The 72089-nt window shown below is 43.4% G+C and overlaps 3 protein-coding genes across 12 annotated transcripts in view; 1 reads left to right on the top strand and 2 right to left on the bottom strand.

Annotated features, from left to right (window-relative positions):
• Positions 1 to 2466: 2466 nt before the first annotated feature.
• LOC135899315 (histone deacetylase 8-like) lies at positions 2467 to 4013 on the bottom strand. Its single transcript, XM_065428552.1, has one exon. It carries the CDS (start codon positions 3936 to 3938, stop codon positions 2667 to 2669), a length of 1272 nt encoding a protein of 423 aa, XP_065284624.1. The 5' UTR covers positions 3939 to 4013; the 3' UTR covers positions 2467 to 2666.
• A 2093-nt stretch (positions 4014 to 6106) lies between these two features.
• On the top strand, positions 6107 to 43954 carry SPARC (secreted protein, acidic, cysteine-rich). The gene is made up of 8 exons (XM_065428635.1): positions 6107 to 6320; positions 20907 to 20977; positions 26884 to 27007; positions 29732 to 29859; positions 35409 to 35547; positions 38517 to 38727; positions 40898 to 41046; positions 43659 to 43954. The coding sequence occupies exons 1-8, from the start codon at positions 6122 to 6124 to the stop codon at positions 43694 to 43696; spliced, it is 1059 nt and encodes a 352-aa protein (XP_065284707.1). The 5' UTR covers positions 6107 to 6121; the 3' UTR covers positions 43697 to 43954.
• Positions 43955 to 47506: 3552 nt separating this feature from the next.
• Positions 47507 to 72089, bottom strand: part of LOC135899377 (uncharacterized) — a 36151-nt gene continuing 11568 nt past the window's right edge. For 3 of the 10 annotated variants that reach the window (XM_065428637.1, XM_065428636.1, XM_065428644.1), the window contains exons 6-11: positions 71567 to 71730; positions 71420 to 71481; positions 66210 to 66305; positions 62889 to 63024; positions 60106 to 60194; positions 47508 to 50220 (exon numbers count right to left, since the gene is read on the bottom strand). In XM_065428637.1, coding sequence (XP_065284709.1) covers positions 50171 to 50220; positions 60106 to 60194; positions 62889 to 63024; positions 66210 to 66305; positions 71420 to 71481; positions 71567 to 71730 — 597 coding nt within the window. In that variant the 3' untranslated portion in view covers positions 47508 to 50170. Of the gene's footprint in view, positions 50221 to 51395; positions 59022 to 60030; positions 60195 to 62888; positions 63025 to 66209; positions 66306 to 71419; positions 71482 to 71566; positions 71731 to 72089 lie in introns of those variants that run through there. The other 7 variants (XM_065428645.1, XM_065428643.1, XR_010563609.1 and 4 more) reach the window with 7 other exon arrangements.

The raw sequence follows: 72089 nt of genomic DNA on the forward strand, positions 1-72089 counted from the left end.
TGTTACGTGAAGTCGTTTACACGACGAATTGTGCACACATTGATGAAATCAAGCGTTTTTCAAAACCTCGTCTGGTTGGAACTGATCATAGAAAAAGGTGGAAATGGACGCCGATAAATGCAACAAAACGTACGTTTCATTTGATTGTGAACAAAGGCCCACGTGTGACAGCTGAAATGTCTTTTCTTTTTTTCGCTGTTGTTGTTTGTCGTCGGCGTAAACTGACAATGACAGACTCACCTTTCACCAGTAGCACATTACGTTCACTTTCCCAGTTCCCGGGGAACGCTGAAATGTAAATTCGTATCAGTGCTAGCTATAAGACCACGCTAGAGGTCAGGGTCCGTCATATATGTGCAAAAGCTGCGAGCGCCATAGGAGACGACTGTAATGCTTCCTCGAGAAAAAAAGATTTCTGCGATGAACTCTGCGATGAACCGTTCAGGATAGCCTCTTTTGGAAACAGCAGCCGATCTCATGTTGCCATCTGCGTCTACACAGCGACCAAAGCTATATTTCCTTACGGTTCTTTTCTTTCGATCGTCGCTTTCTTTTTCCTTATCAGTTGCGCCAAGTGGCCGATCTCGGCGGCTAGGCAGCGTGCGAGCCAATGACGGAGGGCCATAAGGAGGGAAATAGGAATGAGTTCTTACAAATTGCAATCCTGCGTATCCACTGGAGATAAACCTTACGCCCTTCCCGTGCTCTTTGCAGACGATGGGTGTTGGTCTAAAGCGGTGCTTCGTCACCTATCCCCTTCCCCACTAAAGGCCTTCATAAGAGCAGAGGGGAGCCTCGCACTTTGTGTTGTGCTTTCACGGGCAGCACTGCTATGTAAGTACAATGCAAATCTTTGCGAGTCAGTCTGTAGAGACATCTTCGTGAGCCTCAAGACGTCTATGTATGCAAAGGTGGCATTACCGGCTGCCCGCCTCTACATACGGGTCGCAGCGTCACATGCCGGCGACTTCACTGGCTTTACTGCGAGTTATTCCTTCTGTTGCCATACTCTACACCCTTGTCCCCATTATCATACACATTGTTTTGTTCTCTGTACACGGAAAAAGAAAAAAAAAACATCTCTGCAAACCTATAGCAAATTTGCGCTCTTGTATTTCGCACGAAAGTTGCGTTTCGCTGTATTCATGGTATTATTATTATTTCGCTAATTAACAGACTTACCATTCGTGTTTGTCAATATCAATATAAATCCTCTGTTATGAATTATTCCAGTCGCATTCAATCGCTTTCTGACGAGGATAAAATAAGTTCTACCAGAGGCAAGCTTTGCAATCTCGAACTTCGCGCCTTTGCGGTTTTGCACCCTTTCACGGCAGATGGCGACGCTAGTCTCGCTTGGAGTCTGGTCTCACAGGACAGCGCAGAGGGTTTTCGCCGATCTTGTTCTTAGATGGGCAGGTGCAAAACACATTGCGAAATAAAGTGTACTGCAATTTTCTTTATCTTTGCAAGCCAGTTTCGCGATCAGTAAATCATACCTACACGGGCTAAAATTTATTTCAAGCCACTGGCGGAAATTTTTGAAAGCCTGTATGCCGTACAAATAAACGTGCGCCACTCGTCAGAGTCACTACAGTTTACGCATATTCAAACTGCACAGCTACATGCTACTTGTCGGCCTCGCTTGCTGACAATCCTGCCGATGTGCCAGTACCGTCAATGAGTAAAGTAAGCGGTCAAGTGAGTTGGCTGAGAGGTTACGTCGTCGTCTTCTGAGCTACAGGCCGGAAGTTCGAATCTCGTAATAAAATACTTATATATCTTCCCCTTAGCTCACGTTTGACCTCGAGCTGTTTTATAAAGCTCGAGCGTCCTTATAAAAGGGGGAAACATAAAAGTCCTTTGAAAACGTAAGCTGAGCCAAAAATGCTCTTCGTTACACCTGTCGAAGGACACAAAATGTTTTGCTCTCGGCCCTTGTAGTGGCGGTTTTGGGGCGCTCACTTGGCACCTATTAGGTAAATACCTGAGTAGCAATAAACCATGATTAGCGTTGCCAAAACACGCTGAAGCTGCGATAATTCGAGCGTGGTGCAGTTGACAGCAGAATCAGCCTTTTAGCTGCAGTACACTCGCTGGCTTAGCTAGGTCATCTGTGACCTCCCCCCCCACCGGTGTAGCCGGCGGAAAGAGGGGTGTCTTCAGACGTATATGACCCCACTGGCCTCTTCCTTGCACGGCCCACGGTCCTCCACCCCCCGTTGCTACGCCACTGAGTACAATCTAGCTGCAGCAAGCCCAACACCGGTAGAAATCGAATAGCAGGAGGGTGCTGCCATCTTTCAACCTCTCAATGCACGTCAGTAGCGAGTGCCAGCCCAACTTATAAGCGCGTATGTGCGCGAGCATCTTCTAGTTGCAATACGTAGTAGCTCGAACGAACCGTCGTAAAGGCACTATAATAACGATAACCATATAAACCGCCAAAAACGAGAATCGCCGTTGTTTACTGAAGTAATAATTGTATTTCTTCTAAAACCAGCATCCATCTCCACCGCGCCTTGTGGGTAGCTAATAAATGAGAAAAAGACGCAACGGAATTAAGTCTGAAATAACACAACGATTGATCTACCGAGATACATCGTTCTATGGTAACGGCTTGCAGCAGCAAAGAGGAGTCTCTTTGATCAACATAAACAAAACTGTTAGGCTGCTCCAATTAGGTCTACTTGTCTCATCACAACTTGCAGCAGGCTGTCGATGTACGCGGCATCATTCAGGTCACGACGAAAGCCGGGCTCTAGGCTAAGCTCGTAGCCAGGACCGTACTTCATAAGGAAGCAGTGTTCAGGAATGTCTTCCTCCAGCTTCCGGCCCAATAGCGCCGCGGTAACTACGGTCCAGCAGCGTGCAGCGTTGGCAGCCGCGTAGCCGCCTCCACCGAGAAGCAGCAGCGGCAGCCCCCAGCTTTGCACTAGACGAACGCACTGCACGAATGCGTCCGGGGTCAGATTCCAAGCCCCGAGCGGATCACCGGACAATCCGTCCGCTCCACACTGGCAAACAACAGCGTCAGGCTTGTACCGCTCTCTGACCTCGTCGATCACAGTTGTTACCACACGCACAAAAGTAGAATCGCTAGCACCCCTCCGAAGCGGCAAGTTTATCGAGTAACCACGACCCAAGCCAAACCCAATGTCATTAACTGCACCTGTACCAGGGTAGAAACCAGGCTCGTACTGATGAACCGACACAGTCATGACTTTGTCAGTGCCTGCGAAAGCCTCCTCAACTCCGTCACCGTGATGAACGTCTAGATCGATGTACAAAACTCGTTCGAACTTACGACGCAGTTCCAATATCCCAAGGACGACGTCATTAACGTAGCAGAAGCCAGCTGCTTCGCTTCTATGTGCGTGGTGCCAACCACCCTCCCAATGTATAGCAACATCGCAAGTTTTTTCAGAGATGGCTCTAGCAGCTGCTAAGGTGCCACCTGCGATGTGCTTCACTAGAGTTAGGAGTCGTTGTGTCGGGGCACAGTCATCGACAAGGCTGTATTCATGGGCACGACTTAAAATATCGTCAGTGTCAAGGTCTTTTGCCGCTTCGCAATACTCTAGAAAGTCGACGTAGTCTGCAGAATGAAACAGGCAAAGATCATCGCGACTGGCCACCAGCGGATGAATAGCGCGCAAGGACTTGAGCAGATTGTAGCACTTGAGAAGTCCGTGTACGAGAAGACAGCGTCGACGAACGCGCGGTAACCTTTCGCACTCAAATAGATGAGCTGGACTGTGGACGTAGCCGACGCGAGTGTTTCTTGCAGTCGCCGACACGCACGTTTCAGGGGCCGTGTTTTGGAGAGCAGTAACAGAGGTTAATTCAGGTGATTCGACACTTGGGATGCTCGTTGCACTTGCTTGACCATTGTCGTCATCGTTGCAGAAAACACTGGAATACAAGCTTTCATACATTCTGAAAGTTGAAATCGCTGAACAATTGCAGGAATACCCCAGGCAGTAACCTTCTACACAGCCAACATAGCGCGCTCAAATTTCAAAGAGGATTGGATTGACTTGTATCGGCTTGATTATTTTTATTTTTAAAAGTTTCAGTTCCGGTTTATTTTTTTTGTCTCTTGAAGTAGTGCGCACGTCCGGCTCCCGCAGGCAACGGCTCCCTCAGAGTAATGGAAATCAATCACACTTATCATCGAAATGAGAGAAAAATAAATGTAGCAGTGGCTATGCGTTGACGCCATGAGTTGTTTGCGATAGTGAAACCAGTCCGAAAGTGACCCGCAAGCATTAAATGTTGCTTCAATCTTGAAAGCTTCGTGGCACTGCCGCAATGTTCCGAGTGTGCATCAGGTTTTGCATGGCATCCGAACTCGCGGCTTGCCACTGCTGCATGCGCTGTAATTGTGAAAGCCGTGCTTTTCACGCTCTGCGGTGTCGCTGCTTTTCCTGAAACAATCGGAACGCGCTTGCGCACGAGCTTAAATGCGTGGGAAAAGCCGCAGTTCGTTCCACTGCATTGATTGATTGACTGATTGATTGATTTTACGTTCCACAACAACACCCCGGCTATGAGTGACGCCATAGTGGAGGACTCCTGGTTAATTTTGACCAAGTGGAATTCTATAACCTGCGCATAAATCTAAGTACACGAGCGCTCTTGCGATCCGCCCTCCATGAAATGCGGCCGCCGCAGCCGGCAATCGAGCCCGCGACTTCATTCTGAGCAGCAGGAGAGTTGTTTCATAATTGAACTATAGATAAGCAGATTAGATTAATTATATATAACTAACTTTCTTAATTGCTGAACTGAGGGCACGAATTTTGATAGAAAAATACTAAGTGTGTATTGAAACACCCGATTCAGTTGTTTTCAGCGGGTTATGTCTCGCGTAATTATTTTTTCGGCGTCATAAAGAAACGCGCGAAATATGAAAATAACCGCATGATTACGCGTGCGCGCGCCGCGACAACAGTGGTCTCAGGCGTTGTTCGGAAGAATTAACTTTGCTCAATGCCTGCCTCGGCGACAACGTGAAAGCATGCGTGAAAGTAGCGAGACATCGGTATTGACGTAGGTCACCGCCATTTTCGAGCCGCCTTTCCTGCGTGAAGCGCTAAGCCAATGCATTGCGCAGCGGCATTGAAAACGAGGGCAAACTGGTGTCATCCTGGAGATTATTTCAAGTGGGTACGTCTTGCAAGCTCACCGGCTACAATTCGCAAATTGCAAAGTTAACCGTAAAGTGATTAATTCAAAGTTAATTTGTGAACTTTTGGTAATTAGTTGAATAAGTGTTTCGATTTATCGTGCTTGTAATGTCCGCTCCTTCGAATAATCCAGCTGAAGGAGAAGAGTTTAACGATATGCCACAGGCGAGTTCTAAAAGTTCTGTAAAATTTTAAACGGTCACCCCGCATGACTAAAATGGTTCGTTGACAAGAACAAAGTATGAAGGGGACACGAGATTATGAGCTGACTTTCTTGTGATTTTCCCCAAATTTCACGGCACAGAGGATAAACATTCAACGAAGAGACTTATATAGGCCAAATGAAGCCTTCGAAATGCATGTTTTGTATGATACGTTGTAAACATCTAAACGCTGCCCTGCTTACTTTAAAAAGAAACGGCATTTATAGATCAGCGATGCTAGGGTAAGAAGTTCTGTGATCCCTTAAGACCTGAAACTTCACTTTAACTAAATACGCCCATAAAAAGAGCGTAGAGAAAATACGAAGTGTGGTTGCACTCCGTTTCGTCCTTCAATGTCCAGTGCGTACTGGGTAAGATTATTTTCGAAGTCCATAGAGAATGGCAAGCGACACTCCTTGACTTTCGGCGCTCATCTCACGTTTCGAACATATGCCTTTCTTCCCGTCCTACTCGTCCGCCCCGCGGCTCCGCTTCGCCGCCGTTTGCCATCTGCCGCGGCCTCCCGTCAGGACCACGCATGCTGAGTCTCATACGAATACACTTCTTTATTTACTTTTTTCTTATGCCGCTGTTCTTTTGCTCTTGACAGCCATAGCAAGCGGCAAGCTACAGAGCAAGGGAAAAGCCGAGAGAGAGAAAAGGAAGCCTTTTCTCGTGAGGATGAAGAGTTGGAGGACAGTGGGAAAGGGAGAAGTGAAACCGAGGATGGACGAAACGCGGAACGCCACGTCTGGCAACAACGCCGATTCTACTGCAACCAATGGGAAAACAGGCTGTTCCATAAGGTGCGGCCCGCCCAGTTGGCTCGACTCTTCCGACTGCGCGTATTTTCAGTCTTCGGGCTTCGCTTGGTGCGGAAAAGTTCGGAGGAGGCTCGGAGGCTGCGGTAGCGCTGTACGGGACGGTAAGTGCGTGCAACTTCTGCCTTTCTTCACAACAGCGGGGACAACTCTTGGAACTATTGTCTAACGCTAGGCACTATGTGAGTGCCAGTTGCAAGACATCGTTTGGAAAATAGTTGCTACGATTGCGCGAACTTTTCTAGATGCTGCACCGCACGCGAGCACTTCGGAGATCGCCTGTATCTATCCTGTCTTCTGTGCTTCAAAAATTGCTTTCGAAGTACTCGCGAGTGTGAGCTGGAATTCGTAAATTATTGTTGTCAGAGAACGCCGTAAGACATGTTAAATGTAAGTCCATTTGAAGCTTGCGCTTCGCGCGACAAGCGGCGTTTGGTGAATGTTTGACGCACCATTCGATACCGAGAGGCATTTTCTCCGGGGCAATCTTTTTTTGGACACAGGCTGTCATATCTATGCGTGCATCCATCGATACAGGTCGTTAAAAGCGGACGTTTGTCGACGATCAGTGGCTGGTCTAGAGGTAATAACACCAGACGTGTAGGTGTGCAAAAATAAGTTTGCGGAAGTCGGCGTCCGTCGGTGACCGGCACCAAATTCAAGTTCGCGCTCTTGCAGGTCGCGCGTCGCTCGCCAGCTGCAACACCCGTCTCTCTTGGCGCGGAGTTCGTGCACTGAAACGGAGTTCACCGAAATTTCCTGCAGTATTTTCATGTGTATACATTCCGTGTCTCTTTTCTTTCTGTGGACTAGCTTTGCAGAGCGCCTTGCACAGCTTGTCCACGGTTTTTACTAGGATCTCCCACCTTGATTATGTTCGCACGCTTTGCATACGGATGAGTTCGTTATCTGCGAAACGGTTGATCGACGGAAGGGCGCGCGCGTTGCCATTTTGACGGACGCGCAGCTCGTGATGCGCTTCTTGTGCATCATCTGGCTTGCGTCAAAAGTTTTGTGTACAAGGGTGAGGGCAACTTGGGAGCCGATAGAGCGAAGCATGAATGCCAGCCAGTGTCGAGTTTCCGCTGTGGCGAAAAGTGCTGACTGCTGCTCAGCGAGATAAGGAGAGATGGAAAATTACAGCTTGGTGGGGTTTCTCTTTTTCTTTTTTCTTGTGCGTGTGGGCACCTCTCAATTCGTGCAGAAACCGTAGTTAAATGACTGTTATAATAGGCGCAAGAACACCTATTATTCGACCGATATGTATCAGGAATAATTCAATGTGTTAGTAGAGTAAAAAAGCAATGTTGTATAAAAGATGGAGCAGGGTGAATAGTGCGAACTTCACAGCGTAATTGCTGCATGGGGGAATTGAAATTATACAGAATGTTTCAATGAAACATTCCTATAGGCATTGTAGTAAAAATAGATACATCAGAAAGTTTTAGGCTAGGGGACGCAAGCCGCACCCAAGCGTTGGGGGATGAAAACCACCGGGCGTACAATAGAACCCTATGAGGAAGCGCAAAAAGAACGCGAAATGGCCACAATGGACTTGCGTCCCCCAACGCTCGGGTCGGGCTTGCGTCCTCTAACCTAAAACTCTCTGTTTATTCTTCTGAGAACGCTATATTCGAGGCATCGGACGCCGGGGATTGTGTGATTATCACTAATTAATTTAGTAGAATTCAGCAAGTAATGTCTAGTTTGATTGTCAATGTTTAGTTGAATTGTTACTCTATAGGCGCGTCCATTTAATAGGAATCCTGAAACTAGCACTACAGACGTACGACCCCAATATTTGGGGCCAAAATAATCGTCTTCCACGCAGTGCCTCCCCAAGCGCACGTGGGGACCTTTTTTGAAAATACGCAACATTTCTAGTGACGCCCACGCATGAAAATTTTGGGGGCGGATATCTCAGCAAGGGTGCTCGCACTCTCAGGATCCCTGATAAAATAGTCATGTGTCTTCCGAGTGGCTTAATTTCGGCAGTCGTGACGCGTATCTGAAGGGATTAATAAAGTTTGTTAATTAGTGTGTACACGGAGAATTACTGGCAACCATTCGAAAGATTGGACCCGCCTACAGCCAACAACCATCTCATCTCTCTCTCGGTTTCAGTGGATTAATGCACACGTTATTGACTCTCACACAGCTCTTGACGTCCGCTGCCGATTAATCCCGACTGCGCAGTCTTATGCACGTTACAGAAAAAAGAGTGACCGATTACAATTGCAATTAATTCATTCAATAAATGTAAATAATTACGGTGACCAATTGCTGACCCATGAAAATAATTGAGCCATTACTAAAACGTCATCAGTTACTTTTACGTTACCTTGCTCCAATTATTTATTAAGAGCGCACAAATAGAGCAGATAGAACGAGCTGGCCTGGCTCTTTCGCCGAGTTCTCTGCAGCCCTTCACATGTTATCTTCACTAACAATTGCTTTTCAATTTTTTTGTCGGTTAGCTTCCCTCGTTTTCTTGCGAAGACACCAGCGGCGACACTGAAAACTCGCTTGGTGTGCATGCTGGAGGGAAGGGCGGTTTTGTTAAGTGCGGACACCTTGCGCGCAAGATTGCGGTTGCGATGCTCGCGACTGGGTCCTCCACGAAACGCTTCATTGTCACTGAGGCTGGGAGGAGGCGCTTCCGGTAGGGCCACTGAGAAGCTGGCGAAATCATCCATGGGCGATTTCCTGGCACCAGTGTCCGTGATAAATAACCACGTCTACTGTTTCGCAGTCGAAGCTCGAAGCTGTGCTATCGAGCCACAGCAACGCCGGTTCAAATCGTTCGCCGTCTGGTGGAACCGCTAAGATGAGGAAACACGTACTCTGCGCGTTGGTCTGCCTGCCTGAACACGCACATCCGCGAGGCTGTTGCGGGGCACCAACACCGGGCATTCTGCTCTAGTTGCCGCCAAATTCAAGTGCTCAAAACTGCGGCGCTTGTTTCAGCTTGTCTCATCAATTAAGCAACTGGTTACTGCATGTAATTGATCAGCTTGTAAGCTTGGTAGTTTTGATGCTTGGCCCGATCGTGTGTGGATCGTGGATGGCAGGTGTTATGTGGTGAACGCAAAATATCTGACCGTTACCTAGATTTGGTGTCGCCAGAGGCCTCGTGAATGACGTTACTCGCTACCTAACGTTTGTTCCTCTTCACGACAAACGTAAAAATGCGAAATAAAAAAAGCAAGAGAGAGAGAAAGAGAGAGAGAGAGAGAGAGAGAGTCGACTCATGACAGAGAGATCTTGCAGAGTGCGCATGACTAATAAAACTGTCCTTATTCCAAATACGGAGCTTTCAAAAATGAGGTTTTACGGTTAACGCATTTCTCGAAGTCTATTCACGCTGCTCTGACACAAGGTTGCGGGATCGGCTGCTGACCGCGGTGCATGGCCGCTCTATTAGCGTTAAGCCAGTGTTGCCATTTTCTCTCTCGCTTGGACTCCGCTAAAACAGCATTTAGAAACCGCTAGAAGAAAATAATTTTTTTTAAAGAGAAAGTGTTGTAAACAAGCATGAAGCTTGAAGATGCATTAGTTGATGCATGCAAGCGGCGCTGTACGAAACACAGGAAAGGCACAGCAATGCAATTTATACGTGGAGAGCAAAGTGCTTATTGAATACCTTTCGAAACGTGCTCCATGTTTTGGATTAAAAGAAAAAGTTCTGGAGGAGTTGTGTGAACAATTGTTTAATGTCAACATCTATATCATAAAGAAACACAAGCGCTGCATATCTGCTCACGCAAAAGATTGCACTGAGACTCAAAGCCCGCTAGAATCAGCTAAACGTGAGTGCAGCAAGAAAAAAAAAAAACATCTGTGTGCACTAAAGGATATTTTCCAGAACCGTGTTTTGGCCGCTATAGCACGCTATATCACGCTAAACATATAGTGGAAAATCCGGTAGAGAGGTAGCGCTGCAATAAACCTCATTATTATATTGTCACAGCACTTATTGTTATTATTGTATTATATTGTTGTACTATATTGTTATCGTCATAATTATGGCCAATATTGACGTTATTACCATTATTATTGTCGCAGTACAATATTATTAATAATGCAACGGCTCAGTGGCGATTCCATGTGACGGAGGTACAAAAGCTATTTAAGTCCCCCTCACAAATTAATAGCACATTTATGAGGGATGAATAATACATAAATTCCGCACAATTTAGACGTTTCATCAGGTGAAGTTTATATAATGGTGACATTTATACTGCTGTAGAACTGTTGCTCAAATACGTCTATTTACCTCAGCCTTGACCGGCTGATTTTCCAAGTGCGCTTGATTTATGCGTAAACAAAATGTGTAACGCCAATGATTATAACATCAGTGGCGGTGCTGAGTACAGGGCGCGAAGCTCATTCGCGGCGCATTTGTGACTTTCGGCGTCTTAATTAAACGTGCCATGTGAATGAGCCCGCAAAGGGCATCTTACACACCGCAGGACACGTTGTTTGTGTAACGGACCGTTCAAGCGAAGCATCGTCGCCTTTAATAAAGTCAGCGCACATTCTTCATGCTAACGCGGCGTTGTGTGATGCTCTTCCGTGGGTCTCTGGGGAGCTTTTATAGTTCTCACAGACAAAAACAGCCAGTCCGTATTTGGTTTCTGGAATGGCGTTCCGTACATGACGGGCGAAAATTAAGACGTGGAAAGGAAAAGACAGGAGGGGACTGTTGGGAGTTTTCTTTTGAGCGACCTCGACTCCAGTGAAGCACTTCGGATATAACTCAAAGAGAGCAGAGAAGAAAAAAAAAGCGTTACAATATGAAACGAGAGAAGTAGTTCGTTGTGAGAAAGGGAAGGTTTGCGGTATGTTCTGCAGCCCTTCGGGAAGCACGGCTCAGCGCCAAGAGACACACATGAGACAACTGCGTAGCACGCACGTTGGAGGCGGTGGGACTTTTCTTTTTATTTTGGCGTGTTTTTTTTTTTAATTTTTGGTTCGCAACAGAAGTCCCTTAAGTACAGAACATTATGAGAATAAAAGTTACTTCACTTCCACGTAAATGCATTGAAGAGACTGCTCTATGTACTCTGCAAATTCAGTGTGTGCGGTTTGGATGGCGTTCAGCGCCCTCGCATTCAGGAGGGGGGGCGGGGCGAGAAAAAAAGAGAGAAAGAAAAACGGTCCGATCAGGATGCTCTGTAGTGGGTCGCCGTGTCTTTTTTTTTTTTTTTTGCTTTGCACATTATTTTAGTTCGCTTTCCGCGAACTGGAACCTTCGAAAATCAGTCGATGGGGAACAAAACTAGAAGATGATGATGAAGGGTAAGTACGCAGAAGATGGATGGATGGATGGATGAAAAACTTTATTAGGGTCCTTTAGGGCGCAGAACAACAATGTCGAAGAAATACTGGCGTGCCCTCCAACTCACGCTCTGATATGCTAAGTTCTGTTTTGGTTACGATCTTAATAAAAACTCAGTGCCCTTCCACTCTGTGAAGAAGGATGACCAGGGAAGCTGTGACTGTGGGCCCCTTAATGACGAACTGCACCTCCGCCGAGAGCAGGCCCGGCATTGCACTAAACTTCTGGATCGGCCCACGTATAGGGAGTGCATGCTTAACGCCTGCTTCACCTCCACCTTGGGTTGGCCCGGTATTGCACTATCTTCGGGATCGGCACACGTATGGGGAGTGTTTAATGCCTGCTTCACCTCCGCCGCGTGTCGGCCCGGTATTGTACTATCTTCGGGATTTTGTGTCTACACATAGACGTGATAGTGGGGAAAGTAGCCCTTAAGAGCTTTGCTGTAAAAAACACACGTAACACTGCCTGCATCTTGGCCAATTCCCCGTAGTGGGTGCGAACTGTTGTTTGGACACAAGGACAAGAACCTCAGGTCTTGAGGTTCCTCGTGAACGTAAATGACCACGGGTCAGACGCCCGCATGGGAGCGCTGGTATTACCGAAGCCCGCTACGATTAGCGGTTCTTCACATGCATGTATTCTCGAGATGTCGCAGCTATATACAAGATCGACCATCTTTGTCCGCTCAGTGCATACCACGAAACAATTGAATGCCGGCGTTTCACGGGCTAAAACAACGATCTGATTATGAGGCAGGCCGTAGAGGAGGACTCCGCATTAATTTTGACTGCTTGGTGTTCTTTGAAGTGTACCCAATGCACGGCACACGAACGTTTTTTGCATTGCGCCCGCATCTGAGTGCGTCTGCTGCGACCGAGACCGAACCTGCTACCTTGCGCTCAGAAGAGCAAAGTCATAGCCACTATACAATGGCGCTATCACGGCTAGTACTCTCTCTCTCTCTCTCTCTCTCTCTCTCTCTCTCTATATATATATATATATATATATATATATATATATATATATATATATATATATATATATAGTATGCCATCCCGAGCAAAACGAACGCGGCGGTAGAGATACATCTTCTGGCGCGCGCTGTCGTGCAAGACGGAAATGTGCGCATAGGCCGAACACGCGCACGTGCATTGTACTGCAACTCTATTTCAGGCTGCGTGTCTCGGATAAAAAAAGAAACAAACAAAAATCGGTTTATCTCTCTTTCTCTCTTGTCGGCACCCGTGGTCTCCGAAGCTTTGCTCGCGATTGTACGTATAGTTTTCCCCAGGGCATCACAGAACCTCAACGGCTCGCAAGCACGTCATTTGTCCGTAGTAAGAAAAGAAAAAGGAGAGAGAGAGAGAGAGACTTGAGGACCAAAAAAAAAAAAACGAACATAGATACTAGGCCCAGGTTCATTCGTGTGCCATGGAGGTTTCGTTCATTGAAAAGAGTAGACACCGGCAAAAAATCTTCTTGAAATCGACCCTGAATGTTCGTTTTCATTCGAATGTTCAGCTTCTATGGCACGTCAAATAGTGGTGTAGTCGTAAGAAGAAAACAAGAAAACTGATTTAGTACTAACTGCCCTCGTCAAAATTCGCGCAGGGCTCATGTGCAGGCGTGCGCTGCCGATCGGGAGGTCGCGGATTCGATCCCTGCAGCCGCGACGCGGCCGCATTCCGATGGGGGCGGAATGCAAAAACGCTCGTGTACCGTGCATTAGGCGCTCGTTAAAGAACCCATAGGAGGTCAAAGTTAATCCAGTGCCCACCACTATACGACCTGCCTCGTAACCAGACCGTAGTTGTGGCACGAAAAACTCCGGAATTCAAATACATCATTTGTTCACGCACTTGGCGAGCTTCGCCTACGGACCGTAATTAATCTCTCGCGACCATGCACGGGTGCCGCCGGTGAGCGTGTGTAGCTGCTGCGGTCGAGGTATGGAAGCGAAAGCCTCGCGGTCTGAGCGTGGGCCCGAACGGCGCGCGACGCAAGACCCACGCGATGGAGCGCGCGCCGAAGAAAGAAGCCGCGCCCGCCGCCGCCGCCGCGGGGTCGCGCAAGGCTGTCCCATCTGGCGGGATCCCAGAAAGTGGTGTCCCGCACCCGGAAGTGAGCCTGCCGTGATACGGGGCGATCTCTTTCACGGCCCGCCCGGCACAGCCCACCGCGTGTGCATTCGGCAAGAGGGCGCAGTCTCTGTTGAAAGAAAATTGATGCTTTTATACAGCAGTCATCCGCATCATCTCTCTCTCTCTCTCCATCTGCGAGTTCGAATTGTCCAATTAATTAGCCCCCAGCGGGGTGCATCATGTACACAGAGAAATGAGATGATCACTGCAATGAAAATGGAGGACAACTTCCCATATCAATGTAGCTCAGCGCGTTCCCTTCTCCTTAATCACTGAACCATCGCCGCCACCGCTTCAGTTTGCGCGTGCACCCAGACGCGCACGCTGTCGGTCCGCGGGCGTCACTTCGAGGAGGGGTGGCCGCGCGCGCGGCTTATATTTTGACGAGCGTGGAATGCCGTCGCGTCAAGTCATCCTTCCGAGTGAGCGTGCCGTTGGCCGCGGAAACAATGTGTGATGCTGCGTCCGCGCACGCTCCCCGGATAGATACAACTGCTGAAACCGGTCTCCCTCCTCCTGGGCGCCGGCGCCGAGTTGATGCGTTCCCCACGAATGCGGGGCGGCCAAATCGTTGTCCTCCACCGGATGGAAAACTGCGTCGCCCCCCTCTTCGTCGCGGGCCGCGCGCTCGTGCGTGGGAAACTGCGCAAAAGCTCCCGGAAACGACGTATAGATGAAAACGAGATCGAAACAGCTGACACGACGTAACAGTGCACGACGAAGGAGTTTTCGGCAGTGTGGTTCAAGTGCGGCATTGCCACGTTCTTTCCTGTTCTCGACTGGTCACTTTCCATAGCCTTCCGGACTTTGTACCCGTTTTTCTTGACTAGCGCTCCGTGAATTTTAGACCCACCAGCAGATTCCGAAGTGGTCACTGATTGTGTGTCATTGTGCGCGCTCTTCACTGCTTCTCGAGGGCTTTGAGAGTGTTAAAGTCAGTGCTGTGTCCGACTTGTTTGCGTGTCTGGACATAAAGGCTTATAATGAAACGACAGTTTCATTGTCGAAGGCGTCGCTATATGGTCCGGCTATTCAACTTCCCTCTTCGTCAGCTTCTTGTCATGATGGTTAGCTGTCGGAGACAAGTGCTGCTGCGTGAACTTTATTTGCCGTCTCTAACACATTCCCCAGATATTGAATCCCTGTTGCGTCAATGGGAAAGTAAACTCTGCCATACGCGGAGGCTTCATCACCACGCACTAAGCTACGCTGTTGTGCATAATTTCTAAGTATTTACTCTCATAGCGCTGGTTCTGGCGCCATCAGCATTTTTGTTCATTTTTGTGGTGAAGATCAAGCCATAGACCATAACCTCTCTCTCTCTCTCTTTCGTTTGGGTTACCTTTATTTTTACGCTCCCTTATGTATATAGGTTTCAATCCACGTACTTGGATGCCGCCTTATTTGGGTTGTCGTCACACTTTAAAGTTTCGGAAGCGTTTTCTGTCTTCTCCCTTCACCTGTGAGATAGCGTGGCATAGCGTATATAGTGTGTGATATAGCATAGAGATCAAAAGTCCTGATGTAGGAGGCGATATATATCGAGACGCATATTGTGAATAAAAAGGGACCCACTATGTGTTCAGTTCCTTAGAATGCTTCCACCGAAAACGAAGTGTTCTCAATAGGGAAGATGACCGTCCCCCTTTGCGGCCCTTCTGATCCGTGCTCTTCGGAGCGACTACAGTCTGGAGCAGAACAGTCGTCCTCCGAGCCGTCTGCATGATGTTTTGCACGGAGGAGGCCCGACTCGCTCGTCCTGAAAGGGCTCCGTTCACGGCAGCGTGAATTATGAGCGCGTACGACAGGCGACCGGCGTAGAGCAGGAACCGCTCTGCGACCGAGACTGCGTGCGTCGTCGCCGGCCGTCTGTCCGGGAGCGGCTGTCGTCCGGCGCGGCATCTGGTCCCCATTCGAGGGCCGCTTCCGGGCGGAGAAGGGCGAGCTGGCAGCGCCCGGCGGCAACCACCTTGTCCCGGCGCGCCAGCTGCCTGCCTGTGCATACATGGCTGCGCTGAAGTTGACAGGCGTCCGTTCGGGCCACCACGGTTTTTTAATGATCGCGCGTGCGTCGCTTTTGAAACGTCGCGGGAACCTCGAAATTGTGAACGCGTCCCGGTCTCCTGCGCGATGCACACCTAATAACTGCCTCTAGAAACGCCTATGGTATGTTGTTTATACAGGGTGTGTTGATTTAGTCCTGAATTTCGCCTGTAACACACATTCGTTGCCCCTTGTTTCTCCGTTTTCATCAATTGTACTAATTTCGTCGATTCTCCTACGCCGCTGAAGACAGATCCCACAGCTGACAGCTTTCATTTTATGGTAGAACGGAACATGTTCGCTAGCCGTACTTTGCCAGATGAAAGGAAGATTAACAATGCTCGGCGCGGATACGCATGACTGGACGATGGCACCGCGGCCATCGCGCGTGCCGCACCGGGCCAGCCACGTGCCACGCCCGTTGAAGTGGCAGTTACGAGAGTAGCGGCAAGGTTCCAGATGCCAAGAATCTTCAGCGTTGATGAAATGTGTTCCAGAGAGCCCTTTCATAGTTGTCACCACACGTATATACGCTACTTTTCTCGTCATGTTATCCTGAACGCCAGACGCTGCAGTTTCTGTTAGCTGTTTTCTCTTTGGTCAATTCTGACTGGCGTTGCATATAACTACAGCTCTGACAAAGGTGAAGCTGCTTGGAGCCGGTAGAGTATCTGTGCGGGAACGATGACGAAGCCCTGCAGACAGTAGCTGGAATGCAAAAAAAAAAAAAAGATCACAACGGAAAGGATAAGTCCACCGGGGAACAACTAAAACCATATATTGTTATTATCGTAACAGTTTATTATATATATATAATCATATGCGGTGCTCGAGGCTTCAAGAACCGGCCTGCCCTAATAGATGAACCTCGGCGACGTATCTCTTGCGGCGAATGCAGGGCAAGGCCGAGCGTTATACTGATGAGAAGACGTTCTCAGTTGACGCGCTGGAAGCGATTTCAAGCAGCGCGGCGCATCTCTATCGCGCTGTGCTGCGTAGGCGTTGTGGTGGGGCCGAGCCTCGGTCGGTCCCTTTCAAGGACTCTCCGTCGCGCCTCGCGCGTCCTTGGACAATCGTTAAGAGGCGGCGAATATGAAGCCCAGTTACGTCACGAACCGTGGGACGCATATGGGCCGCCGCGGCCGGCGCGCTCCGGGGCCCTGCCTCGGGCGAGGGTTTGCCTCACTGGCCTCCGGCCGCGTTTCAGGGGAGAGACACGAGCGCTCAGCGGAACTGCTCTCGCTTGGCTATCTTCGTTCCAGCAGATTTTCGTTTGTGCTTTACCGGGACCCCGCGTAGCCCTCATGCGCTGACGTCCTCGCCTGTATGGCGCAATTGAGCATTCGAGGCACCATGCGATTCGGATCTTCCATGGGTGCGCGGAAGTTGATGCTGTTAATTTGTGCGTGCCTCTGCACTGTCTTTCGGCGTCGTATACTCTCTGAAACAAAACAAAAAAGTATTTAGCTCTTTTTTGGGCCGTAGCCCAATTGGAGGAAATGATGTACGTCTTACGGAGCCGTGGAACCATAACCACGCCGCGTCCCGCTTTCCCGAAGTCCACGCTGTTCCAGGGTCCCACAGAAAGAAGCCTCGGAAAAGAAGGAAGGAAGGAAAAATTAAGCTGTACGACTGGTGCCGCATGCATTATAAATTTTCTCAAAGGCAATGCGCGTACGAGGACGCATTCGAATGGTACCTTTGAACGCTCTCGCCGGGCGGTTTACGCGTTCAGCTGGTCGAAATCGAGCGCTCGTAACACATTCGTCTGGTTTATTCAGAGCGCACGTTGGCTCTCTCACCTTCGAACTGGAAGCGTGACCGAGATGCGACAGAATATTCTGTCATGTGGCTCGTCCGACTGCCGAGCTAGGTGCTGGCGACAGGTGCTGGAGACAGTGCCCTGACCTCCGAGATCGCAGCGGCAGGCCACGACCCCAGAGAGGGCGCGATGAAATGTGGGCCGATCATGGAGACAGTGTAATCCGCAATCGCCGGGGTCGCGTGATGTGGTTTGCCGCGCCTTGCTGATTTGACGGACAGGCACGCAATCACTGCTCCAAAACGCGTTGCTGAAAAGGAACAGTACTGTTACAGCATTTAATTAACCGCTTCGCTTTCCGTAAGTTCCAAACTCTGCTTTGGATCTGCATAATATTTTCTTTTTTTATAATTTGCATTGCATTTGAATCGATAAGATCAGCAAATACTTCTGCGTGCGTCTACCACATGTATAACCCAGACGACACAAAAAGTCCCATGGATGTCTCAAAAACATCCACAAGTCCCACATCCAAATGAAGCCGTCCGGTGGACTTCCAAGCAACGTCCTAGTCAGCAAGGTACGAAATACACGCCATCACGGACGTGATTGGGATGTGGAACGGGCATGCGAAATACGTTTTTACGTATGTGTATCTGGAGAAGGGGAGTGCCAGATGGCTGTGTCTCCTTATACGAACTTAAGGAGACACGGCCTGGGTATGACATCCTAAGGACGTCATACCCAAGCCTTTTCTTTTTGGCCCACACAATTATAGCCGCCCTCCTAGAGGTTCGGTATTTCAGTCTCCGCGAAACAAAAACATGTTTTCTGATATGTTTAAATTATAACCCAAAGAGCGTCTCAAGATCATGTATACACCGCGATTCAGCCGGCGTTTGTGCTGTGTATCTCGCTGTGTCCCGCCTAAATTTGCGCCGTGGAACCATACACAGGGTGTTTCAGCGAACACTTTCAAAAATGTTTAAAGGGTTACCTGTGACAGATAGCACAATTTTAGTTCATTAGGTGGTCTACTCTAGACGGCGGACACCACTTGCATAAAAAATTGAAATGCATTATCGAATAATTAAAAAAAATCACTAATTAACTTTAAACTATCTAGCTTATGGTCCATATTGCAATTTACAAATTGTAGCCTTGCAGTTCGCAAGGCGGATCCACTTGTAACGAATTCTCAGGATGACACCAGTTTCGAGACATTAATTCTTGAACTTTGCAGAGAAATGCATTGGCGTCCCAGTTCCTTTCTTAGCAAAACGTCGTTTTATGCATTCAAGCGCAAAAGTAACTGGCACGTCGTTGCATTTCTCCGCAAAGTTCGGGAATTAATCTGGAAACTGGTGTCATCCTGAGAATTCGTTCCAAGTGTATCCGCCTTGTGAACTACACGGCTAGAATTTGTAAATTGCAATATGGACCGTAAGCTAAATAGTTAAAAGTTAATTAGTGATTTTTTGTTAATTATTCGATTATGCATTTCAATTTTTTGTGCAAGTAGTGTCCACCTATTCGAGTAGACCAGCTCATGAAGTAGACTTGTGCTACCTGTCACAGGTAACATTTTAAAGAATATGAAAGTGTTCGCTGAAACACCCGCATGTTGCAATGCATGCAATGCGTGGCGTTCGGTGTCTGCCACGTGCGCTGCGCATGTCTGCTGCGAACACACGCGCAACATACATTAGGCAGCTGTTCTTTTGCTAAACTCACTCACGCTGTGTTATATATGTAAAAGAAGAAAAAAAAAGGGGGGGATATATCTTCGATTGTTACTTATTGCTGAACGTCGTAACCGTTTAATTGACATCTTGCATTACCGACAGTTGCAATAAAAGATTGGAAGTCTCATGGCAACTCTGCATGAAACTCTGCAAAACCACAAGATTGCATCAACAAACAAATCATTAGTAATATCTAGGATAAGTCCTATGCCGGGATTCGACGTCCGTCTAGAATGTCCTGAGTCATCCATACGATATCATTAGGTGTGAGCTTTTCAGGATCCTTCTGGTACATCCTTAGGTTGTTCCCAACGTCCCCTTGGGTGCCTGTGTGTAGTCTAGGGACCGACCGAGTGGACAAGTTTCGGGACTCCGAAAAATTTCGCGGCCAGCTGTGCGTTACGTTTATCACTGCGAAATCAGTTGCGCGACTCGATCTGCCGACGCGTGAAACACGAGACAGCGCTGACACCTCCGCACGTGGGGCGTTGCCGAACGGCGGTTTCGTATGGCCACAGCGAAGACCGCGTGGCTGCGGCCCAAGGCGATCGGGCGCGGCTGCGTGCGGGCGTCGCGAGCGCGCCAGCAACCCCCCTCGATCGTCTTACCGCTCTTCTTTTTCGTTCGTATTTAGTTTTGTTCTTGCACGCGCTAGCGATACCCGATGCCCAAATCTGAATCTGTGCTTGCTCAGCGCTTAAAGGGCAGCCGCAGCTGCTGCTGCTGGACGGTTGTGCATATCGCGTCACGGGACAGATGCCCTTGCCAGGCCGACCGGATGTGCCGATGGAAGATGCCGAGCCCAGCGGAGGGTGTGGGGTGGGGGGACGGGGAGGCGTGCTCTATGGAGACGGCGGAAACCCAGACATAGGAATTGAGGAAGGGGAGCAGCTGATGTGAAGGCGCATCGAACCACGTAGTACAGCGCGCTGGTGTGCTCCCGCGCCCGTACGCTCCTCCTAAATATAGCGAGACCCGCACAACCCGGCCGCACCGTGGCCGCCGTTGGCTCAGCCGTGCTCTGGATTCACCATGCTGTCGGCTGAACCGCTGACACTGAGGCACTTTCAGCGGCCGGTTTGTTTTTCGTGAACGCACAACGTAAACGCTCCCGGCGGCGCGGCTTCCGCCAGTCTGACTGCCGACTGCTGAAAATCGCCGGCCTCAGCGCGGAAAGAAATATTAAATAAAAAAAATAAATGAAAGGCTTAACCGAAGAAAATGAGAGGGTCTGTCTGGATCTAAAGAGGAACAGCCTGTAACAACGCGCATGGTATGTGTCTGGCTTTTCTGTGTACTAGCACGCCAGAGTTTTTCCGGCAAAGTTTAGAACAGTTCAGAAATGCAGACGCAACTGTATTCACAACTTTTCAGCAGCACTATTTTTGCAGTGTTCGGCAAGATTATCTGTTTGTTCCATGGAGAGTTTATCCGGAAGCATTTATTGAAGTGGTGTGCTCTGTCTCCCAGTATGCTTTAGTTAGGCCCCCTTTTACAAAAACGTACAAATTATATCAAAATCCAACCTGTTGCTGGAGGGCTTGATATCAAAGCCAAGCTGTGTGAACTCCTTTTGCATCCATTTGACACATTTGCAGTTATTGTAAAGAAAACTTTTGTTCAATAACAAACTAATGCATCTTTTCTTTTTGCAGGAGTTAACACCATGAAGGCATTCATTATCCTACTGCTTGTGGGACTTGTCCTGGCAGTGGAGGCAAAAAAGGTGCATAATGTATTATTTGTATTTTGCATTGGAAGTATTATTATTTTAATGCTTTTAAAGAGTGAGGGAGATGACAGCGTTTTCCCATGGATTGAACTGCTGGTTAGGACAGCCCATGTCCAGAAGCACTATTGTGGCGCGCTTAACTGCTTGCTACCATGCTACCATAGAGAAGCACACCTTGCCGATGGGATCTGCTGATTTGCGTATGGCCGGTCACCATTCAATCATCTGTGAACTCTTGTGGCTGCGTTGTGCCCTTCCTACATCGTGTCTCTTTCTTTCGAATTGTTACGGTTTAGACTTGTAAATAAAACAGCCTGAAAATGAACTGCACAAGCATATGCATTTAGGCTGGTTGGGTTCATGACTTGAGCAGAAACAGGCCAAAAGAACAGAATGTAAGAAAGCGACAGGCAACGGCATTGTCTGTACCTTTCTTACGTTCCATTCTTTTGTGCGCCTGTTTCTACTCTTTCCTGAAAATGTAACTATAGAACGTGACGAACATTTAGTTTTCTGAGGTACTGTTTTTTTGTCTGTATAAGGGATCCTGTAACATTAATTTTGATTGTATATCATTTTGCTGCAGTGTATTGTTTGTATGGTCCCAAATTCGATGCATACATTATTTTTAAGAATTGGTGTGTGGAAACGAAAGTTATTCAGCCTTGTATAAATTCAAATGAGAAGCGGATGAAAAGAAAAATGCAACCTGTTTCGCATCAGTCACCCAGTGATACCATAAGCTGCTGCCAATGAGAGCAGTGCTTTCATGAACAAGTACAGAAATGTTCCTTGTACTGGAATGTGGACTTGCTGCTGCAGCCAGTGCCCACGCTTTCTGACCGTGTTGTTTTGGGGTGCATATCGCACAAGAGTGGAGCACAACTCTGTGATCTCACCTTACTTCTTTGTGAGGAAGAAAGGGTGGGCTGTAATTGTAAAATTGAAATGGGCAGCATTAGCTTTTGTTCTCCAGAAGTGGCAAAACTTAAAAGTTGTAAGTAGGGTTGGGGGGCAGCTGGAGGAGACATCCCGACAAAGTGAAATCTGCTTTGTATTGAAGTGTTCAGCATCCCCTCTCACTTCCCCCATATGGCAGTTTTGCCTTTTGGACATCTTAATGTTTATTTTTGTATGTGATCTATTGATGAAAAGGCTGAAAAACTGAACTGCATTGTTTTTTCGCATTTATTTGTTAAGTATGAGGCAGAAATGCTTACTAAACTACTCGCCCAGCCAGTCAAGGTGAACAACATACTTTGTTACATCTGCTGCTGCTGAAAACAAAACAAAAAATGCTGCTACATGCTGCTACATTTGGTGAGGAATACACACTTATAGGGTGCCATCATGGCAGTTGGGGCACCACCAAGACCCATACTATGCTAACAGCAATGAAAACCTCATGCTCAATCAGTGTAACAGAGCCCCTTGAACTTCTGAGGTGTATTAAAAGCTACTGCAGTAATGTTTCACCAAAGCACTGTGTGTGACTTCCTGCCACAGCACGCATCTTCTAGATGTCGTAAGCATGTTCAGGTTGAACTTTGATGGAATGAATTGTGCTGCGCTAGAATGCTGTAATCATGATTGTCTGCTGGAAAGTCTTAGCATTTCGACTTCCTTCCTATCTTCTAGCTGAAACCATTTATTAATAATTTTTGCATATTTTCACATATGAGCCCTGTGGTGGTGCTGGCACTCACTCTTGTGTGCAGCTGTTCATGAGTGTGCGAGGACTTTAGGAGAAAATATTTCACATTACTACAACCATTACAACATGCATTAAACTGCTACTAGTTTGTTAGGCTTATAGAATAAAACAACATACAAATAAACAAACAGGAGGAGGAATATAATGCGATATCATTTAGAGATTTCGATGTGGTGCGCTCTATAGCAGAGGTACTAAAGAGATTTCTTAGTGGAGGGACTTAGATATTAAAGGCCAACTGCAGCAAAATTTTGGGCTGTGTTAAAAGCCTATTTTCAGATAGTGTAGGTATAGAGCAGCTTCCATGCAAAATTTTACGTTTTATGTACGAGCGGATGCATCACAAAATAAAGCCCCTCAAAAGTAAGCGTTTTTGAGGGACTGACAACCAGTCTTACGGTACCCATTTTTTTTTTAGTGCAATAGAAAGTTTACTGGGCAGTTTGTCGAATCATGCAGTGGTAACATAGAAAACGCTGTGCAACATTTTCTTATCAGAATTTTTCAATCTGCAGCGAGTTCACTGGAAGCATGCTGGAAACGGTGATAGGTGAGCGCTGTAGTGATTATAGGCCAACATTGGTGGGAGGCAGATGACAAATGCCGTCGTAGCTGTGAGAAAGTATCATTTTGTTTATCAAGGCAATGTTCCCGTGATTCATGTTTTCCAAAATGTTAAATAATTTCTGCGATAATAGCTACATGCTTTCGTGGTTTCCTGTCCAACAGCTTTGGTCATTAACAAGTCAAAGGTGTTCTTTAGCCAAGCCAAGTTAAAGGGACACTAAAGGCTAATACTAAGTCTACGTGGACTGTTTAAGTACTATTTCAGAAACCTTGCAATGCTTGTTTTGTGCCAAGAAAAGAGTTGGTCTACGAGAAAATTGCATCTGAAGGGTCTGAATACCTTTTTCGAAATTCAATTCTCCCACCACCCAACCGGGGGAGTGTTGATGTTGCATACACCATCACTACCCTTTGCAGCCGTCGGTGTGTAAAACGGCGCCTGACACACGGCGGTACTGAGCTAAGACAGAGTGGTGAATTCGCCACTGCAGCTGCTTTTCGGTCAAGTGGCGTAGACCGTTAAGGCATCCCATGGCATCACATGGAAGTTGAATTCTTGTTGCAGTTTGTGCGAGTTTTGTGAGCGAGCAAAACAAGCACAGCACTATGTGATAACGAAACCATGGAAAGGCGAAAACGTGGGCAGCGTGGAGTTGAGTGAAAATGAAACCTTTCGATTGCCTGCGTCGTTGTCAGGGTAATTTCAATGAGTTCTTTTTTCTAGAAATGAAATAGAACTGGACAAGTAGCATTTTATTTCGTCTTATACTAATACAATACAAGAATGTTTTTTGCAACGAGTGGTTGAGTACTAGTGACATAATTTAACCGACAAGTGCTTTTGTCATCGGGCAAGTACTCGAATGTCCCGGGGAAGTCTCTAATCATGTCCTGCATTTACGTCTATTTCTCGATTATTAAGGCTCTGTTCACAATAATATTTACGCCTTAGAGATTCTTCAACACTAATCTATCACTTTAGCTTGACTTTAGTGTCCCTTTAAGTTCTCTAAAGTGAGACGACACTTTTACACGTGATACGTAGCTCAGCATGTTGCCGTGGTCACGCGTGTGCTTTTATTTCCGAAGCATGTCGTTTCTTAAGACCTGAGCAAGCTGGAACAAAGGATTTTGGCTTGCATGTGTGATCAGAATTTTGCGCGCGTACGACAATCATGTGTGCCGCTCATTAGTGTGAAATTTTTTTGGCTTTGTAATATACATAGAATAAAGCGCAATTGCCTAATAATATACAAGCTGCAATTTTAAGCAATAAGTATGTGGTACTTCATAACAGCCGACTTACGTACTGTAATCTCATATACCACATTCGAAGTACCAAGGCTTCACCACCAGTTCGCGCCACTTACTGGTTCTTGCGCCACTTACATCCTTTGCCAAATTAAAATTATAATTCCTACTTAAATTGTGAACAGCGCGCTCGATTCTATCACTACGTATAAATCATGGTCATTTCATTTCCATCAACGTCTTGTAACAGATTCTTGCCAGTTGTCAGTCCCTTTAAAGAAGCGTCACCACTACCACTAGCAGAACTCCGAATGTCCTCTTCTGCTAGCAGAGACGCAGATGTTGTCTTCAGAGTTTATTCTATAATGCATACATTAGCTTGGTGCTTTGTAAGTAAATCGTGTTGCAAGGTTTTGCATTATGTGCAGATCGCACTTTGCATATGGAGCAAGATACACAAGGCATAGCTGGAAAGTGATTGTAGAGTGTTTATATAATATATCTTATGTAAAAATGAATATTAGTGCCTCAATAACTAGAATATTCAAGAACAAGTAGCCAAAACAAGAGTTCGTGCACATGTACGTGAAAAATGAGGCAAGATATATGCAGTAGCAGAAAAAAGAAAGAGAATGTTGTTGAAATTAGCACATAGAAACCTACTTCACTCATACAATTGCACATAATGAATGAAAAATATGTGAGCAAGAATATAGAAAAGAATCGCAGTCTAAACATATCAAAGGGTGCATTGCAATATCTCTCGCCAACTTGGTTGTTTGCTTCCAGCCAACCTCCTTATGGGGGTTCCCTCCCATTGGCCCATTTGGCCCTTTAAAAGATAAAAACGAATCTGGCATATTTTGGCCTGTCATGTGCAGCCATTTGCGATGCACTTGTACAAGTAAACAGACATGCCAAGTGTGACTTCCAAATTTATAGACGATATTGTGATAATCTCAGTGCTAAAGTAATGTTGCTGAATTGTAATGGCCTGAAAATTTGGCAGGGGCAAATGGGTACATGGAGGGGCAGAGAGCTTTATAAGGCTTTAAAGCACATCCAAATAAACTTAATTTCTCACACACTCACAATCAGTTGCATCTGCTTGTATTTATAGGTGCTTAACCTTTGCTCTCATGGAGCTTCTTTCTTGGTTCAAAGACTTCGCATAAAAATGTAAATGAAGGAGCACATATCACTTTATAATAAGTGAGCGTGAGTTTTTTCTTATGTGCACAGCATACCAGTTCTGGCACTATTATGCTTTGTGAAAATTCTTGAAAGTCAGGCATACTTAGTCCATTGATTTTTCTTGTGCTAAAAAGCAATGTAAACAACTCTTTAAGCACACTTAGCTATTCTACAGGATTCGATGATGGATAAAAAAGTTGGCCGTAGTCAAACTCTTCAGACAGCAGAAACAGCAAAGAGCAAGCATGTCTTAGCACTCCTGTCGTGCACAGTGCCCTCTGCGACTCTCATCACTGCAGCGGCCCCCTCGCCTCCATTCAGTAGTGCTGTGGACGGCACACTTCCCAGTAGTATTTTAGAACACGATACCTACGCAGATGGAATGAGAATGAGTCTATGGTGATTCGAAGCCGTGTCCTCAAATACCCTGTGCGTCGGGTGCATTCGCGTGAAGCTTTTGGGGACAGACCTGCTGTAACCTTGCTCATGTCTTGGGCATATAATATTAGTAAAAATGTGGTCGACATGTTTCTGTGATAAATTTTAGTGTGTCTGCTTTGCATTGGGCCTATGGTTCATTTTTACAAAACTATTTTATGAAAACTGTTCAGTTTTTCAAGAGGTCCCCTTTAAGAATATTCACTTTCAGTGCTGGAAATTGAGAGACATGCTTTTTTTTTTTTTTTGCTACTGCATGAGAAAGGACATATGTAGTCCTCGCCTGTAGCAGTTGTAATATCGGAAATATCCTTCCTCTACTTTCTTTCCACCCAGAGAACTTTCATCACAGCATGAAGTGCTTTCTGCAGAAGTTTATACAGGCTCGCCAACTTAATCACTTCAACAGTGCAAAAAGTGAGAGAAAGAATGGGTTATAGAAATGAAACTTTCCACACAATATTATAATATAGAGGAAATGTTTAACAGAATACCAAAAACCATTGCTGGATGTGGTGGTGAGTGCCAAGCTCAAGACTTACCAGCATCTGCTTGGGTACCACGAAACCAATTGTTTCTTGCGCATGTCTGCAAGAAGCACTTGTATGCCTTTATTACTGAGCATATATAACAGTGCGTTGTGTCGGTATGTTGCATCAGACAAAGCACAGCAAGATGCCTTGGTCACGCAAATGAGGAATCAAGCACGCAAATGCATGTTCCTATTTTCTTGCAGCACCACACAGCAAAGCACGCAAAGAAACACTTCTCAAAGAAGCCCAAGGATGTCGTCGATATTGTTGCTGAAGATGAGAAGGCCAGCATCTTGAAAGACAAGAGTGCAGAACTGGATGCTGAACGTAAGCATGTCTTTTATTTCTTGTTATTGCGACATTTTCCTGGTGCAGTCAATCCTTAAAGGCACTCTAATTAGGAAAGTTATTTGTGCCGTATCAGTAAATTACCCTTCCGCAATACCCTAAAAACTACTCTTACCGCAAGAAAACACTTGGTATGGCAGAAAAAACAGAAAAGCAATAGATGGCTTGTGATGCCTGCCTCAAAATTTCCACACGATCTCGCTGTGCCGCTACCGATTTTGACACTGTCTGCTTAGGCCTAGTTAAATGTTGATTGGCAAAAATGGACAGCATTGTATTCTTAATTGAACTTCTAAAAATACCGAACCTAGGAAGTTTCAGGAACTTTTACTTAAACACAACGGCCAAAATGCTAAAAAAAATATGCTTTGGAATAAGTAATGTCATACATATTGGCCCAGGGGTTGTAGTGCAAAATTCAAAAATGAAACTTTTACCATCATTCATTTTCTCTTCTAATAGTCAACCTATTACTGCGAAATAAACAAAAGTATAGGATTCTTCAAGGATACCTTATCAATATATAAACAGATTCAGTTTTTCTTAGTGTCCCATTAAATAAAAAGGAATATTAAGTTTCCAGAAGAGGGTTGTAGCGCCGAAAAAGACAACACACAGCTGGAAACATGCACCAACTATCCCTCCAACAAGTATTACTCAGAATATTAAGTTAAGTTGTATTGCTAAATTATACATCTGCATTAGCAAAAATGCCACAAGAATGAGAGACAAGTGGCGATATCATCCTAAAGTTTCCGCACCAGCTGGCTGTGATGTTCTGAATTTGACAGCATCTGCTCAAGTCTAGTTAATTGATTATCAATAAAGCTTCGACATTGTCTTTTTAAAGGAACAAAAGGCTCAACCTAACATGTTTAGAGAACGTTTCCTGCACACAAACAACCCAAATACAAGAAAATACTTCAAAGTCTATGATGGCGTACTGATGTAGCAGTGCTGAAGGTTCAAAGGAAAATTCAAGATGGTGAAGTTTGGACTTCATTATCCCATGTAATAATCAACAAAATGAATGAAAACATAGTTTTGAAAGGATACTTAGCAATCTAATGCCCCTTGCACACAGGGCAAACTAAAGTCCCTTGAATTAAACTCCCGTCTTTTATGCTCAGTTACCCCTTCAGGCCCATAAAGGAGTTTGGATATCTTTCCTTACGCAAGGGTTCCCCTTACCGAAAAGGAGATACTCCTTTGTCGTGTGTCACCACCATGACCACCTTTCCAGTAAATGTCTGCTATAGTCCTAGGGCCATTTGAATGCTCGTGTGTCGGGTGTATAAACTGATTTAGTGTTTCTATTAGTGTCCCTTTTAATGGTTCTGCTATGAACTTTTAGGGTTAGTTAGTTCTCCACAGAGAGGAGGTAAAATATTTATAACTAAATATCAATTTAAATGATTTCACTAAATGATTGGTTTCATGTAGAAGTTACACTAAAATGTAGCTTCATTTGATTCCTTTAGCACTTCAAGTAATCAATACATTAGATTTTTTCACATGACTTGTGTTCACATAACTGTTGCAACAGCACATAGGCTTAAGCATCCTTTTGCAAAGTTTGACCTTAAAAAATGGTGAAGTGGTCGCAGTGGCTGAACTTCGGTTCCGTGATTTTAAAGCTTCTTTGTTGATGTTATATTGTAACAAGCCAGTTAACCATGCCTGCATTTAACCCCCACATCTTTTGTAAAAGTATGCATAAAATTTACATTGAAAAAAAAAAATTCAACAAGCTGTGTTGCACATTATATCCTGATTTGAAAAATATACTGCATGTGCACTTAGCTTTCTCCAGAAATATTAATGAGACCTGCTTGGAAAAAAAAAAGGCTTCCCTTCAGTAATTGTAAAATTCAGATGTCTGAATGAAGCATAACAAAAGGAGTCAATAAAATCTTGTGTACAAGTGCTGAAACCCAGCTACATGATGTAATTTTGGGAAATTATCAAGAGCGCACTGTAGGCTGAAGGACGATGAAAGACACAACATGGGCGCTGACTCGCAACTTAATTTCTTGCAGAAAAGGCATCCAAAATATATACATGAACAATATGCATGCACCATGCAGGCAAGGTGAAAACAAACTAGTTGTTTATTTGTTTGAATTTTTTTTCATATTTCCTGGCACATGGCATATCGTTGATGTGCATATACAAGATGCTTTCCCAGTAAAAAATTCAGTTGCAAGTCAGCGCCCATGTTGTGTCTTTTGCCAGCCTTTTTCCTTAATGCGCTCATTAGTTTTTCAAGATCTGCCACTTCACCCAGCCCTTGATTCTTCTACATTGTGCAAGTTGAGCTGACGATGTTTATTATTTCCAACAAGCTTTAGCAAAAGCAGCTGCGAGCTTTTCATTAGTGATGTTGGTACAAACACCTAGGACAAATACAGCTTGCATTACAGCTTGGGCTAAAGGCTTGAAAAGACTGCACTACAGTACCATGGGTATTGCTTTAGTAAAATATAAATGCATACATGCACTGCTTTACTTGTGTCAGCCTTCAACACAGCAACACTTTGCACTGCACAACAAATATTGTCGCCTAGTGGCAATGCCTATTGACTATAGTATACCCTTTTCAGCATCTATTTGAGGTTGTCCAAAATGTTTCTTTTTGACAGTAAGTCTAGATGACTAAAGCAAACTATTTAGCTCAGTTGGGTTCCTGGTGTGTGGTTACAGGTGTCCAGAAGGATCCCTGCAGCAAGGTTCGGTGTGGCCCCGGCAGGGAGTGTGTCATTAATGAAGACAAGACTGCCACGTGCGAGTGTGTCACCAAGTGCCAACCTGAGACTGATCCAAGGCGAAAGGCAAGTGTGGCCCAGTGTTGTGCCCGGTGCTTTGCCTAGGCTGCTGGCACATTCTCAGTCAGTCACCTTTGGTGATGTCTTCACTTTCGTGCGACACAACACGCAGCACAATGCCTCATTGTACAGCAGTGGACATTCAGGAAGCCACAGCAGCTCTTCACTTCTATTCTGTCAGTGCACTTTGTAGCTATACAGGGTGTTTATTTTTTAGCTGCACCAAATTTTTTAAAGATGGCTTATTGCAGACAGCACAATTCTAACCCCTGGTGCAAATTACTCGATGAGGCAGCCATTACTTCCAGCTATGAGAAATCAAGATGTTCAATTGAATAATTAATGTAAATACACTAATTAACTTTTTTTAATTATTTAGTTTGCGCCATGTATTTCAATCTACAAATTATAGCCACTGAGTTCGCATGGTGTATCCACTCGGTACGAATTCTCTGGGCAGCACCAGTTCCGAGATATTAATTTTCAAAGTGTCTGTCGAAATGAATTGGTGTACCAGTTACTTTTGTGCTTCAATGCATAAAACAGTGGTTTCTTAAAACAGTAATTGGAATGCCTATGCATTTCTTCGGACGCTTTGAAAATTAATATCTCGGAACTAGTGCTGTCCAGAGAATTCGTTTCAAGTGGATACGCTGTGCGAACTCAGCGACTATAATTCGTAAATTGAAATATGTGGCGCAAAGTAACTAATTAAACAGTTAATTAGCATACTTATGGTGGTTAATCAATTGAACGTTTTGATTTCTCGTAGAAATAAAAGTAATGGCCACATCATCGTGTAATTTAGATTGAGGGTTAGAATTGTGCAACCTGCCATAGACAATCTTTAAAAATTTGATGCAGCAAAAGAAACACCATGTGACATGAAAGCTCCAAAAGTTTGCCCATACGCGCAGTGGTACACTGGGCACATGCCCCCCCATGAAATTTCTGTGGTAGTGTGTGGCCTTCCTGTCCTTTCTCCCCTCCCCACCCCCCCCCCCCCCAAAAAAAAAAAATTTCTGGCTATGCCATTGCATACACGAGATTCTTTCACCGTGCATATAGCCAGTTGGCACGCACTGAAAGCGGCAAATATGCCCAAAAACATTCAACCGAGAATACGCTATAGTCTGTACATGGTGCTTATGGCACACACTTTAATTAGGACAGCTTAATTTATTCATAACAATATTGCATATAATTATATCACATATAACGGTAACATCACTTATCATCACTTGTCACTCAAATTCTACTCTGACATGGGCTGGGATCATTGCATGTGGTAAGATCAACAAATTGCGTGATCTGTGAGAATTTCACACGATTTTATGCAATCACATTGACTGTGGTTAGTGCACAGGATGTGCCTGGATGCCTCACGGTGCATCCATCAAGCTCTGCCTGACGGAGAACTGTGCACAGACTTTTGGCTTGCTTAACATGGAATGCACATTCTCATTTTAAATAGTGAAACCAAGGTATAATTTTCTTGCAGCTCGATTAATTCCGCAGGATGGCTTCTTTGATACTCGTAGCCCAAAGAACCATGCAGGTAGGCAGGTATGCAAAAAAGTGAAAAAGGAGCATTCTTTTTTGCTGTTGTGCCAAGTTAGCATGAATCACATGCGGTCCTCATGCTAGTGTGCAGACATTCCTGGGCAGTTTTGAGGTCAGCCCATATTTGGCAATAATTCGATTTACATGTTTTGTGAATACTGTTCATATGCATGAAGTGCAGTGTACTTCTTTTCTCTTGTATCCTAATTGTGCTGCATACATTTGCATGTGGAACTGTCACTGACGTCACGCAAATGTAGCCATGGTCACAATGTACACATTTGTGTACCTGACTTGTCTCTGCCAGTTATGCCCAGTGGAAGTGATAAAAAGAACTTTAGACATTAAGCTTCAGGTAAATTGAACCCCCTGCATACTCAATGGCTTCATTTCACATCATAGGGCTGAGTATTGCTACAAGACTACTATACTGAATGCACTTCCATACTTGACAGGATGTTGATATGCCATGTTCCTTCAGCGGTGGTGAAAGAATTTTTTTTATTGTAATGCTTGCAGTCAATAATTAACTGGTGCATATGCATAGAACTGGTGAATAAATTATTTTTATGAAATAAATGCAACATGGCTGACTGTACAATGAATTGATGTTTAATTAATCTGCAGTCATATGATTCACTAGCAGTCGCATAAAGCATCATTATATGTACCACCTTATCTTTATTTAAGTAATGTCTGCAGCACATTTAAATAAATCATGTGACTCTGACACATTTATTGACTGTCCATCATAATTATTGATTGAAGGGGGTATTATACAGTGGAATTTTGTTGATATCATCATGCATGATACGTTTTTGGGACAGTACGTCTCCTTTTTTTCCCCGCCAATGTCCCATAGGTTACTGCGGTTATTACAGTTATTGCGATTTTGTTTTCACCTGAAATTGGATAGTCTGACTGCAGAAGGGGGCTTTACTCTATTTCTAAAACTCGTAGCTTTATATTCCAGTGTACTTACTAGCTTAAATAACATTCCAACAAACCACAAACGTATTGAACCCCAGCCACATTGGAGGAAATACGCAACCGGCGCTCCGCCAGTGGTAAAATGCTGCTGTGACAGTGTGGCCGCGCACCAACTGGTGATGTGCCACTGCTTAGTTAAATGAGGAAATGGCGGCTTCTTCTTTCAACTTCCAGGAGACCTTTCTTATGGACATTGAAAAGAAGAAAGTTCAGTGCAAATTGACAAGCTGTTTGAACGTTGCTGAATAAAAGCATGTTGGCTACGATTCATGTGGCGCTGAGTGATGCTGCTCTGCATAACATGTTATGCAGAGCAGTATCACTCGATGCCACACAAACCTTTGCTATTGAGGTTGTTGCCGAGCATGCCTGTTTAAGTTTTTTTTAGCTTCCTTGTATAATAGAAGTTTCGGATGATATATTTTATTTTCTGGTTCCTGTGAATATTGTATCAACTAGATTCCACTGTAATAATTTTTTTTGCACTGTTACATGCACTAAACCTTGTCCATAGCATTGCTGCTTTCCTGTAGTTTTTTTGTTTTTGTTTTTGGTTACATTAGGCCAGCGATGTGTTGATCTGCGTCATTGCTTGTTGGTGCATTTTAAATTGAAATACAATTGTCTCTATGGTGCAGTGCATGCAGGTCCATGGCAGGGATTATAAGAGCACTGTTAACCTCAGTTACATCTGCAGCACACACAGTCTGTAATAGTGTCTGCATGTTTTTGCTGCTGGCTTAAGGACACCAGGTTTGTCATAATCACAATGTATACATAGCTGACAATTACGAGTATCATAACTTGTCAATGCCGATTGTTTAATCACTTCTGCAGCATCTCATCGTCAAGGAGTGGCTGGATAGAAGTTTTTACTGTTAGGATGCATTTTTACATCAACATATTTGTTTCTATGTGTTCAGGCATTTGTAATTGTCAGGCAGCTTCTTTTAGCACCAGGAACTGTGGTTTAGAATATGTATGGCTGCGGCAAAATAATGGCTATTACGAAACATCTCCAAGTTCACCTCAGCTACAGTAAAACACACGAGTGATATTGTGTAGACAAATATTTGCCAGAGCAGATTTTTGTGCGTATGTCAGATATTATTTCCAATTTCTGTATGCATTTGTGTTGAAAAATTGTTAAAAACAGAAAAACAACAAAAAAAGCATGATATTGGATATTGCATATTCTTGATTGAAAGAGCAGCTGTTATGGCTAAAGTTCAAATAGCATTACAGACATCAATAACAGTTTAGTTAGGTACATTCAAAGAGATGCATGGGCTGTAAATTGATAGCTTGATTATATATGTGAAGTTCACGAAATAACTTTGCTAGCTAGCTAGTTGCAAGTTGCAGCACTTCCAAGAGTGTCAGCTACCCGCCACGGTGGCTTAGCAGCTATGGTGTTGCGCTGCTCAGCACGAGGTTGTGGGATGAAATTCCAGCTCTGGCAGTCACATTTCGACGGGGGTGAGATGCAAAAATGCCTGTGTTCCGTGCATTGGGGGGCATGTTAAAGATCCTCTTGTGGTCGAAATTAATCCGGAGTCCCCCACTACAGCATGCTTCCTAATCAAATTGTGGTTTTGGCTTGTAAAACCCCAGAATTCATTCGTTCACTATGAACTCCTTTAGGGTGAAAAAAACCATTCACCATAAGAGTGGTTTAGTATTATTGAACTTGCACAAAAACTTAGGGGGCAACAAAATGCAGAATCAGCATTTAACTTGCAGAAATAATGCATATGTGGCATTTATTGCCAGAAATCTACTAATTAAGACCTGCTTGAGTAGTGCTGACCCAATAATTCATTAGGTTCGCCACAATGTCTACATGTGTGTGACACGTGCACTAGCGTGGTGACTATGTGTTGGAGCAATGTGCCAACATTAGCGCATGAAACTTCAATTTAAAGTGTTGCTGTGTGCATGGTGTCCATGCTCAGCCGATTGCTTCTTTAAAGTATGGGCTCTCAAAATTAAGTTAGATCAGGTGCTATTCAATAGGCAGACGTTGCTCGAGCCCATGTTACGGTGATCCATCACCGACTTCAAAAGCTGCTATTAATGAACAAAGGGAAATGATCTAAGGATACTTGAGAAGCTGGAAAATTAAAGTGGAGATTAAGGAAACTGTGAACAGATGATCATATGGTCACTCTGGAGGCACTTAGTGCTTAACTGCCCATGGTGCAAGCTAGTTTGTCAGTTCAAAACTTTATGCAGTCTCAAACATTTCAGCTAGTGCTGTCATCTCCCACGTGTGTGGTGCTACCGAGGTTTCCCAAGTAAATCTTGCGTGTTGCCTGGCTGTGTAGAAGTTACTTCTGTTTGTTCTATCTGAACTGGTGACGTTATTGGGTCATTTTGAATGGGAGTCCTTCCATAGGCTTCTTTCAAGATTAGTTGAACGGTGAGACATATTGTTTGCACTAGAGTTTACTTTAAGTGGTCACATTATAATGGGCTCAACTGTACAATAACACACCATCACGGTTGCATGTGAAAAGAAAACAGCTTATAACAGAACAGTGAACCTTCCCTATTCGGCATGATGATCAAAAGTATGTTTGCAGTGAGAAATATAGTACCAAACTGAATACATTCCATCTAGGAGAGCCAACCTACAGACTCATTTTAACGAATTGCTAGTACTTTTTACTGCTCTTCAGCAAGTACCAAGGATATATTTACCTGTTCAATTGGCTGCAAAACAATTAAATATTAATCTCTCGTGTTTTGCCTTCTTGTGTTGTTTAATCATGCACTGTTACCAACACGTCCCACAAGAAACTGTTGTAGCAATTAGTAAATTAGGTTAGTAAATTAGGTTTTTTTTGGTGCAGCAGCAATTGCAACTATAATCTGCCAAGAACAGGTTTGAGGGCATGATCAGCAATTTTTTTGCGAGCACCTAGGAGACTTGCTTGACAAAAAGTCGTAACAGGAGCAAGATCAAGGGTATATGACCTGCTTTTAAACGTCTTGTTCAGGTCTGCAGTAACCACAACCAGACGTGGGACAGCGACTGTGAGCTCTACCAAATGCGCTGCCTGTGCGAGGATGAAAAGGAAGGCTGCAAGGGAGAAAAGTATGAGCATGTCCATGTCGACTATTATGGAGCCTGCCGAGGTACGCACTTTCTATAGCTCAGTGCTACTCAGTGATCGCATAGTGCTGAATAAAAAAAATTATGGGGTGTGTGGAATGCTCAGTGAATAAGCCATCTCCCTTCATTTGTTACTGTGCATGAAGACAGAGAACTGCTTCAAAGAGGCTATACAACACTTGACAAAGTTGTGGGATGTATTTATCATTAAAGGGAAACACTTCATGATTATCTTCCAGCAAGTAGTATTTGAATGCACTGTGTATAAGCATAGTTATTGGCAATCAGTGATTAAATGATTACCCTTTAACCTCCTCACCATGCTCCTGCGAAATCTTCCACATTATCGCTGGAAGCTACAGGGCAGCAGGCCACTACCCTTCCCTGTGCTGCCTGCTATACGACCCCATGAGAAGTGTTTCTTTTGTATTGCATTTATAACCCCAGAGAACATGCAGATGTCCTAAGGATGTTCAAGGTTGTTGAGGAGTTCCTAGGGATGTTCTTAAAATGCCCCATGCTAATTCAGAAAACCTTCCATGTGGAACACTGAAAGATGTCCCACGGAGGTCCTGGCCAGGTCTTTTTCTAATGTTATCTGGATGCGGGATGGAGGTTATATGCCAGGCTCGAGACGTAAAATGGATGCTATTAGTCATGCTTGTTCTAGGCACATGGTGGCCTTTGCATGCAAATGAATGAAACAACCTTGTAAAACTTGCACAGCTTTGTTGCAACTTGTCATCAGTCTGCCTAAGTGGATGAATTTTGTGAACGGTCATCAGGCCCCTAAGAGAAGGGGCCTGATGTTTGTCTTTTCAGAGGAAAGATAAGAGGTCCACGGGAAGTGGTGTGTTGTCTGGGACATGACAGCCACTACTTCCAGTTTTAACACTAATGACTCGGTACGCTTGAAGCTTCTCGCTCAGCTCACAGTTGTGTTACTATAGGTGTAATCTGTGTGCTCCCACAGGAACAGTAATGCTGAAGCACCATTAAAATTTTCCTCAGCAGACAGCAGCACCGTATACACAATGTAGAGAGTAGAGGAAGTAACACTTAGCAAACATGTATTAATTTGTAATGCCGCCTGTCCTAGCTGATTGAGGGGAACTGTCCTGGTTCAGTCAAGGGATGGCTGCTCATTTTTTGTATTGCTAGGCAGTTACATGCTTGAATGCAAGAGTGCGTGCAATTCTGTGCTCATTATGAGCCGTTGCGACTCTGTGCATGAGTAAGGGCTAAAGCAGGCGTCTCTTAATGTAAAGTGAAATGTCAAATTTTTGTGGAAGTGCAGGCTGCTGGTGCCATGTCTCTACGAATACTGCCCAACACACTATAAGGGGTACTTGCCAGAGCCTGGTGCCTCGTGGCACTCGATGTAGAACTTCCATATCAATGACTTATCTCTGCAGCCAAGGAATGCACAGGTACAGCATAATTTTGCTCTAATTTTGAGCACCATGGCTGTTAAAGTGTATTCACTGAACTCAGCTAGTAAGTGCTACAAGATGAATACGATATTTGTAGTGCATGTCTTGAAGTTACTAATCTAAAATAACCAACAGTAACACTTTGGCCTCTGTTCGTATAATTGTGGTTGCTTGTAGAGAATTCAGACACACAAATGCATACCAGAGCACAGAAACACAATCTAAAGGAGGCAATCAGCAAACTTAGCAATGATGCCATCTTGCAGCATAGAGGAAGTGGCATATTTGAACAGGCAACAGTCACTGAAGATGAAGTGCAGAATTGAAAGTTATTATTGCAGTTTTCGATGCACCAGTCTTGTCATTTTTCTGAAGCAGACTAATGTGAAGAGTAGTATTACTGCTGACAATTTCCGTGATTTTGTTGAAAAATAATGATTTCTCATGACCCAGAAATCTGGTCAGTAATGGCAGAGTGTCCTCATTGCATCATCACGTATACTGAAAGTGGTGGAGAATTGAAGAAGTACGAAGTACGAGCAATCCTTATAGAGCTCTCTTGTACATTCCCTGCTATGTGCAAGCAAAAGCTGTGTTAGGTGTTCATGACAGCACTGTCTTGCATCTAGTAAAGCTTACCATGTTTAAAAAGTGTTGCAGGCCTCTTTTAAATATCCCCTACTGTGAATACCAATGGCTTGCTCATTGCATCAATAAATGTGGGGTGACATAACTGCAGACACGATCACAGACCTGGGGACCTTTCAAAGGGAGAGAGAGAGCGAAAGAAAGAGCCTGCTGTGTATACTTATAGTTTGACTGTGTGTATTTCAGCTTCTCAACATGCTAAACATATGGTGAAATTTGATGCATCTGCTTGACTGTCATTACTACATGACAATATGAATTGGGGTAGTGAATAATTCTTATTAAAATGCAAAAACGTTCCTGCAGCCACACTGCATTTTGACAAAAGCGAACAGCTTCTAGGTTCACAGTTGTGTGAAATATTCATCTGTTCAGTGGAACTCTGGCTTGTCGAAAGGAAAAATTGAATTTTTCTCAATTTACATATTTATAACCTTTTCTGTGAAAACATTCAACATTATAAAATGTCACTCAGCAACTGACTAAGCAGTGTGCCTGTCTGCAATATTGATAGTTGTGACATATATATAAATACTGAAGGTGATAGCTTTAGCTTCAGTAGGTTTTGTTCTTTCTAGCTTATGTGTGCTGTTTCATATGCTGGCAATGTAAATTTTAATACACCGTAAGAAGCGCAACTGTTGGACAATACGTGCTGCGTGCATATGGTGTTACATACTTAATTTACCTTAAAACATTCACTCACAGAATGTCGCTAGATGAAGAGTGTGGCATACCTTTGCGATTGCTGCTTACAAAAACTGCGTGCTCATTACTCGTTGTGTACGGCATGCATGAAACCTCCACATCTACCCCCCACCACTGGAAGAAAAGAATCAAAATAGCCTCAGGTGTCACACAGGCTGTTGGCTTTGGGATGGCAATGAATTCATGCTGCCTGCTGTCTGCAGATCTGCCCAAGTGTGCGGATGAGGAAATGGAAGACTTCCCACGCCGCATGCGTGAGTGGCTTTTCAACGTGATGCAAGATCTGGCCAGGAGGCATGAGCTGAACGAGCCCTACAAGAAACTTGAAGAAGAAGCCGAGAGCCTGCAGAGCCGCCAGTGGGTCAATGCTGTCATCTGGAAGTTCTGTGAACTTGACAGCCACCCCTATGACCGGTGAGACCTGATCACTCTGTGGCAACAGCAGTGAAACCCATTATTATTGACTACTTAGAAACATCATGTTTACTATATCGAGTTCCTACTACATGCAGAGTTTCCTGAAACCTTACTTCCAAGCAGTGCAAAGGGTTTGTTGAGCTATCAGTAAATAGCGAAAATAAATTTGTTTTAGCATGAATGCAGTTGAAAATGCCACTTTATATGCCAACTAGTGTTGAGTTGTCAGCAGACTGTCACTGCGTGTGATGGTGCATCAGGAGCCAATTCTGCAGAGCCTTGAATTTCAACCTGGGTGTTGGTTTGGCAGTTTATCAAGTGTAATAGTATTACTAAGGCCACTGGTGCTGCATTTTTTCATAGTCTGTATGGCTGTGTTTGCTACATATATATATTTCAATACCTCCATTCGAAGTAGTAATGAACAGGTTAAAGAGGCTGCTTCTATAACTAGCAATGAAGTTAGAAGGGCCTTGCAAGATATGAAACGGGGAAAAGCGGCAGGAGAAGATGGACTACCAGTCGATTTAATCAAAGATGGTGGAGACATAATGCATGAAAAACTAGCGGCCCTTTATACAAACTGTCTATCAACTTCAAGGGTCGCAGAGAACTGTAAGAATGCCAACATTATTCTAATCCACAAAAAAAGGGAGACGTTAAAGAACTGAAAAATTATAGGCCCATTAGCTTACTTACAATATTATATAAAATATTCACCAAGACAATCTCCAATAGAATAAGGGCAATACTGGACTTTAGTCAACCAAGGCAACAGGCAGGTTTCAGCAAGGGATACTCTACAATGGATCACATCCATGTCATCAATCAGGTAATCGAGAAATCTGCAGAGTACAACCAGCCTTTCTATATGGCTTTCATAGATTACAAAAAGGAATTTGATTCAGTAGAGATACCAGCACTCATAGATGCATTACGTAATCAAGGAGTACAGGCTGCTTATGTAAATATCTTGGAAAATATCTACAGAAATTCTACAGCTACCCTAATTCTACACAAGAAAAGTAGGAAGATACCCATAAAGAAAGGGGTCAGACAAGGAGACACGATCTCTCCAATGCTATCCACTGTGTGCTTTAAAGAAGTATTCAAGCTATTAAACTGGGAAGGCTTAGGAGTAAGGATCAATGGAGAATATCGCAGTAACCTTCGATTTGCAGATGACTTTGTTCTGTTCAGCAACACTGGGGACGAGTTGCAACAAATGATTGAGGACCTTAACAGAGAGAGTGCAAGAGTGGGGTTGAAGATTAATATGCAGAAGAGAAAGATAATCATGAATAGCTGGGCTAGGGAACAAGAATTCAGGATTGCCAGGGACTCTGATCATGAGAAGGAAATTTACAGAATAATAAAAATGGGCTGGAGTGCATTCGGCAGGCAGGGTCAGATCCTGACTGGAAGCTTACCATTATCATTAAAAAGAAAGGTGTACAATTAGTGCATTTTACCAGTGCTGACATATGGGGCAGAAACTTGGAGACTGACAAAGAAGTTCGAAAACAATTAAGGACTGCACGAAGAGCGATGGAACAAAGAATGTTAGGCATAACGTTGAGAGACAGGAAGGGAGCAGTGTGGATCAGAGAGCAAACAGGAATAGCAGATATTCTAATTGACATTAAGAGAAAGAAACGGAGCTGGGCAGGTCATGTACTGTGTAGGTTGGATAACTGGTGCACCATTAGGGTTACAGAATGGGTGCCAAGAGAAGGAAAGCACAGTCGAGGATGGCAGAAGACTAGGTGGGGTGATGAAATTAAGAAATTCGCGGGCGCTAGCTGGAATCAGTTGGCGAGGACAGGGGTAATTGGAGATTGTAAGGAGAGGCTTTCATCCTGCAGCGGACATAAAATAGGCTGATGATGATGATGATAATATAGTATAGTATAGTATAATATAATATGCATCCTTTGATTCTGAAAGCACCGCATTTCGATTGGGTCAAGTACTTTCATCCATGTTATGCAGAGTTTTGTTACATGCAAATTTACTATGATGGTGTTACTGTGCTTAAGCGTTTCTTTAATTTTTTAAATAAAAATTTATTGACACATGCAATGTGCAGCATTGAAAATGAAGCTGTTGGAATAGTCTTGTGACACAAAGAAAAAGATCACACCATTACTGTTGCTTGTGCATGCAGGGCTGTTTCGAGGCACGAACTCTTCCCCCTCCGTGCTCCTCTCCTATCCATGGAGCACTGCATCGCTCCATTCCTGAATGGGTGTGACAAGGACGATGACCACACCATCACCCTCAAGGAGTGGGGAGAGTGCCTGGGCCTTGAGGATGGTGAGGAATCCCGTTCACTCTGTTAGGTGTGAAATGAGTGCACAAAATGTGCCGGCAACATTAGAGGTTCACTGAAAAAAACAAAATGTTGAAGGATTAAACTTCTGGGACTGTGCATAAGTCAATCAATTTAGTCTGGATAAGAGGTTTGGTATGTTAGAAGGGGGGACACAGAACTGAAAGACTGGTGCTGTTGTACTTTAAAGAAGTTCTGCATCAGCTCCTTGTGAGATTGTATTTTGGCAGCATCTGCTCCATGCTAGTGTACTGTTTTCCGACCAAAAAAAAATTATTAAATTGCACTTAATAGTTGGAAAAATTAACCTGGCATTACTTGTCAACTTTCCCAGCGCAAACAGGAGTGCACTTCACACACATGCATTTTTTTTCCGCTTTAACACTACTAGTGCTAACACGAAAAAAAAAAGAAAGAACAAACGGAGCAGTAGAGATGCTTTCACATGAGAAGTGTTCATATATAACCCAAGAAACATTTGCAGAATTTTATTCCTTCACATTTTTAATGTGATTAATAAAGGAAAAATGAGGCATCCACCCTATCGTAGCAATTGCTATAAAGGAAACCCATACGGGTCCCTTGAAAGAAAAACCTCACAGTTGAAGAAAAATTCGTCCTGGTATGGGATTTTTAATGTGCTGTGCACAAATACCTGCACCACTGGGAGCCAAGACATTGAGTACATCTTAGAGAAAGACATTACGACAAATTTAGCGAACATTTCTTGAGATATGTAATTACCAAAAACCAACAGAATAAGACTGCTGTTAGTTTTGGGCAAACACGTAAAAAAAAAGTGATGATGGTAATACTAATAACAAAAACAACTGCATTTTGTGGTTGTGGTTACAAGTTTTTTTTTATGCCAACTACTTACTCAAAGCTTACAACTAGTGAAGCATCGAAAACCAAGTACACACTAGGAAACAAGTTTCAGCATAGTTGATTCATACTGCAAGACACTAGGCTAATTACTGGTCCAACCCTTGATATGATAGAATCCCTTTCCTTGGCTTTTGCTCAAGGGGACCTGTCTATTATCTGGAATGTGTCCCGAAAATATATTGTGGTGTGGAAAGATGTCTCGGAATGCTAGAAACATGCATAGTTTAATCCCTTAAGGAATTATGTTTAAATTGGAGCAGAAAGTTGCTCAAAGATCACACGAGGTGACAGTATAGAGAATTTTTGCTGGAAATTGGTGTCGCTCTTGCTTCATTTATTGTCGCATCAGCTACTACATGCGGCCCATACTCAGTTTCACACATAGCAGGCAATGCTGCGGAAGCTACGCAAGTAATGCATCCATAGAAATCGCACTCTGTACATATCACAGTGCAGTTACTTTTGGTCTGCAACGACTTCTAAAGAATATATTATGTATTACAAGTACTACTTGTAGCCATAAGTTTATGTCAAATTACACATAGTGCACTTTTGTGCTTCCAGTATGTGGTGTATTTACGGTTGCCGACTATAGAGTAGACGAAGTTGAAACAAAAGAGGGTGGGGGGCGCTGACTGGCGACGACCGACCCCGTCAGTCAGTGCCAGGTGCTGCGAGCCAGCACCTGCAGCAATGTTGCACAAATATGTTTAGTCCTACCATGCCATGATTTTAACATGAATGGTGCAGTAGTTGTCTGGCTAACACGGCTACCAATAAGGAGTTAACGATAAGATAAAGATAATGACAAAAAACAAAACTGACTTTATGTTTACGACAACACAAGACAGAAGGAAAGAATGTACAACTGAGCTGCGAGGGATTATAAAAAGTGAATCTGATTTATTAATTCTTCTTCAGTAGAAAAGAAAGAAAAAGTCAGGACGTTGAGCCATCTCAACTGGGTAAAGTCAGGACTCTGGATTTTTTGCCCTGAAGTCAGGATTGTCCTGCTAAATTCGGGACAGTTGGCAACTCTAGGCGCACCATGTCTTGGTTGCAAGTGCAAATGATGTGCTGTGGTTGCTGGTCGCAGAAACATGCCACCCAGCATGTTTCGTGGTAAATACGTAGGTTGAGATCTCCAATGCCTTTCATGCGACACAAAAGTATGAGACTTAATTTTGCGTCGAGTTACATGATGTGTACCAATATCTTTATTCTATATGGCGATACACTATTTTTTGGCGCAGATGTAAACAATGAGAAGAGCCTTCATAGTGTTGCCTGCTATGTATGAAATGGAGTATAGTGTACATTTATTGCCCCTCTGTTACTTCAGCATGCATGCTTTCTTTGTGCTTCTTGTAAACTTCCCCTATTGGTTCCCTTGATATTTTCTGCTGTCTCATCTTGTTAGTTTTCATTAAACGCATATCTCGGCAGCATTGTCCAAGCATACCAGCATCTTGCAAGTGCCCCTGCTACCCTTGCCGTTCCTCCTAAAGTCATGCTAGGATGCAATAGTATGTTTCTGAAGAAAAATTAAAACAGCTGCACTTTATATCATAAGCTTTTGCCGCCTGTCGCAAGTTGCAGACATTGTCAGCCTCTTATTGTAGCTGTGTCGTGGTGCTCAGGTGGTTTCTCCATTTTTGGGGTTTATCTCCAAGCACCTACCTGACTGCAGTTGGGTTTCCTTTTTCAGGTGAAATCCAGGACAGGTGTGCTCAGATTACTGCCTAGTGCCTTCCATCTTGCCCAAACAACAGATGCTGCACCAGTGCCTCGCCAGGATCACAAAGCATTTCACAAATGTACACTGCCATTTTATATATTCTATGGACACACTGCTGTCAGTGCACAATGCATTTGCTTTACCAGCTCTTGCTTGGCAATGAACAATTTTTTAAAAGACTATTGTTGTTGTTGCTGCCTCATGCTGCCTGTAGCAAGACTCCTGTAGTGCTATTTGCAGAAAATAAAGGTACTTAAAAAAAAAAAGGATTGTCAAGGCCATGTTACAGCCATGAAAGTTCCAAGCTTCCTTGACAGCTGCACTTGCCTTACCAGCATGGAACACTGGTGCAAGAATGGAGCCCCAACAAATGTTTTGAATGCTGCCTCTAGTGGCTGCACTCGGTGGAACCAGTTTGAAACTTGTATACTCAACTTGCTTAACTCATAGTTTGGCTATTCACTTCTGTATTACACAAACCAATTTTTTTTTTTCTACAGTGGAAATGTGCAACAGTACCGTCATTCACAGTATTGACCTCTTCCATGCCTTAGACGAGCTGGGTTCGTCCACGTGTTTCTGGTAAAACTGGTCAAGGATGAGCTCAGCTTGTCAGCGATGCTTTATATTTTCTAGCAATGCCATGGACAAGCCTAGTTTTATCTCGGTGCTTAGTTGAGCTTTTGGTAGATGGCAGTACACTATCTATGGGACAATGCAAGCAGAAGTGAACTTATTCTTTTTGAGGAGGAAAAACATGTTGGCAACTGGGCTCCTTGAAAATTATTTGTCTATTTTTGGTCAGAATTGGGGATAATAGAGTTTTAGAATAGGGTTCGGGGCCCCAAAGAAATAATGTCGAAGCCACTACGCATACGTGCGGTGCAAACTGCATTTGGGTTTTGCGTCGGGCATGCTATTTCACCAATTTAGCGAGAGCCCCAAAAGCTTTGCATCAACGAACATGACGGCACCCATCGAAGTGCCGGCTTTAACATAGCACCAAACTGGGCTCTACGCGTGAAGCTAGCAGAAGTGACTGCGGTTATCGCGTTCACTCATCTAACGTGTGTAATTAAGACTAATTCATTATACACCGCTGACTCTGAATTAAATAGCCAATTTCATGGCTCGTAGGCCTAGGACGGCTTAACTTGACTGGTGAAGGCTTGTAAAGCTGGTTACTCAAATTAAGTACAAATTGCTTGCTGCTAATAGAATAACCTCTAGATTGTAATTAAACATGAAGGTCAAAAATGCTCTTATGATGAAATGATATATTTTAATATTAGTCATAGCTTTTCTTGGACGCTGTAGTGGCGCTGCAAGTGAAAGACAATATGCGCAAACACAAAGCCCTATTCTAAAGCTCTTCATTCCTGTGTGCCCCAACGCTAACACCCACAAAGCTCTTGGGGCCCTAAACTTTGGGGACACCTACTCTAAAACTCTCTTAATAGCACAGCACGGAAGAGGTTAACTATGTGCTTACCAACAAGGCCTAATATAGTGGCCTTGAAGGCATACCGTGGTCCCCTCCCCTTCTAGATAAGTACCACGGCTCTACCAATAGTATATGACTGGAGATGGAATGTCATGCTTAGGCAGCATGTGTTTGATTTGATCACACGTGCATTTTTTTTAGACATTTGTGAGTTTCTGCAGCATATTAATGTGGCTCACTGCCAAATTATGTGTAGTGTCACGGCGTAGTAGTAAAACAACGAATGTCACTTTAAGCCAATGTTTTGACAAGGGGACTTTTTTTTGTTGGGGCAGCAAATAGTTGCTACCCTGACGAAGACAAGTCTCCTTGTTGGAACGTTGGCTTAGAGAGACATTCCTTGTTTGACTACTCTATCACGTCTCCATTTTCTTTTGAACTTGTCTTGTTTGGGCAGTAGCAAGTAGTACACAGGAGCAAGGCATAGTAGGTAGGACGCCATGCAACTGCTATGTGTGCTCAACCTGATCACACAGGGGAACAGCTTTTTAGACATTTACTAGTGTTTGCACACCCAGCACATGACTCACTGTCTAACTGCCTGTTGTGAACAGTATAAGAACTGTGCGCACTGCACACATTGCACTGTCACATTGGCGCATCCACAACTGTTGTTGGAGCAGTACAGTTTGCTGAGTCAGGGTTTTGAGGAAGGCAGTTGATTGTTACAAGTACCAGACAAAGGGACACTAAAGGGAAACAATAAATCAGTTTAGACTAATGGAGTATTGTTTGAGAACCCTGCAGGCAGTCATTTCAAAATAATAGTTTGATTATTAGATGAGGAAATGGAGGTCGAAGTATCAGTTTTGAATTTCGCGCCGAAATCTCAACGCCACAACGTCAGCGTGACGTCAGGGATTCCAAAGTATGTTTTCGCATTTGGGCCGCGTTGGCTGAATAAAGGTTCCCGAAACTTGCCATGTTTAATATTTCATTCCTTTAGAACACAATGTAGTCAATCTGTACCGCTATATATAATTAGTAGGCCCTAGAAGATGCCATCAAATTCCATGACGTCACAGCCCCCAGGTGCGGGAACTCAAGTAGGCGTCGCCACCCGTATTTCGTTCTTGCGCTATTTCTGGCTTACCAAACGTCTTATCGTTGTAAGAGGGGTGTTTTTGGTGTTGTAGAACGGTAATTTACTGATGCAGAAGAAATCGTTTTTCACTTTAGTGTCCCTTTAAGGTGGTGGTGCAATTATCATGGCTCCTTCATCCAACCTGGTATGCTCTATGAGCAGAGTACCAACACTGGTGCACGACCAAATGCCTCCAAGTTACTGAACATTTGATGCTATAGAATTAATGCACAGGTTGGCGAGACGAGACAGATACCGTGAATTACTCTATTTTCTGAATTAACCCTGTAGGACCGAAGCACAGTTCCACAATCATACCAGGAAAATTGGAAAAACTTGTTCACCGTTATTTCCAGCCATGGAGAGTACATCTGTTATTTGAGGTATACTTATTTAGTATAGGCCATTACAAATATTTTTTTTTAACTGTCACAAACTGAAAATTCACTCCTGCATATACTTAACGCAAAGTCCAAGTAAAATTTTTTTTTTTTCCATGCCTAAATCAGCATCTTGAGGCACCAAGCTCAACGTAGGCTTAATAGTCCATTTTTTTTACAGTTGACATTGTATTTGCGATGTTGCAAGATATTAAAGAAACTTGCTAATAAATGCATATAATATTAAATTCACACAGATGCCTTGGGGGAGGGGGAGGCTGCCTATATGATAAGCTAGCAGTGTCCTATAATGACAGCACCATTACTCTCTTAATTATACTTGCAGATAATACAGTCAGAAATGCTTCTAAGGCCACTTGGAACAAAACACACACACTACGCTGAAAGCCTGCGACTGCCACCGCATTTCATAATGAACATATAAAACTGGACGAGTACCAGCCTGCTTAATGCAAGTTGCACTGTAGAACTTTGCACCGACGCCTCCACTGGGGTGTGGTGTCCACAGAAGGGGCAGCCATAATTTCTCACTTTTGACCGAGAACCATATGGCTCCCCATCTGTCTTTAAGGCAGAGAGTTGGGCTAGTTGGAATTTAGACAAAGACATATTCCAGCGCATAAGACAAAACGAAAAGAGGTGCAGAGACAAAAGGACCACCTTTTGGACCACCTTTTCTGTTGTCCTTTTGTCTCTGCATCTCTATTTTTTTTTCTTATATGCTGGAGCATGTCTTTGTCCCCATCTGTCATCCATTCTCACAACACTCATATTTGGCTCACTGGTGTGTACGCTGCACAAAACAGTGGAAACATTGTGCATCATGACAATACCATACTCATTTTTTTTTTACAAAGCATGTTCTTTATTATGGTGAAAATATACCTGTTATGCACTCAACACATCAGAAATGATGACATCAAGGACTCGTTTACAAAACATGACTAGATATACAACAATACAGCATGAACAACCAACACAGCATCTTTATATAAAAGTCATCGATTAGCCACAGCTCACAGTATCCGGTACTTTCCTCACAGTAAATTACATGCAATTCGCAACACAGCAGTGCGATATTTTTCACATGAACTGAAATGAAAGCTTAAAAATCAATTGGGTTTTGCTACAGTTTGCACATGTAATCCTATCCATAAGTGCCATAGAATATGTAATTGCAATGAAATGTGCAAATTTTGTTAGATAGAGGCATGATATGTGCATATAATCCCATGTGACGAAATACACTAGACTGATTAAGAGTGGTATCTAGGACAGAATGCTAATGCTCAGTTCACCTGCAATTTGCACGAGCATAATGCAACATTATGTTTTTGCTCCAATTTCACATGGCAAGCTCAATCACCGTGTAACATAACTTTGCCTGGTGATCGACCAAAACGTAACCGAAAATGAATGCGAGATGATACTTCAAAACTATGTGTGTCAATGCTTAAGCACAATCCGCAAGACTTTCATTGCCAATTTGTGACCATGAATGAAACTTGGAAACACCATTGCACACACAGTGATCAGCACCTGACAAATGTGTGTGACAAAGGTGAACTCCGTTTTGTCAGCTGGGAAGGTGATGACGAGTTCTTGGCAATTTTTAAGAAATATACTGACTACTTATTGAAGGGTCAGGTGATAAATAAAAAAATATTGTGCAATACTTCCGAACAGCTTGGTTGAAGAGCTGCAAATAAATCAGCTGAAATCCGAGAAAAAAAGAAGTCTTTCCTAGAGACAATGGCCTGGCTTGCAGTTGCAATGGAAAAATTGTACTAATCCAGGTCTGCATTGTTACATGATCACCCATTTTCTTCTGATTTGCCTCCATGCAACTTCTTTGTATTTCCAAACCTCAAAATCTGGCTTCGGGAAAGACATGTCGAGACAATGAGGTCACTGCAAGTCCTTGAGACTAACTACTTTTCCGAGATAATAAGAAACTGTAACACCACTGGACCGAGAGTGTGGAGCTCCAAGGTAACCATATCGAAAAGCAAAAAGCAATTTTGGGGGAAAATATGATTCTGTTGTTTTTACATTGCTTATTGAACAAACATGGTACAAAACAGAAAATTAGGAAGAAATTATAAATGAATTGACCTGTTTTTGTCTGTACATATTTATTGCAGCAGTCACTGCACTTTTTATGTTCTGTTCCTGTAGAAGTACATGTTGCATCAACCCTATGTCATAGCATGCAAGACAACTTCCCCACTCTACACTTTAAAAAATCTAGCATTTGTGAAAGAAACAGGATGTGCCACTGATGTAGCAAGAAAAAAAAAACACGAACAAAACAATTTCGTTGTTTTGTGCACTGTGCACACAGTCTACTTTGGGATTCAATGAATGAGCACGACTAGGCACATCAATACTTTATTTATGCGCTGCTGTGTTCTGTTGTTGTATCACTTTTTTCCTAGGCCTGTCTACCATTCTGGGATACTACAAAACACGGTTATTCTCAAGGGATGTGAACAGTTAGCACTAAAGGTCTGCACAACAATAAAGTTTATACAGCTCTAATATTTTTCTGCTTTTTATTGGAACACACTGAAATTGAGTTCCAAACATTACACCACACTTGCTTGTGTGTACGCAAGGCCGCACTTTATGCTATGATTTCAAGGGTATTTTGTCTTGATCACATGTACAGAGATGATAGTCACTTTGATAGTCTGTTTCTGTTGTAGTTCTTTTGAGATTCCACAAAGCTATGCACTATGGATTTTAGCTCACTCAGGAAACAAGCATCAGGGTACTCTTGCAGAAAACAGCCAATATATATGCTATGAATGCAAGCGAGCTACCATATTGCATTACATATAACACAACTTCAAATGACCAAGGTATACTCGGTGCAAAATTTATATTGCAATGAATCGCAACTTTTATGTTCACCAGTGCAAGCAGACGACTAAGAGTCTTCCCACATTCCTTCACTGGCAGGTTGCCCAATTATGTAGTATGTTACACATGTATATGTAGAGTGCAAGGCAAGCTGAAACCTTGAGCACTTAGTGCCGACTTTTACAATGCCTAGTTACATAATACACATTGTCTGATATCTCTATCTTTCTAGTATATTTAGTTTTATGACAAAGAGAAAGGTTAATTAAGCAATTAGCATGACACTTGCACAGACAGCTACAAGTCTTGACATTTTAAAATGATATGAGAAACATACATAGGATATATTTTGCATAAGTGAGCAAACAGATGCTACTTCCCGTTACTGTCGACCACACAAAAGGAAGAAATTAACAATTTACAACCTGCACATATTTGCCATCCTTGGCAAGCTTAAAGTTACCAGATTTTAACCCACGCACAGTCCACAACAGGAAGAATTTCAACAAAGAACACAGATTCAGCTGGCTCACTCAAGGGTAATATTAATGCGCAAATACTGTAAAATACACAAGAAAGTAGCAGAAAACGGCAATTTGAAACTTTTTTTTTTTCCCGAGGAAGCTTTTTAGTTTGGTCCCATCTGTGCTTCAATGCTGTGACCTTGAAAGACCAGTTCTGCAAGTACATGAAATTTGTGCGACAGACTGGCACATGCACAGGGTAGTATTCACTTTATGCTGGCTAAGTCTGTTACAGTTCATCACGGCTATCTGTCTGTGCCAGAGGCCAGCATACACAGGCCGAAACTTCTGTCTTTCAGAAGCACATCTCTGGCAAGGCACGCCTGCACTTGCCAGTTTGCGAAAGCCCTTTTGTAGCTCTTTTGCATGCCACACGGAAAGCTGTCCCCCGAGCGCACTTGGAGAGGTATATGCAAGGTGGAATACAGGACAATGAGAACTTCTATGCTCAAGGGCTCGTATACACAATTCACACAGAAGTAGTGGTTTTGTTTCATTTTCCCTCTGACAAGTGTTGGCTCCAATGCCCTCTGCAGTTATACAACCTAATCATCTCAGTTGTACAGTTACTATTGTCATTACATTGCTCTACTCTCTGCAGCCATTCTAAAGCTAACTGAAGAGAACATCGAGATTTTTCATCCCTTAAGCTTTGTTGACCTTTCCCATGATTTGCATTCACAATAATAGACCCTGCCACCTCGCCTACCTAAAGATTGCTTAAATACTGAGGGTGCCTAGAGTACACATACACAGCCTCACAAAATCACGACCAGACGTCAACACAGGCGTGAACTGCACTAGCACAGCAACCTCTACAACACCCTTTCCCAATGCAAAGGGTTCACACAGGACACTTAATGTAGCAAAGCTGACACCTACACGCAATTTCATGCTATAAAACTACATCTGCACAAAGGTACCACTGTTGTGCAACTGAAATCCACATGATCCGTCAAGACTGACACCCAGTCCGATGCACCCACAGTAACCTTGTTGGCAATTGCTGCATGCACATACACTACAGGCACAAAGAATTACTGCATACAACACAACACTATAAATAGAGTGTGCCAGTACACCACGATGTTCTAGCACAGCTCGCATAACAGCTTCTTTGTGGTTGATCTTGGCGAGAGGAAAGGGCTTGCACACTTTTAACAGACTACTCCATCTCAAAATTTCACTACAGCCCAACATAAATCCAAGCAAGCAGAACTTGTATTTGTAGCATACTTAAAGGGGCCCTGAAACACTTTTTATCGAAGTGGAGAAAGGCATCTGAAGTTAAAATAGGCTACTTCAGAAATACTTTGCTGCAAAAAGTACTCCAATGCATTCAGCAGAAGCGGAGTCATTGGCAATCAAACACTGCCTCCTCTGTGCTCTCGTTCCTTCTTCAATGTCTTGCATTGCGAAAGGTACGGCGTAGTGGGGCATGCCCACAACACTCCACCTTCCAAATGTCACCGTGGCGGACTGTTCAAATTTCATTTTGGATGGTAACGTAGACGCCACGATTTCCGCCTTGGTAGTGCATCCGATGAGAGTGCGTACGAAATAGTGCATCCAATGATGAAATAGTGCATCTATAAGATAGTGAGGACAGGGCCTTCGGTTGAAAAGACAGAGTTTGAGAAAAAGGAGACCTTGTGATCCACTTGCGAGCTACACGCACCGCGTACGACAGCAAAACTGCTGAAATGTTCACAGCAGCGTATGCTACCCGCAGACTATATTATTTCACCAAGCTCGAGGGGTGGTTCAGGGCTCCTTTACTGCAGTTATGGCTAACATAATGGTAACAGGACTGTAGTAAATTTTCTAAAAAGGGAAACAAAGACTGAGAGAGGGAAACTGCGCTATGGAAAAGAAACCTACAAAAAATTACTTCATGTGACTACAATTCCGAAAGACAATATGAACCAAACATGTTATTAAGAGCAAGAGTAAAATGAAAGGAAAAAAAAAAATACTGCTACCACACTTTGAAATCACAATTATAAGGTTTTACTTTCCAAAACCACGATTTGATTGAGGCACGCCGTACTGGGGTACTCCGGAATAATTTGGACCACCTAAATCTTTAACTTTAAATAATTTACCTTGCACCTAAACCTAAGTACGCGGGTGTTCTCGCAGTTTGCAACATTGAAATCAAAATTTATTTAGTTATAATGAAAACAATAACAGATGCCACGCTTTTGAAGAAGCTTGTCCTTGAAGCTGGAAGCCACAACCATGGCCATTATGCCAAGTGCTTTAGGGATGCTAACAGAGAAAGCAGAAACCATTCAGCGTCACGTGTGTTTCTTATCTGACAGCATTCATTAGACTTGCATGGCCAGAAAAGCTAAGTGCCACACACTTTTTTAGCTAGAACAGAATGCACTACCAAGAGAAGTGTACAAAATAATGTAAAACCTTTTCCTGGCCCTAACATTTCCGATAGGACGTGCATCCTTCATGTTTGTTGTTATAGTTAAGTTCATGGAGGAAAGACCATAGTAAAATTCAGCTCAGCTGCCCTGTTAGTGTGACAAAATGTATTCGTGAATATTCTGGCCACTTAAGTATTTGTTCACTAATTTCTTCGTCGGATCAATGAAACCAGATATTGCTGTTTTGTCGAATATGGCAATTGCTTTGCAATAAGCTGGGTACTGTCTGTATAAGAGTGGCACAGTAGAAGCTTGCATAGCAAAGCAGTCCCAACACCACACGCATGTATTAGGGGCTACAATCAACAGAATGAAATACTGGAGCAAGGGTCTAGACTATGTTTCTTATACTTTCAAAAATTCTCAATTCAAGGGCTAGCATATATTACACTACCTTCAAGATGCATTTTATGTCAAATGCTGAAGCTTGGAATAAGGCTGTATTAAAAAACAGACTATGCATATTTCAGAGACTACAGAATGGTAACCCGTAAGTCGGAGCCTTCAATGTATGCTGCATTGATAAGTAGCAAAAGAAAAACAAATTAAAAAGAAAATATTGTAAAACTTATTTATAAACGAAATTTTGAGCAGCACAACTTAAGTGCTGCTGTGTGTACAAGGGCAGGCACAGTTATGTTTGTGGAGAGGAGTGCCAGCATGCATAAAGAATAAATTTAAATGCAGAATCTAGCTACATTGTTCCAGTAATTTGTACAAGGCAGTTGATCACCATTCTTGCCAATCCTGGTACTGTTCACATCATGAACGGCAAAAGAAAAGAATACTGCTAGTACAGCATAAACTAAGTATGAGTCAGGTATGTCACTACACTTGTAGTTGATTGAAAATACGTTTTTTGGAGCACCAACTACTACAGACGCCTTGCATTGCCACAGCATGGGACTCTTATATTTGGTCATATGGGCCTGCCAGCATGGGTGGCCTTGTGTTTTGAAAGGCTGGTTGGAGAACAGCAAGTTTTGGAAGTTGGCCGAGCGTGAAAGGGTACAGTCCAAAATTGATCACGCACAAAACATGCAACAGTTGAAACATTTGTAATTTCATGGCTGACTAAGGAGCCTGATGCGCGTTGCTTTCCCATCAAGGAATGTACCTACGCAGCTCGGATCCATGTAGCGAGGTATAAACAATAATTTGACCACATCTTTCACTTCTGGAGCGTTTCCCGTGATGCTAGTGCATGTGCTTCCATCCAATCAGCTTTGCTTCGTGCTTGACTGTCTCGTCTGCCATCTCTTCATACTGCACTGATATTGTGGCTAACCAAGAAAGCTGTGAAGGTTCTTTCAGAAACTTGTATGCTACAATGTGCACATACAATACGGCGCACTCTCAAATGTCACTCTCAGAGCTGTATAAATGAAACTACAAACTTGACAGTTTGAAAAAAATTAGCAAGCATCATAATCTGGTTAACAGCTACGACTAATTAGCTAAATGGTTTAAAAGCAACTGCATTTCTGAGTACTGCCACTTGTTCTATGTACTGCTTTTCCATTCTAATGTGTAACATTTATCATGTTTTGCTATGTAGTTCATAGTACTTAACTGATACAATTGGTGGTTCAGTTGATTCCAAGTTGTTTTTCTTCTTGTTTGCAATTGTGCAATTTAGTGCATAAGCTTAAGTGCTAGTCTAAATGCTGAAAAGGCTTGTGTCCACACACAGACAAGCTCTGCACCCTGATGGAACCCAAACAGTGTTTTAACACCCAATGATGGTGCACTTTAATTTTTTCATCCTGGCATACTTTCTTAGTAAATGTGCCGTGCTGGACTTTCTGACAGTGGTATGCACACTGCACATGGCTGTTGCTAGCAATGCATTTTGGCTTCACACAAGGCCACCCATGGATGAAAGTGCAGAGTGGCGCCACCCAACTTTAGTTGCAACAAACTGTATATGGCAAAGTGTCCATACATAAATATCATTCATGTTCTATTTTAGGGTAATGAAAAGAATAACATGATCTTGCATGGAACATTCTCAGCAGCTCCCATGTTAAAGGGCCCCTCATTAGGCCTGCCATTTTGTACTGACAAATGCAGTGCATACAATGCGCAGTAACGATCGTGCCTGCAAAGTATTACACCATTACATGCCAAATGCCCTGTGCCCTTCTCCTTGCATGCGCCGCACCCCCACCTGGACAGTCGACGTCACTCACAGTGACACGCGACTTTGAGAATTATTCAAGGCAACAGCAGTTACTTGTTTGATCTCATGCTTCAAGAGGCAAATTAAAGTTCGGAGCAATAATAAAACCTACGAACCGAATGTCTGCGTGTCTTTGTTTTACTTTTGTACTGCAGCAAGAGAGATGTACTTCCGTTTCGTCTGCTTATTCCCATGTCGTGCAGTCGCGCATGTAGACAATGAAACTATGCCATTTTCTACAGTGTTCCAATGTATGATCATGCTCTGTGATCTACTTGTGTCTGCCTCAGTGTTGTGTGTTGTGTAGCACCGCTAATCAGGAGTTCTCATCCACAGTGTGCAAAATTGTACGCTGTGCGAAACAAGACATGTGCACGACCGTCAAGCAATAGCTCATGTGCACGACCGTTACCAGAAGTGCACCGTGCAGCCAAAAAGTGAAAAAAGGAGGCTGTGGCCCCTGATGTATGTGTCACGCGTGATCCTCCAGCTCCAGTATGGGAGAACACAGGGAAGGAATTTTGCTTGCGGAAGCTAGATTGGGGCAAGTGGAGAGAGTGTCTATGTTGGTGGTGACGCTCGCCTCCTGAAATCATGGGTTCATGGCACTTGATTTTATCTTGTCTGTTAATGAACAAATATGAAAAATTACTGTGGTAGAATGCTCCCTAGAGGGCACGTAACAACTTCCAGCAGATAACCAAAATTTGCTTGCTACGCGGCCTGGTGAGGGGCCCTTTAAACTGTGCTCTTGTGTCTAATTGAGTGTCATAATCTACATTCAACATATAAGAAACCAAGAATGGGATAGATATAACTACATGTTAGGGATTCACACAATAGTTAGTGAAAACACAAAGAGTATAAAACGAGGCAATATTCTTGATACATTTGGAGTGGTTGAGAAGTTTTTTCTCATAATGGCTAGTGTAGAGTTCCACAAACACAAACCAACATTACCAGGCATTTTTTTATACAGAACACTTTATTTTAAAAGAAACTGTCGCATCTAGGCCCCTGCCGTTACTTCATACATGCTACGTGACTAGGCAGACATTAGCATTAAAAAAAACTGACAATAATCTTGCTAATTACCTAAACTGTGCTAATTAAGTTTTTAATTACTCATTTTAGGGCACACATATTTGCAAAATTGAAGCAAAGGAATAGCGAAGTCATGCCTGCTAAGCAGAAATCTTAAAGCCATCACTACTTTTGTGAGATCCGTCCACAAAATCTGCTAAAGAATGCTCGGCGTTCCAGGTAAGATCATTCCAACTTTTGGAGACACGCTTTTAGGAAACTTAACTGCAATGCCCATGTATTTCGTAGCACAGTTTAAGGTCATAGATCTCAAAAGTGGCGCTAGTTATAGGATTTCTGCTATGCAGAAATGACTTCACTACTCTTTGGCTTCAATTTCACAATACCATGTGTTCTAAAGTGAGTAGTCAAAAAGTTAATTAGCACATTTTTGATAATTCACAAAATTATGGGAGAACATTTCTTGCTGGTAATGTCTGCTATCTGCAAAAATGGCAGGGGTCTAGATGAAACTGCTTCTTGAAGAAAAGAAAGAAAAGAAGAAGAAGAAAGTGTTTCGCATAAAAGGGAACACCTGGTAAGTTGGAATAATTTCTGAGAAGGAACATTAAAACATATATACAGATGAGCAACTTTAAAAATACGTACATCTGATTTTTTTTCACAAGGGACACCTAGATCAGCGGCATTTTAAGAACTTGAATGTTATAAGGTCATTTAAGGAAAATATCAAGTTGGGCTAGATTGATAAAGTATTTGTCCAGAAGTCTATCATTGTGTTTTGTGCACCCATATATAAATTTGTTGTGTAGAAAACTGCCGCCGCAGGTCCCGCTGCTGCTCCTAAATTTGAACAGCCCACGGCAAAGTGGCGTAGTTGATGTAATCTATATGTGGCCTCCCTCTATGCCACTGTTGTCATTTAGAAATTATATATTTAGCTCTATATACAAAGCATATACTGCTTGGTGACTGCAGGTGTTCTGCTTGCATGAATCACTCTGTGGATCTTGTGTACAGGATGCCGGATACAGTTACTTGAGCCTAAGAGCCAGAGTGGGTGGCTGCTGTCTCAGGGGTGGCGGTTCATTCTTTCAAATAACTTTGAGTGCCCTGCGATTTGGTGGGGTGGGCTGGACCCCACCTAGGTTTCGGCCAAGGGTTACAAAAAAAAAAAAAAATTGATGCCACTTCCAGTGGGCATTGGCGGGACATAGCAGCCACTCTCTGTGAATCAGCAGCGCCGATCTCAAACATGAGCGGTACTACTGTCCACAGCAGGTGGCGGTGCTCCCATTTTCCATCTCTGTTATTTTCTCACTTACAAAAAGCTCTGTTTTCATTATGAATGATGAATTCATTATTACAGACGCCGAATCTTTCAATGCAGCTGGACTTAATATTTTCCCTTAGTGTCCCTTTAAACGCATGAGCAAAAGTTCAGACAAAAATTTTTTTTATGACAGTTAAGTGCCACAATTTCAAAGCCCTCTCAAGCCCAATTCACTACACTTCAATAAACTGCTATGATAGGTGATAAGAAGGCAAAGATTTAGATTATTTCAAGTTACAAGCTACTAGTTTTACATACACTGAAGTAAACTTGTCTAATTTGATTTTCACACTCGTATGAGTAGACTGTTGACCTTCATAAAGCTAAGAGAAGTAGTAGTGGAAATGTTTCTCCCTACACAACGGTCTCGAAGGGGCCCAGAATGGTCTATTACTATGTAGCAGGACTGTGGCCTTAGTAATGCTGCTACATGGTGATGAGAGAAGCCCAGTATGGCAGTTGCCATGGCACTACTACAGGTATGCATCTGCGGAAATTACAAGCGTACATACATCAACCCTAATAGATGTTTACCTCTCTTCCCTTCACAACACCGAAAGACAAGAATGGGTTGTCATTGTATGTGTCAGTTGACTTGCATATGAGTTAAAACATTCTTTTCAATTTGTAAGTTCTTGTAACTTAAAAATAAAAACATCAACATATTCTAGTGTACTAAATATGGCAACACTAAAGCACCAACATCTAATCACCAACCTTTTTGTCAGAAACCAGAAATTACAAAGGGCTCTGGTACTTTGAGTGCAGAGTCAACTCCCACCAGTGCTGAAGCCGTGCAAGAAGACAAGCTGAAGTCGTGCCAGAAGATGACTGCACCATCTTATACACTGTAATCATACCTCTAGCACCCATACACCCAACAGGTCAGGTTTTAGAGAATTGCAAATATTACATTTAACTGTTGCAGCTGGCTAATGTATGTATACCCTGCTGTATCACAACTTTTGCAGTAACCACCCGTTTAAGTTCTCGGAGCAAAAAGTGCTAACAACTTGCCTGCTATGCTTTTTTCCTTTTTTTGGCAGAAAGTTTCTTTTTTATCTCACGAAGTAACACTTGTGTGTGCACTGCACAGCAGGTACTCATACACCTTGCCTTTGTGTTTGCCTTCTAAGCCTTTTACTTTTACTGTTCAGTGGTACAGCAAGAAGATGGAAGTTGGAAAACTGACCCTAGCAAATTTATGCAGCAGAGAATGCTAGATGGTTGAGGTCCAATGTTCACAAATGGAGCAATGCACTTTTGCTGCAGATGCAATGTGTAGGCATGCAGTGCCAGAATTTACTTAATTCCCCAATGGCAACTTTCTCCGAGTACTGAAAGATGGGCTGCTACCGGCAAAAAAAAAAAAAAAAAACGAAAAATATTTTTCTGAAAAAAAAAAATACAATGGTTATGTCACCTGAAAATTTTGAAAGGTACTGTTGAATATCAAAAGAACCATGTGCCTCAAGCCTTGCAATGTTGAGCCTTGTACCAGGTGAACCCTGGCCACACAAGGAAATTGCAATGCGTGGGTTTGGTAGCTAGGAAGTGGCTTTATGGTTTCACTATGACACAAGACATGGTTATAATGGAACAACCGTGGAGGAAATTGCTAAGTGGAATGCTCTGGGAGCAGTACAGATAGGCACACCATTTTATTCATGTGCCATTATGCCCCAGTACTTAATACCTTGCATACAGGGAAATGTTCTGGAAAATATGGCTGCATACTGTCTTAACAGATAGACTCCTTTTGAATATATAAAAAGTAAAGCACATCACAGTAAGATCCTTAACACCTCAGTGTATTCCAGGTCTATTAGACCCAACAAGTATTAACCTTTTTTTCTTTACTTCGCTTGATCTGTGACTTTTTCTCAGAGTACACTGTATGAAACGTTGTGGGCAATGGGGGCTTTAGGGTGATATACTGAAAAGGCCAACAGTACCTGAAACAAAGAAAACCACAATGAACTTATGTCGCTTTTGAGAAAACGTACAGCCTATGAAGCCCAAATTCAAAACTTCTGTATATTGGCGTGCAATGTTCCGCTGGTTCAGTTTAGGCAGTGGCTGTTTTTCCTTTCACATAATTCACTAATAGATGCACAAGATTATGCTTACTACCCTCAGAAGTGATAACCAATGTTACTCCTGACCGTGGCAACAAGTATAAAACACATGACTGAATGGCAAGTGTTGTGTGAACCGTGGTCACATTTAACAGCAGACTGGTGAATGACACATTATGGCACCTATAGAATCGATACTGCATTACATAAGGCTCACTATGCCATGAGCTTAGAAGAAATGAAGGTAGTGAGAATGGGTAATATCTGCCACGATAGTAATATCTGCCACCATGGTAATATCTGCCACACTCTCATGGCATCATACACATTTTTACACACTGATCTGCACTCAAACACAGAAGGGAACGCAATCACAGCTGTATCTCAATTAGTGGTGCACTGCACGTGATGTACAATTCAGCTTTTAAACAATTTACCTGCAATGTAACAGTAATAAAAATCAACGTTTTCCCTCACATAAGTCACCAAAAAGCCCCCCTGTTTTTCTTGGTATTAACTACTGCTGGCCTTATAAGGACACACCGATAAAGCAACCCTTTCCACCACGAATCAATTGGTGACAAGCTGGGTGATACAAAACGAGCCCAGGAGGTGCAATGCAGTTCACATATAACTTTTAGGCTAAGTAGAGCATATTCACATCCTCAGAATTTGACAAGGATGACTATGCTTCAGATCAAAGTTGCACTGCATCAGGCTAGTCAAATAACTTTGGACCCACTGTGCTAGCCTGGCAAACTGTCGGCTACTGTGCTCATGCAAATAGTACAACCACAGTGTAATGTTCAAAGAAGATGAACCCAAGCATAACTGCAAGCAGTATGTGCCAATGCACACACACATAAACACACAAACAGGCACACACACAAGAAAAATATAGTAGACAGTCCTCAACAGGTGCACCTGTCTAGATGGTGCACAGATGGTCATCTGGAAGCACCTGAGGGTTCTTTCAGGGCATCTACAGTCATCTGTTCAATTTCTGAGATCAGCTGTTCTGTTTCCATGTCAAAGCCTCCAATCTGGACACTGCAGAGAATGATAGCAAGACACACACCACTTGAAAATGACCTAAAGAATATACAAGTGCCCTGAAACCTATGCATCATCTGCAAGCAAGCACTGCTGCCCATCCTATATGGTGACAAATTAAAAATGTGATGATGGAAACAGCAACTACTGTAATATTGCAACAGACAGTCCACCTAAAATCTAGAGCAAACCGGGCGAAAAGAGGGCGTGGGCTAACTTTTGATGCACAAGAAAGAAGAGCTGGGCAAAAAACAAAAATAAAATAGATTGTGGCCAAAGGTTGTGAAGGTTATATGCCCTTGTTCAGTCTTCCGCAAGATTTTCAAAAGAACAGTCAATATCACTGTTGAACAAAATTTTGATGACCTTGTCACGCACATGGTCAGACATGTAGTTGGCAGGCAAGTGGAAGGGGATTGTTCAGCATTGTTCGCTTATCTCCCATGGTATACCTAGCTTCCGCCAAGGTCACCATGCACAGCAGCAAAGTGGGATGGACCAAATATGACTGTCTGTCCCAGTCAGCCCTGTTCTTTATCTCTGGCAGTAGCTAACTGACCCCATTTTTGCTGAAATCACCACTGGCGGCGGCAGCGGCACCACCCCTCCCAACTCCCCCAGGGCACTAGGATTTCGAGAAATGGGCTATCTTTTGCCATTCTGGAAAAAACAGCAAATCATACCAAAATATGGAGTGGCTTTCTTTTAGAAGGAACGGAATCGCTCAACATATTTTGGCACAATTTTGGTGACATATTTTGGCACAAGGTATATACTGCGCCAGCTCACATCACATTGCATTACCGAGCACACAACAACAGTACAAATGAAGCATAGGCAAGTGAGAATATTGGCCACAACATCGCATCACAATTCAACACGAATACACTTACAGACCCATTTGTATTTATCGCCTTCATTCTATAACGGCAGGTATTACACCGGTGAGCCTTGAGAGTTTTGTATGAATTCAGAGCAGTGGATTCACCCAGATTTTGAATTAGGTACCATGTGCATGTGTCTTTAGTACACCAACACACATCTGTTATTTCAGTGTCAAGATAAAAGCAACACTACATTGCAATAACTTACAAAAACCACACTTTCATCTTCACTAGCACATCACACATGGCCACTAGTAGTTTTTTTTTTTCTGGTAAAGACGTAGCTAAAACATGGCTAAAAGAGTTGTGACATCATTAGTGTAAAATACAGTAATACCATGTCGGTATATCTCAGCACGCATCGCCACGAGCAAACTGCAGGAAGCCTGCACAGTTTCGTACCCATAATTGTTTGCGGATGGAAGCCAACAGCCTGTGACTTCACATTTTCCTATTCTAATGACATTGTCTGTACTTCTACAAATGTTTTCATTAGTAACATAATGGATGCATAATTTTCACCAGCTGGTGTTTTGCCCGTCACATGTAGTCGCACTGCTATTGCACAAACTGCTTTTCGGCCTCGCCTTTGCAACCTATGTGAATAGACCTTGGCGGAGCGACGAGAAAGCGGTGAATCACATAGTTTCGCTTTCAAGGTCTTAACGCACCTGCGTACACACCAGTGCTTCTGGCGTTGTGCCAACTCTGTCGTTTGTATACTTTGACAGGTTTGTGAAATCTAGCAAGAGTGAAACTACCTCCGAATGTCAAGGAGGTTGCCCAAGAATAGCATCCCAGCTGCATACCTAGCTGGCACAGTGTGTTGTGTGCTACGTGCTGCTTAAACACAGCGGACTTCATTTGCATTGCAGCATGCTAGCTGTTCCTTTCGACTGCGTCACTGTTTCACCAGTTTCACAACAATACGAACGAGCCAAGTGGAAAGCGGAAGCGAAAGACCATCACACTGGAACATAAAGATGCTATCGTAACAGCTGGCGTCAGGCGCTAAGAAGTAGCGTGTTGCAAGCGCCGGATAGCCCTTTGCTGTTGTTTTATTGAATTTTGATCACAACAGCGGCCATGTAGTGGTTCAGAGGGCCACGGAGGCGTAATCTCCTTTGCATGTTTAAAGTTACGCATACCATTGGATATATTGTAGTAAAGGGCAACAGTCATTATAACATAGTGATGGATATAACAAATTATTTTCAGCTTCCCCTTCAACTTCGGGATAACGAGGTTCGAGTGCTATTGTAATTTTCCTTTTCCCATAAAATAGACTCACAGGCAGCTCTAAAGGGTTAAAGGGGGCCGAGGGGAGATGGTTGGCCCCCGATTATGTCCTACTGCGCCCCACCCCCCAACTCCTACAACCATGACATGTGAAGTGATAGAATTCCCTCCTGCCCCCATAACGAAAACAAACACTCATGCTCAAATGCACCCCCCCCCCCAACCCCGGTCCCAGTTCTACAGAAGAATTCTGGTTTCGCCCCTGAATACATAATGTATGTAGTTCCCGTCGTGGTACACTACTGAAAATTGTGACCACTATGGCACAAATTTTGTCATTCAGTTTCATGCTAAAAAATTGTTACCATTGCACTGATAACTTGCGATTGCCCCACTTAAGCAGCAAGTGTTCAGGAATCTGTTTTTACCAATGTTTCACTGCCCCGCATATCTACTGCAAAACAGGAGAATTTGCATGAACAGCTAAATTTAGATAATGGTATATTTTCAACTTCTCAAGTTACACCCTTACCACAGGAAGGTTTGCTAAAATGCAGCTTTAACGTACCTTGAAAGGTCACCATCCCATTCAAGGTCATTTTCATTTGACAGAGGAGTTGAGTGGTTGCTACAGGTGTCCACACCAGGGACATACACGAAGTCATCATCGGTAGCAGATGCACATCGCTGTGGTGGTGTTAACCCTTTATTAAGCAGGAAAAAACAAAAAAACAGCAGGAACAGGTTCCGGACTTAAAAAATGACATAGCTCGCAAACTTGCACGTTACTTCAACTTTTATAAACCAGCATGCAAGTTATTATATTTCTTTGTCTTATACTTCATATTATTATTATACCTGCACTAGTTGAATGAAATGCTTATCCATGCATTATTCTTTGTTACTAACTTTTGCTTGATGTAAACGGTTGCTGCTTAAACTTACTAGGGTGAGAACCCATCAAGCTGCCTTATCGGCAGCTTTTTCTTTTCACACCTCCATGTACATGGATACATGAATAACATTACTGATTGATTGATTGAATGTATGTGTTTAAGTCGTGCAAGGTTTTATCACTAATTAATTCGAGGACCACCAAAAAAGACAAGCTGACAAGACAGCATCTGAAGCAGCCACAGAATAATAATTAAAAAAAAAGAAACCTTGAATGTGGTTGTTGAAGTAACTAATCTCGTGAGCCTTTTGCCCACTTTGTGATCGTTCCAGTCAGGAACTATTCTGCCTGTTTTGGATGCCATACAAAATGAGCTCCACTGATTCTGAGAAAATTCAGAGTACTGTCAGAGCTGGAGTCGGAGTTGTAGGGAGGGCCTTGACTCTTCGTCGGGACTTAGGCATACAGGGTTTATTTACAGTATTTACATTTTAAACAAGAGAGACATTCGACAGTCTAGTGTGGCTCCCAAATGGAGCACGCAAGACGAAGCATACAGCCTACAAGCACGAAGCTCCAAACACACCCAGCACACTGCTGGTCGAGCACGATGACGAGCATACCCTAGCAGCCAACAAACAGCCGCTTATAAACACTCCGTGCTCCCTAGATCCCTAGGTGAGGGAAACGGCAGTTCATCGCCGATTCGCAGCGTCAAACACAATGCAGTTGACCCGCCAGTTGGCCATTATCTTGAGTCTTGAAAGGCGCGTTGGTTCCCCGAGCTGACCCCCGCAGCGCGGCCGCCAGTTGCCCATTGTCTTGCGCCTCTGAATTCCAGAGCTGCCTTTCTTTTTTTGATGCGGTCAGTATCGAGGCCTGATAGACAGATCAAAGTACAGTAGGGTTCAAACAAATGCTCTCGCATTAAAAACCAATGCATGCAAGTGCATGGCTGGCACTTGCTGTGCTTCCAATGCTTTCTCGGCATCATTATTACTCTAAAAGACAATGCTGGCATGTGCAGCAAGGTCGTAGGCTAGTTACGCACCCTTTCAATACAACCTGAAGTTTTGCAGGAGCTGGAGTGACACTTGCAACACACAGTTTTCTATGTAGCACTCTACATTAGAACCGAAATCCAACCTACAGTGTAACAAAGTGTGAACAAGTGTCACCTCTTTCTTTCTTTTTTTTTCCTTTCCCTCCTGTACCCTTCGTACGCCCTCTTTCGGCACCACAGGAGAAAAAGCTGAATTTTTCGTCAACGATTATTTCAAAAACCGATAGCACTTTAAAAATTGAATAAACTGCTCTAGCCTCCTGTCGTCACTTGCTGCACTGCTGCCATAGCAACATGGGCCTTATAACAAGCAATTACAAAATTAATTGACCAATCACTACTTCGTTACCAAATGCACAAACATATTTGCAGTGATTGCTACTTGCCCATCTAGTGTCTGGCATGTTGAAAGGATGAGTAGTGAAGAAAGCATCCTTGCATCAGCTAAATCCCTTTTTAAAATTTGTTTCCAATAAAAATAAAAATTAACTCGGTATTTGTTTTTACAGGTGGATGTATTTTTACAAGTGTGGACAAGCCTACTACAGTTAAATCTCAATCTAATGAAACTCGATTTTACGAAGTTCTCAATCTAACGAAGAAATTTTCATTCCCCGGCAGGTACCCATAGGGTTAAATGTTGTCATCAACTCGAATTAATTAAACTAACTTGGCTGAACTCGATTTAACGAAGTCTTTCCTGAAATAAATGAGTAAAAAAAGCAGTGATTTCTTTCTAATTTTTGACACAGGTGGGTTTTTCTTCGAGCGTGTGCTCTAAAGCTCACGCATTAAAACATCTAGGCGCCCTAGTTGCGGCCATAGCTTTATTTTGACGAGGCTGCAGGCCATGCCCATGCAAGGAACTGCGGACTAAACACTGCAGTTCCAACCACCGCTGCCTCTGTAGAGGCAGCAGTGGTTGCTTTTGTAATTTCATGGTTTATGCAACAGATGGCTGGATTAGCGGCAAAAACGGTGCCGCACTAAATTTTGCGTGTCACTATGCACAATTTTAGATTCTGAAGAACCGAAAAATTCCTTTCTCGATTTTACACACTTCCAAATTTAACGAAATAATTGGAGTGTGGTCATCACTTTGTTAAATCAAGTTTCAACTGTATACTGTAAAGCGCCATTATTTTACATTATGCTGGTGTTAATTTTCACTGGATTACCACTGTTATCCAGTTATCACTCAGTGCAAGACGCAACCACACTGTACCCAAAATTTCATGAATGTTGTCGCCAGCTCCATAGAAAAAGAGACATCTAAACAGTGCACATCGTTAAGCGTTGTACTCCCTGGAGTGAAGGTTTACAGAACAGGGGGTTTAGCAATAAATCCAATTTTCCTCTTTGCCATGGATGTAAATTGAAATTGAGGACTGCAGTCCAAACTTCACATTGCAAACTTTCCAATGCACTCATCATATTCAGTTTGTGCACCTGAACCTTGAAGAAATTCAGTTTTTTTGGCAAGCCTCTTGTCTGTCTACTTTTCCTCACAGGTGTACACTCACAAATGCATGCAAGCACTGGTGATTACTCTGGAATGTACGACAAGACACGTATAAAAAGTGCATGGACTTCACCCATGAGATCAGATTCAATGAGCAACAACTTAGCTCGCCACTCTAGATTGAAGTGTTGCTTGTTTTTCTGTGCAAAATTTCTCATAATACAAAGTATGATTATTCCACTTTTGGCAGTGCTTGATTCTTCACTATCACCACAATGTGACAACATATATTTTTAAAAAGCTGGTTTCTAACTGTAATGCTCAAGAGAGGATTGACGTGCTGTTATATGATCCCCAAGAAATAAAACATGACGATGATATGTAGTGTTTAATGGCTTATGGGCCAGAAATGGATGAAACGTGCTAAGAAATGAAACATGCGAGTAAAATCTTGCAGGCCTTGCCTTACCAACTTCATTCTCCCACTCTAAGTCAAGTGAAGAGTGGGGGCTGCTGTTCAGTCGCTCTCGCTCCTTGTCCCATGCCTTTGTCTGAAATTGAGGGCCTGCAACACAGTTTGTGGCAGTCAGATACACTCTGGGCACTTTAGGATAAATAATGATAGCCTCCAAGCAAAGGATAGGCATAGAACACCAATAGAAGCATACATACAACACAGATACAAAACACACACAACAACAAACAAGGGAAGTGGGGAAATTAATTCTGTGCGCTATGTGAACAGCATTCATGATCAACACTGAACAGCCTTAACACAACAGCTGAGATAAGGTAAAGAGTTAACAAAAATAAACAATTACTCACATCACACTCCCGTTTGTGAACATGTAGCAAGATTGTGATGCTTCTGCAGCTGAATTTGGTGTTTGACTGCACTGCAGTAGTAAAGTCGCCAATGAAGAACATGCGTATAATTATAATTGTGAACTCATATATATACTGACTTGCATCTCGATATTCAGCACTTGCATCACTACTGTGTTCTTTACATGAACTTCTGTGCATGTGGCAGAAGAGAGCAGAGCTTGCATATTCACAGCAAGGGCATTTATTACAAAGCAGACACAATGAAAAAGACATTGTATACAGCCACATTTTGCTGCAAATGGAACGAAAAGTGCTATATACCACAAGCTGCCTTATTTGGTGACAGCAACTTTTTCGCTGTTTTTGGGTCAGAGATTCAGAGTCTCTCATGGAGAAATAAATTTCTTGTTCCTCTAAACAATTCAGCACCTGATCTAAAACTGGTCATATACACTGCCTGCACACACAAACTGTGTAGGGGTCTTTGAATTCCGCTCTGTCTAGTGCCTTTTCAAAAGCTGTGCACAGAAATATATGACATTCTTTGAAATAGCTGAAGCTGTTATGTTGACAAGGTGCATAAAATTTGGCAACCTTCTCCTCATAGTATGCTTTAACAGATTCGGGTGAAGCTTCTCAACACTGTGCATGATGAATCGCTGCCAATAACCAACACTGCAGACCTGATGTCTACTAAACATGAGGAGTCAGTTGTGTCCTTGCAAAATTTCTCTACCACAAAGCTTAACTAGCATAAAACATTCTCTTCCACATCTGCCTTTGAAGCAAATGACCAAAAAAAAGAGAGAGAGAGAGAGAGAGAGAATGAAAAAAAAAAAGAATGGGAAATGTAATAGTACATTACACAACAGTTTCAAAGCTACCCATTGATTTGGGCAATGGCACACTGCTATTCCAGGCTAGCAGAATCGTTAGACAGAACATTTATTTTCTCAACTACAGATCTTTTTAAATTGCAACTGCTTTTGCACTTGCTCACAAAGCAATGCAACACGTTGTTACGTATTCGACGGCTAGACGCCGAGGGCGGCAGGACGACCAGCCCAGGGAATAGACGACCAACGCAGCGCCAGGAAGACAATCACGTTTATTCGGTCGGCGACGCGCTTTTTAAGCGCTAAGCAGCCAATCAGGGAGTGGCAAAAATAAAGAAAGATATCGTGGCAAGCGGGCAATCTGATCTGTAGATTGCAATGGAGAATGTGGCCAGCACCGCGAATGTTACAATGTCCGTATCAATTTGGGGAGCTTCCTATGTCGTAGTGAACTCAAGCCCTTTGCAGGGGAACTAACTGTTGTAGAAGGAATATTACTGAAGGGCTGCAAAGTGGTCATACCCAAAACTATGAGCGCAGAAATTCTTCAGCGAATTCACGAAGGACACCTCGGACTGAATAAATGTAAAGCCAAAGCACGGGGATTGGTATTCTGGCCTGGCCTTACCGGTTCTAATGATGCGTTCGTTCGGGGATGCCGTACTTGCCAAAAGTATGCATACAATCAGCAGAGCTGCCCTTCTCATGCGGCCCACCCCAGACAGGCCATGGCACCATGTGGGGAATGATCTTTTCCAGTTTGGGGGAGCTTCCTATGTCATAGTGTAAGAAGCCCACTCTAATTTCCCCGACGTGGAGAAGCTAAGGGATACAACAGCAAAAGAAGTCATAGCCAAAATATCGGCAATTTTTTCACGGTACTCATACCGGTTCAAGTATGCACTGACAACGGGCCCCAGTTTAGATTGCAAGAGCTCCATCTGTTTGTGCACAAATATGACTTTCAGCACATTACGTCAAGTCTGGAATTCCCACAGTCAAATGAACTGGTAGAGTAGGGGGTTCAGATTTTTTAAGCGCATCCTAAAGAAGACTAATGGCTCTCATGATGACTTTTGGCTGCGTTTTTTAGCCTATCATTCTTCTGCCCTAGAGGACGGCCGCTCTCCGGGTGAACTGATGCAAGGCTGGCACCTTTCCACTACCCTGCCCAGGTACGAGGATCCAGGGGTCCCAGTAGCAAAGTCCAGTCTGCGAAGGACAAGTGGAGACTGGTCATGCGCAGCGACAGTAAGCAAGAAAGCAGCTCCAAGGTCGTACATGGTGAAGACCGAGGACCAGCGGATGCTGAGGCGAAACAGGCAACACCTGCTGCACACACCAGGAAATGATGACCTCAGCCCTCAGGAACTACCACATGGAGCCAGACACAGCGTAATGGATCCCACGACTGTAGTGCATGATTCAGACCATGCAGGCGTAAACTCCTCCAGTCTACAAAAGTCAACCAGGCAACGTATGGAACCTATACGGTTGCATTATGATAGCAACTTTCGCGAAGTTTTCTAGATTTTTTTTTTTGTACCAGAAAGAGAAGATGTATCAGATTGCAGTTTATCAGTATCACTGTAAACGTCATACCTAGTCTTTCCTTCTCTTACTCCCTTTCCCTTCTTTCATATCGCTTCCTTTAAAAAAGCTGGAAATAAACCACCCATGGTTCTTCGTGGGGCACAACCTCTTGCTCATGACTGCCTATTTCCTTTAGCAACGATACAATGTCCACAATTCCACAATGTCCACAATTCTGTTGCACATGCGCAACAGAACGGCACTTTTCACGAAATTAGATGGTAACAGCAACAATGACTCATGTAAAATCACTGTTGCTGCATCAGCTCGGCTGTTATGACTTGGGCAGACTGGATGGCGAGCACCGCCGTGTAGCAGGAACTAACAAGATGGCATGCTACACACCACAGCTTTCAAAACTGAAGCTAGTCTACAAATGCCGCCTGTGTGATCATAGTGCTGGTGCTCACAGGATATGAGTGTGAAACGGCTATGAAATTGAGGCCAAGTTGACAACACAATTTTTTTTTTCTTCAGAGTCTTGTAGAATGTTGTGTTGCCTTGAGTGCTTCAATGGTACAAATTTGCAAGGGCCAACCAAAGACCTTTATGTCAGCCTTCCGACTCAAGTTTGCTCTGTGATGCTCTAGTGGCATTTCAGCAATGACGAGAAAGGCACACTTGATTTGCTGAAACAAGTTAGAATAGAACCTTGCCTTTACACAATTGAAACATGTTTTGCAAATCCCTGGATACTCAATGCAAAGGCCTCCCTTTACGAGTACTGGTGCTGCAAAACATGCTACAAAAAGGAAGATGATGTGCTACATGGGCAAAACCAGACAAAAAAAAAAAAGGCATTCAGAGAAGGTGTGCTATGAATCTGGGAAATATTTTTTACATCTAAATATCTTTTGTGAGCCCTAAAGGTGCGAGATGCAGGTGAGCATAACTCTCAATTTAATGGAGGGTTCTAAATGAAACCTTGTACATTTATTTCCTACATGGCTGGCTGTGCAATGAACCCCCCCCCCCCCCACACACACACAAAGAAACAAACAAAAAACTTTGATATGGCTCCATTTTATAGCAAGGCATATCCATCAAAAGCGCATGTTCTTTTTTTAGTTACTTAATCATCACGCTCTCAAAATTATTATTCACATCACATTAGTTTTGGTTCACTGCACAGATCAAAGCCTTACCTAGATGACTGTCAAAAATTGTCTTGTTGCCATGAGATAAGTTAAAGCATGCTGGCATGAGACCCAAATTTCTAACACTTAAAAAAATACAAAAACAACTTTACACGTTTTATAAGACTGATTTGCTTAAACAATGTGCTCTATAATACATATTAATAATCTGTATTCTTCCTCTTCCCAAAGTATGTTTTTCTCAACTTGGCCTCATACGTTGACCTCAGGCTTGCAGTACTCATATATGTTGCCTAAGCTTTCGACAGTAACATGCATAAAGGCTGCATGCAGTTCCTTGTGGTTTATAGAAATATGTGCTTGGCTTGGTATTGGCACTACTTTGGCTAAAAAAAAAAATTAATTGTAGCAGTGCTGATGAACTAGTGAGATATTACAGTGCATTCCTGCTAATTTGACCTCAGCTAATTTGACTTTTCGCTTAATCCAAACGCACTGGAAAGCACCGGTGAGAAGCCATACATTGCTATGGAAGGAAAACTCGTTTATTCAAATGCGACAGCATGCCACATTGGTTAATTCAACCTCCACTGGCACCCCCTCATGCGCACAGCGGTTACCAAAGAACTGAGAACACAAAAGATTAAGCAGATGGCACTACTGTTACAGGTATGAAATTGTTTTAAATTTATCTTTTAGTGGCCAACACTCCTGCTTGTGAAGCCATTTTTTCCCACTTGTTTCAGTGTCGTGTCCCACTGAGGCAGCGTTTAAACATAATGGCCCTCGTTGCTTCATACTGGTTTTATCAATCAAGAAGCAAAAGGAGATTACAGACTACATCAAGCAATCAAAAAGATTTGAATTCGTTCATTCAGTTGCAGCCATTTGTGAATTCGACCTTTCAGATAATTCGGCCAAACCTTGAGGCCCCACAAGGGGCAAATTAATGGGAGTCGACTGTACCACCACTGCTTCTCTGTCACAGTTAAACAAGGAAGCAAGACAAAACCTGCGCAGCTTTGACCACATCATTGCAGTAAAAGCACCAATTACAAGAAGGTGCACTGAGCATTACTGTATTCCCAGTCATACATAGCAACAGGAATAACAATGCTAAGTTAATGAGAAAGTAGTTGCTCATGTATGTAACACCGATCATGATCATAAGGAAAACTTTTTACCCGCAAGATGTACACTGGCCGAATACTAAACATTGCAAATGAAGCTATAGTTCTTTGAGTATTAGACCGGCACTCAAGTGCAGCAAAGAACATGATGGAAGCCCCTTGCTATGTAAGAATGGTATACACCGTGCCACTCACAGTTGGGTAGGTGTCCTTGGCACCGCAGCTTTGCAGTATTCAGGATTTCCTCCTCCCCCGCACTGCAGTATTATGAGAAAAGAATAAGCCATTTTTTATCCTCTCAACTGCCCAAATTTTTGGTTACAGCTTCAGAAACCAACGCACAGTGCCCAAGCATTGTGATCTGCGCCTGTCCAGTTGTCCTCCTTGGCAAGGTTTGATCGCATGACAACCCTTTGGCCTACAGAAATTGGAGGTGCCTCGACAGTGTCTGGCTGTGCTTTGGCCTCTTCTTCCAGTTCCAAGGCATCCTCTTGGTGAAAGGCCAGCTGCAAGGTGTAATGCAAATTCATTGCAAGACTCTAGGTCAGTCAATGGAAGATATCTCGCGCAACGTTGTAATTTCAAAATTGCAGCACCGAGTTACTAAGCAACTGTTGCTCAGATGACCTTCTGGGCCATATGACATATTAATATGAACCATCGGTGTCAACTGGAACATGAACAGTGAAATGCGTGGCCAAAGCATAATTGAAGGTACAGTGCATACTGTCGGCCAGTCATTATCAAAGACAGCCGTGCACATCCAGTTTGCCTGCACAGTGCGATGACGAACACCCCACTACGATAGTTTTGCTTCTGTTTTCATTGATTTGAAAGTGACAAAATGAAAATCGAAGTAAACAGA

This window comes from Dermacentor albipictus, chromosome 1 (genome assembly GCF_038994185.2).
Source record: "Dermacentor albipictus isolate Rhodes 1998 colony chromosome 1, USDA_Dalb.pri_finalv2, whole genome shotgun sequence".
Lineage (NCBI taxonomy): Eukaryota > Metazoa > Arthropoda > Arachnida > Ixodida > Ixodidae > Dermacentor > Dermacentor albipictus.

Bases quoted from the DNA above. Each gene is read 5' to 3' on its own strand.
- LOC135899315 (XM_065428552.1), bottom strand. From the start codon at position 3,938: ATGTATGAAAGCTTGTATTCCAGTGTTTTCTGCAACGATGACGACAAT.
- SPARC (XM_065428635.1), top strand. From the start codon at position 6,122: ATGGACGAAACGCGGAACGCCACGTCTGGCAACAACGCCGATTCTACT. The intron at 27,008-29,731 runs GTAAGCATGTCT...GTGTGGTTACAG, and splicing joins TGCAGAACTGGATGCTGAAC to GTGTCCAGAAGGATCCCTGC. The intron at 35,548-38,516 runs GTACGCACTTTC...TGCTGTCTGCAG, and splicing joins CTATTATGGAGCCTGCCGAG to ATCTGCCCAAGTGTGCGGAT.